The following is a 72,089-nucleotide window of genomic DNA, read 5'->3' as shown; positions in this document are numbered from 1 at the left end:
TTTTACTGGGCTTCTGCAATCATTTCCTCTTTAAAGTATATATAGTAATGACGTTTCTGGCCTGACTTCATCCCCACCTTGATGTGGGGATCTGGCTGGGTGGCAGGGTTGAGGGGTAGGACTTGGCCTTGAAGTGGAAGAAAGGGACACTGTCTTGTCTTTGGACCAGATGTTGGCCTCCAGCAATATGCCAAAACCAGAGTCAAGGTTCCCAGGCTCCTTACCACCCTCTGGTCAGACTGTGGGGAAGAAAGGCAGGAACTGAAGGCTGCTGATGGCATGTGCAACCTCTTCAGTCTCCTGCTTCTCCCAAACACACACCCATTATTCAGTGTTCTGGCTCAAAAAGCCCAGGAGAGCCGGCTTCAGGTGGTTCTGCAGTGAGCGTCTGACGCAGGTTGGTCAGGGTGGAGGGGACACCTGAGATTGGCTGCAAACCTAAATGCTGTGGTCTGGCTGCTGCTGGACACCCCTGGTTAGCAGGCCGTCCTGTGTCAGGGATCTTGGAGTCTGTACCCAGGCCTCTGCCGGGGCCTGCCGGGCCATTGCCACAACAACTCCCCACTACGGCTGTTAGGAAACCCCAAGCCTGCTTCTTCACAGACCAGAAGGAAGGCAGCTTCAGAGCTGGGCCCTGTTTCATTCCAAACTTTGTCCCTGTCTCTGTCAGCTCAGGCTGCCCTAAAAAGTCCGGGTGGTTTAAATAGAAATTTCTTTCCCCACAGTTCTGGAGGCTGGGAAGACCATAGTGCTGGCCAGTTCAGTTCCCTGTGAGGGCCATCTTCCTGACTTGTAAAAGGCCTCGCTGTATCCTCATGAGGTCTTTCCCCAGGGAGTGTGCTTGGGAAGACACAGAAATTCAGCATGTGCATTTTGGGGGGGACACAACGTTCAGACTGTAACAGCCCTAGTCCTTTCAGGCTGGGGAGTGCGATGTGGCTGGGGAGACTCGTCTTCTACGTTTTCTACCATCCCAACTTTACAGTTACTTGGACTTCATTGAGAACATTCTAGCAAATGTTAAAAATGCCAGCTTTAAAAATAAAACTTGATTGTAGTCATTGATCCATTTTTAAATACATAGCAAAGCCCTTAAGTTGAATCTGGGTGAAAGAGAAAGTGTTGTCACGTAGGTCAGACGCACATCCTCCCTATGGAAGGGAACTCTCACAGAATAGGAAAGGAAAGAGGGAAGCAGCCCACCTGCTCAGATGAATTGAACGCAGCTGATTTTCACCTCAAACTCCTTCCTTCTTAGAGTCCTGGAGGTGGGGAGCAGCTTAATCAGCCATGGGGTGGGGGGGGGCGGTGGAGAAGCAACTGGGCAGAGGGCAGGAAACTCCAGATTAATGGCAAACTTTTAGCCAAAGAGATTTGATATTCTGAGCCTGGGGGCCCCAGCGGTGAAGTTCATCGCCCCCATGAGGCTGCACCTTTCTGGGCTCTGCCTTCTGGCCTCCCCTGCCTCTGTGGCTGCTCTCTCAGAGCAGGAGGGAAGGAGAGCCAGGAGCTCGCTGGGACTGGGAAGGGAGCCCCCACCTCCAGGAGGTGTGATGTCCAACGGAGCTGTCACACTGAGCCCAGGGAACATGACTGATCTCTGCTGTCAGCCGGGCTTGCCTGGGGGAGATGCCCCTCCTGCCGCCGTGATGGATGTGGTCATTCTGGAAGGATTTCTTGAACATCTGTTACATGGGGGCACTGGGCTGGCATTAGCTGAATGCACAGAGCCTGTCATTAAGGGCTCGCAGTCTAGAGAGGGCAGTGTGTCCAGAAGCAATTTAACCCAGTGCAGAGAGAAATGCAGCAGGAGCAAAGGAGAACAAGAAGCAAGCAGCCTAGGAAGACTTTCAGGAGGAGGCAACACCTGCTGGTTGTCTTCACGGAGGGCAAGGCTTTGCAGAAAGAGTGAAGGGAGAGGGTCAAATAACATCACAGTGTATAACTGTGGTGCATCTCTTAAATGCAACAAAATGATTTGCTGAGAGCGACTGAGCTCTGAGGAATAAGAACTAGAGCTAGTTTTCTGTACTGTGTGTGTGTGTGTCCATAACCACAGAGTATGAAATGTTCCCCCAGTGCCCTCCTAATGGAAGGCTGTCCAGGAGCAATTATCCAAGCTGACCGAGTGCCCGCCGTCATCCTGCTGCTCTCCTTGCCAGCTCCTCTTCCTCCTGGGGACTGGATTCACCCCCAGTCTCTGTGCTCCCACTCACCTTGCCGGCCTGGGCGTCCCAGTGAGACGGGATCTGCCTGGAATTCCTCCTGGCCCTGGCGTCCCAGACAGACCAGCAGCCGCCATGTACCCTGTGTAACGGCGCCCCCTGCAGGCACCTGGGCAACCCTGCTGTTCCTAACACTCCGCATGTTCCCGAGGACCAGCGGCTCTGTTCATGGCTCTACAGACTCCCAGCTCCAAGGAAGCCTAGAGTGTGGTTTCTCCAAGTAATGGAGGAGCTACCGCAGGGTCTGAGCAGGCGGCCCTGGGCGCCCCAGCCCCCTCCAGCCACAACTGCTCTGTCTTTTCTGTGGTACACGACTCCATGGACGATGTCATCAGAAGGTCACAGTTCTGCTGTGGATCTAGAAGGATTTTACCAACCTCCCCTGATGCTAGGCAGAGGAATAAGCACTTCTGAGCTGAGGGCTGCCTGGAAGATTCATTCTCATCTCTACCTCGTCCTGCTGGCCCTTTCCTGTTCACCTCCCTGCCCGCACTGCCCTCACACCTGCCAATTCTTTATTATCTGCTAATATCTTATTTTATGAATATCACATAGCCTCGCAGCCTCACGACAATGGCTAGGGTAGAAAACTGCCTGTTCGCCATTTCCCCATTTCCTTGGTACGATTTCATACCTATGTCTGTGTGGTTTATATCAGTGGGTCTCTCGAGTGAGCCTCAGAATCATCTGGAAGGCGTGTTAAAAAACACAGATTGCTGGGCACCGCCCCTGGAGTTCCTCACTAGGTCTGAGGTGGGGGCTCAAGAATTTTCATTTCTATCATGTTTCCAGCTGTTTCTGCTGCTTCTGGTCCAGGGAACCACACATGCAGAACCACTAGTTTACAGGGATACAATCTAAAACTAGCACAAATCATTCTTGAGGTCCTGAAACACAGATGAACTTAAGAACACAAGGGAAAAGTGACACTGAGTGGTGGATGGTAACTTCGCTCAGCTGGAGGACGGCTTCAAGGAGTGAGGGCTGAGCAAGAAGAGGGATCAGGAGAGGTAGGGACTGCAGGGGGGGGGAGGTGAAGTTAAAGACCGCATGTGACGTCACGTTGTAGGAACTCAAACTGTGCTAGGTTTGAGTTGTCATAAGCATGACAACTTCATGATAATAGCTTGTTATAAAGCTATTGAGCATGGAAGGTGGTTTTAAAATATGATCACATATGTTCACTCATTCGCTTATCCCATAAAATATTTGTGTCTAACAGGGTCGCCTGGGTGGCTCTGTCGGTTGAGTGTCTGACTCTTGATTTCAGCTCAGGTCCTGATCTCAGGGGGATCGAGCCCACATCGGGCTCCACACTCAGGGTGGGGTCTGCTTGTCCCTCTCCCTCTGCTTCTCCCCTTGCTCGCACTTGCTCTCACTGTCTCCCTCTCTTTCAAGTGAATAAATAAAATCTTTAAAAATAAATTTGTGTCTACTATTTCCGGAGCACCTGATGGGAGCACTCACTGTGGATACAAAGACTTACCCTCCCTGCCTTTGAGTTGTGCTTAGTAGTAGGCGAGCAAAATGAATGCATTCGGTAGGGTGATGCTTGCGGTGTATGTGGTATTATTTTTGGCAGGGGTGGTGTCTATCTGTCTGCCAGGCCCTACCTATGTTCCAGCCATAGGCATAAGCACTTTCCAAACCTGGTCTTATTTCCTCCCCAGCAGCACTAGGAGACAGGCATGATGATGCCGATTTCAGAGACGGCGAGCCCAACTTGTCCACCATCCTCAGCTTACAGCTAAGTGGCAAAGCAAAATTCACACCCGAGTCTGTCCGACAAGGTTGGCGAAGGCCTTCCAACAAAAAAAGCAGCATTTCAAGTTTGAGACACGAGTCCACAGGATGAAAACTGCTCGTTTTAGCGAGCAGAAAGGTTAAGGAATGCAAAGGCTGCTTGGCTTTCCAGAGCCGGCCAGGAGTCCGCTTTGGAGTGTGACGAGGGCGGTCCGGGGAAGGGGTGAGGAGCGCGAAGTTGGCCAGAGGCCAGCCGGGCGCACATGAAGAACAACGGGATCATCCTTCAACACACATGCTGTCGTCTTGGAAAGGCTGGGTTCAGAGTCAGAAGAGAGTCGATGAGGCACCAGCCAAAGAAAATCATGATTTGAAAAGACTCCAGAGGGAGAAGCTCTTGCTAAAAGTTGGACTCCACAGATGGATTGGCTGAAGCCCTTTTTTGTATTTGCAAATGGAAATTCTGTTACTATGGCCACCTAGGAAGTCGCTCCAACCTTGTGACATCAGACGACTATTTATTATGCTCACAGAGTCTGTGGGTCAGGAATCTGGACAAGGCCTGGCAGAGACAGCTTGGCTTTGCTTCCTGATGGCCTCAGCTGGATCACTCCAAGGCTCAGGGCCTAACATCACTTGAAGGTTCTTTCAGATGCATGTTGGGTGGTAGATGCTGGCATGGGGGCCTCGGTCCCTCTCCATTCGGGTGTATCCATGGGGTCCCTCTGCCCTAGCTGCAGCTTCCTCACAGCTAGGGGCTGGGTTCCGAGGGTGAACATTCTGAGAGAGAGCACGAGTAGAAACCACAATGCTTTGTTTGATTTGACCTTGGAAGTCCTTCGGCATCTCACCTGTCTGTTAGGCACAAAGGCCAGCCTGGATTCCAAGCTTACTTGGTACATAAACATGGTAAGATTCTCGAAAATATGTGGGCCTGGAAATATTGCTTTGGTGACAACCGGAAAGTGCAATCTGAACAAAAGTGAACAAAAGAAATAGACTCCACACCAAAATCAATCTATAAACATACTTTAGACTTCCCTCTGATCCAGCCGAGCTGTGCAGTCATGACTTGGAATCCTATAGACAATGTACACACACACACACACACACACACATATTCTGACTCCTGCTTCCTTATCTCCTTTAGACTGCGTACAAATCAAGATTGTAGATTATCTTCAAAAATTAGAAATTCTGGGGACACCTGGGTGGCTCATTTGATTAAGTGTCTGCCTTTGGCTTGGGTCATGATCCCAGGGTCTTGGGATCAAGCCCCGCATCAGGCTCCCTGCTCGGCTGGGAGCTTGCTTCTCCCATCCCCTCTGTCTGCCACTCTCCCTCCTTGTGCTCTCTCTCTCTGTGTCAAATAAATAAATAATATTAATTTTTTTTTAAATTAGAAATTCTAGCAATATGAGCTGAAATTCTTTCATGCCAACATTTGCCAGAGCTGAGTCCGCTGCTTTCTCTGAACCAAGTATGTACTCTCCACCTGTCCTGTTCACTCAAGACCCTATCACTTGGGTGTTTTCCATGAATTTCAGCCTACTTTGTAAGGTGCCTGGCCCCCACGATATTGAGTTTCTGATCCCTGGCATAGAGGATTTTGCTGTCCCTTGTCTGACCAGCTAATGGTAAGTAGCAGAAGAGATCAGATCTCCACTGAGCTATGAATATAGAAATATTAATTGAAATCATTCCATTCAGTACACACTTGAATTGGTTACTATGTCTACTTATGTTTGTCCTAAGTTTGCCTAAGAGATTATAATAAAAATATTATTTCCTCTTAGCTCTAATGGTATTTTATTTGAACAAAGATTGAAGGAGGTTTGGGGTTTGGGGTAAATGACTAGTATCAGGACCTCTGTGTTGCCAGAGGTGAAGGAAACTCATTAGATGAGCCTAGAATAAGACTTCACTCACCTGGGATCAAGGCTGAGGGGTTCTGTGAGCCCCCGAAATTTTAACTCATAACTTGTGTTATGCACAAGAGAATGAACATATATTTATATGGATTTCTCCTAAAGTCCTTGACCCCAAAAGGTTAAGAATTTCTGTAATGTCTTCCAAAACTTCCAGAGACAGAAAATCAGGGTGGTGACAATGAGACTTCAAGGGCATTTGTTGCAGGGGAAAGCTGAGAAGGATGCCCAGGAAGAGAGCAGAGGCCAGACTTGGCAAGGGGCAGGCACAGTGCCAATGTGGGCCCAGAAGCTAGAGAAAACCTCTGTGAAACTGCTCTTGTCAAGGTCATCAATAATTTCCGTGTTGCTGAATCCAATGGTCAGTTCTTGGTCCCACCTTACTTGATCTACAAGCCACTTACCCCAACTGAACCTTCCTCCTCCTTGAAACACTTCCTTTATTTGGCCCCCAGAACTCCAAGTTTCCCTCGATTTTCCCCTAGCTACTCCCTGTTAATCCCCTTTGCTGGGTCCTCATCTTGGCCCTGACTTCTAAACTTTGGAAGTTCCTAGGACTCCTCTATAGACATTGACTTCCTTGGTTATATTGTCTAGTCTCACGGATTTAAACAACATCTATATCCTGAAGGTCTCCAAATTTATCTCTCTTTATATCTGACTTTCCCCTTTTTTTCAGAACTCCATACTTAGATGTTTAACTGCCTACTCTATGTTTCCACTTGGATGATTTAAAAGGAGTCTGAGACTCTCCAAGACTGAGCTCTTCTTTCTTTTCCCTGACCTTCCCTCTCCCCCAGTCAATTCCTCTCTCAGGCTTCCCCGTCTCAGTGAAAGGGACCTCTAGGGAGATCTGGAGGAGAGCCCTCTCTTGCCTCACCTCACCTCTCATGCTACCCTGAATTTTTCTTACTTAGGACTTTGATTGTTGGACAGCAAACAATCAAATCAGGAATCCTAAACAAGATCACCAGGCCAGTCCAGCCAGCACCTCCCATGGGGATTTGAGGTAGACAGAAAACCCCCAGAGCTCCCTGCTGTTCCACAAAATGGACCCCAATTGACACGTGACCAAAGACCAGCCCATCTTACTGGAAATCTCAATCACGGCAGCCTCCTAGAGGAGGCTTTGAGGAACAGAAACACAGAGGATGTGAACCTTTAGGTTGCACTTTTTTTTTTTTTTTTTTTTTTTTTAAGGAAAAGCTCGTTGGGGGAAAGCATGCATGAAGTGGAGGTTGTGAAGGTAGAATATGAATAAATCAAAAGAGCAACACAACTTGAAGCAAATTCAGGCTGAAGGGGAGACAGAAGGCAAGTCCCCTGAGGGATGGAGTCAGCTTTCTAATGGGCACGGGCCCCTCATGCAATTATTCCGTGAATAAGCGGCCACCAAAGAAAAAGGCCTAGTCGTGCTTCTCCATGAGTCCCAGCAAAACACTGAGCTGAGCCTTGTTTATAAAATGCCTCAAAGGACCAGATGACAGGCTAGAAGATATAATTGTTTCTGATTTCTCTGTAGTTCTGCCATGTATATTTATAATACAATTCGAGAGGCAGCTGGTTCCTAAAAGATGACTGACATGATGCCCGATGTCCTTCCTGTTCCGAAGAGTTGTTTCCACACAGCCCCAACCCTAGTGGCTCTAGATCTCAGCATTTAGGAACCAGGTGAACGTTCTATCTTTATGAATGTCCTCTCTCATGCCTGGCTGGAAGCAAGTTCTCCCTTGTCTCTGCTCTTTTCACACTTTATCCAGCCCTCAACTACAATTCTCATGATTGGGACACCTGGGTGGCTCAGTTGGTTAGGCATCTGACTCTTGATCTTAGCTCAGGTCTCCATGTTAGGTCATGAGTTCAGATCCGAAGTGGGCTCCACACTGGGTATGGAGCCTGCTTTAAAAGAAAAGAAAAGAAAATTCTTATGATCTTCTACCCTTCATGATAGTTATTTCTTGTGCCCATACATGAGCTCATCTTAGAGTTTGGCCTTGTGGAGGCTCTTAGAGTTTGGTCTTGTCTTGTGGGGGGGGTGTGAGAGCTAAGGCTCATTCGTCTTTGATTCTTTGGCATTCTCCGTAGTGCCTGTCCCCACAGATGCTGAATGAAGGTTGAGCAAATGAAAGAATAAAAAGAAACAGTTGAGCTGGAGAATGTCTCTCGAAGTGCTCATGGTAAAAATAGCTACCATTTTGGGTGTTTGCGATGTGGTAGGCTTTAAGCTCACAACTTTGTGTCTAATTCTAGCGCCAGACAGAATAGATGCCAGCCACGGGGAAGGGTATGACGTGTTCCTTGAAGCCTCCTGCCAGTCTGTTTGAAATGTCTATGAGATGTCTTTGAATAGGATCAATTGAAAGGCAAAATTTCAAAGACAGATGTGGTGACGGGAGACACGGCATCTTAATATTAGTATGTTAATTTTGACTGAGAACTTACTAATTTTTTAAATTCCTTTTCAAAAAAAGATTTTATTTATTTATTTGACAGAGACAGAGCGAGAGAGGGAACACAAGCAGGGAGAGTGGGAGAGGGAGAAGCAGCAAGCTGAATGCGGGGCTCGATCCCAGGACTCTGGGATCATGACCTGAGCTGAAGGCAAAAGCTTAACAACTGAGCCACTCAGGTGCCCGCGAACTTACTAATTTTTAATTAATTATTTAATTGTTGTCTTAGTTCATTTGGGCTGCCAGAACAAAGTGTTATAGCCCAGGTTGCTTATAAACACCGGAAGTTTATTTCTCAACACTCCTAGAGGCTAAATGTCCAAGACCAGGATGTCAGCATGGCCAGGTGAGCGCCCTCTGTGGGGCTGCAGACTTGTCCTTCTAGAACAAGGCAGAGGGAGTGAGGGAGCCCTCTGGGGTCTCTTGTATAAGGTGTCTAATTCTCTTCCAGAGGCCTCTTCCTTCATGAACTAATCGCCTGCCAGAGGCCCCCTTTTGTTAATCCTATCACCTCAAGGAGCAGATTTCAACTCAGGAGTTCTGAAGGGAACACATTCAGACCACAGCGATCGCTAATGAATATTGCCTAAGAACTTAGTATTGCCAAAGCTCTGTTCTTGGTGCTTTGCAGGGACCATTTCTACAACAATCCTGTGAGCTAGGTCTCACAGTCATCCTTTTATAAATGAAGAAACTATATAAAGTGGTCTCTTTCCCTGTTCCCACAGCTAGTAGGCAGTGGATTCGGGCTCTAGCCCTAGCACCCGAGCTCCTAACCAGTCTCCTGCTGCTGTCATTTCCCAGATGCTTGCATTCATGCTGAGGCCACGTCCTTCCTGGGCTCTTCCCAGCCCACAACGAGGCATGGCCAGTGTAGACCAGCCTGGCCGGCCAGGTCTGTCCAGGGCAGGCTCCTCTTGGGGGGTGGATACTTGCCCTGGGCCTCCCTGTGGGACTGATTGAGACTCCTTAGAGGTCACTGTGGTCAGAGGCTCCTCTCACCCGAGCTCCCTCCTTCCCTCTCTCCTCTCACGGGGATCAGACATGCCCACTCCCAGCTTCTCCCTTGACCCTTGATCCTTCACAGGTGCTCCTCCAATCCGTCTCTGGCATGTCTGATACTGTCCTGGTGTTACCTTCTCAGAGGACCCAAACTGACTCACTGAGAGACAGAAAAGAAATGTGGAAAAAAAAAAATGACCCTTAGTCGGCCTTAGCTGCTATTAACAAAACACAGTAGACTGGCTTCCATGACAGACATTTGCTTCCTTTTTTTTTTTTTAAAGATTTATTTATTTATTTGACAGAGAGAAATCACAAGTAGATGGAGAGGCAGGCAGAGAGAGAGAGAGAGAGAGAGAGGGAAGCAGGCTCCCTGCCAAGCAGAGAGCCCGATGCGGGACTCGATCCCAGGACCCTGAGATCATGACCTGAGCCGAAGGCAGCGGCTTAACCCACTGAGCCACCCAGGCGCCCCCAGACATTTGCTTCTTTAGAGACATATCAACATCCAGCCACACCACACCACCCTCCTCCTGTTTTGACTATAATCTACTTAAGAAGATGAAACATATAGACAAGAAATTGTTAAGAAACCATTCAAGGTGGGCACCTGCGTGTCTCCGTTGGTTAAGCGTCTGCCTTCAGCTCAGGTCATGATCTTAGGATCCTGGCATTGAGCCCCATGGCAGGGTCCCTGCTCAGTGGGGAGACTTATTCTCTCTCTACCCCTCACCCCTACTCATGATCTCTTTCTCTCTTTCATGCTCTCTCTCTCTCTCTCTCTCAAATAAATAAAAATAAAAAAATAATTGAAGGCATCCTATGATTTCTGAAATGTTTTGAATTTATAATTCCCTCTTTTTTTCTAGAAGGGTTCTAGAGTGCTTACAAAAATACATAGGAGCCAAAAGCTAAGAGGAAAGGGTAAAGGGGATTCAGGCAAAGAGTAAAGAGGTCTGGAGCATGTCTAGGGAGAGAAATGTGGAGACTGAAAGGCACGTGCACAGATCTGCCTCAGAACTCTCCAGAGACCCGCACAGAGGAGCTTTGGGTCTTCGTAGGACTCACCAAGACTGAGGTAAAACCAACCTACTTCCTCCATAAAACGCCCTGCTTCTGTCATTGCCAAGCCTTGGTGCCATGGGGAATGTTCCCGGGTTTCCGGGTCAGGGAGGGTCATTGTGATGACACTCAGAGGGAGGTCCCAAACAACACCACTAAGAGCTACTAGCGGATGTTGCCCAGGGCTGCGTGTCCTGGTGGCTCTGCCTGGGGAAAGGCCCATTCAGAGCAGCTGTTCCCGGAGAGCATGTTCTGGGATTCAACCTCATTGGTCCCAGAACGCAGCCCTAGCACGATCTGCCTGATCCAGTGATGAAACTCAGAGCAGGCCAAAGAAGGAAGGAATGAGCTGTTCTTTCTTTGTCCATCCATACTCACGATCTCTCATAAATCAGGCTCTTACCAAATGACTAGAATCAAGAGTGGGTGTTGGTAACCTTTGGGAGGACTCAGAGACCACTTTCAACTTCTTTCCAAATAAAAAGGCCAAGACAAGTGCCCTACGTGGCTCGGGGGGAGATGATCTCCAAAGAAGCAGGGAATTTATGGTTATAGGGAATGTGAAGAAAAGAAAATGGGAAGACAGAAAACCTGAACCACCCAGGTCACCCACAGGCACCACCTCCGACCACCTTGGTCTCAGACTTACATCACTGCTCTGGGGATGGCTTGGCGGGGGTGTGCAGGCTGGGTGCCCCGGACATGGAGGGTCCAGTGCGCTTTCCACTGCGTCCATCTGAACAATCAGCTCAGACACTGACCGCTTGCGGTTACGCTGTGGACTCTCCTCTCAAGCACAGCTCAAGTCACTAAAAATTTGGCTTGACTTGAAAAGAGCAAATTGCTTTTACTGGAGAACACAGGTAAGGAAGGGAAGCAATGACACCCCCGGGGTAATCGAGTTATTTCTGTATCTCCTGAAGCCTAAAGACTCTGCATCAGATCCATTCTATCGCCTCGGAGGCTCCCTTTCCTCTGAACTGAGAGAATTCAAATGGAAGGTATTTGTCATGGGCCCTGTCTCCACATGGACTGTTACTGCCATTAATCTTTTTTCATGTCCTAGGAATGGAAAACTGACAGCTCCTTTTTTTTCTAGAAAGACCCAAAGTAGAAGAAAGGGAGTTTAAATGATGCTCTGGCTTTGCAGGACACAGGCTTTTCTCTCTTTTTCAGAGCCAGAAGCCTCAGGAGAGGAAATGTGCTTTGTATAAATGGCAGGCACTGGGGGCAGAGTGGGCCAGCCCCCCAACCCCCAATGTCCTTCCTGAGTTCCCACGTGGGCAGACCAGGGGCAGCAGGCTAGGCGGACTCCTGCCCAACTCAGAGAGTGTGTTTGGCACCAAGTTCTTCACAGGGAAGATATCATGGCACTAAATGTTGATATGGCCACCAACGCTTGTCAAGTACTTTGCCTTTTATTGGATTTGCACACCATCCTGAAAACGAGTCATCGTCCACCCCATGTCACAACTAAGGAGACGGAGCCTGGTCCCCGTGACCTCTTATCTTGCTGAAGGTTGCCATGTTAGTGTGTGTCTGGCCCAGATCTTGAATCCAAATATACAAAATCATGTTCCTCAGTACTGGAGAGGTTTGGGGGCTAGAGCGAACAAGAGCTCTTGCCCCGTGAGCCCGGGGAAAACTCGGGTTTTGCTTGCTCGTTTTCTTCTGTTTTCGTTAGTCTATTGTTGTCAGGGAGGGGATAACACGTAGTAACCTGGTCTATTTGAGCAATTAATAAATCAAATACTAAGCACCCATTACTTTTTCTGTGGGAGGAAGTGAGAAGGAAAAACATGAAGCCCCTTCTCCTGTGGGAGGGTTATTCCCGTGAGCTCTCTCGCACACCTACGAAGGACAGGTGGTGAGAAGATGGAGAGGAAGTGGTGATCGCACCCACGGGGATCCGGGAAGGCTCCTGACGGATGGGAGCTAGACCCAGAGGGATGGGCATCACTCGGAAGGGCGGTGTGGGAGGGCAGATGGCCCTCGAGGAGAAGGGACCTCCCTGGAGTGAGGGAGAAGAAGGGGCATTTGAGAAATTACAGGCAGACCAAGTGTAGAGGCAGAGGCTGGTGGTGTTTATTATGATCTTGAACAACTATGTTTGCACCATTACTTACGGGAGGGAAGATCGTGATGGAGGTTTGGAAGTGCCCCAAGAGACAGCCACTGGCCTCCTTTGGTGACTGTTTCTAATAAAGAGGAGTTCTCAGAATCAGAGGCTTCAGGGATGGAAGCCAGGAGAGGGATTCTTTCCCACTTGCTAGCCTGTGGCCCTCGAGGTCCCCTCCTGGAACACCATCTGCAACCAGTCAGGATGTGCCTCCCCTCCCTGCTCCAAAGCCCTGGACGGCTCTGCCAGCAGAAAACACTTCCTCCCATCCAGCTGGAATCTGTCTAGGTCCAGACTCACTGAAGCTCCTTCCCCATCCACATAGGTGAGCCTTCCACACAGATGAATACTGACTTCCCACCCTTCCTAACCAAACACTGTATCTTGTCTTATCTGGGCTACATGCGGGATGCTTTCAACAGTTCCCATTAATCATTCTGGGGTTTCCTTGTTCTGCTCTGAACATGTGCATTTATTTGTCCTCAAGGGCAGCTTTGCTTTCTGAATCCTTCCAGCTCCCTTTTCCCGCCCCCGACCATGTGCCAGCATGTCCTCTAGGCACTAGGAACACAGCAGCAAAGAAAACAGCTTGTCTATATGAGAAGTGGGAGAAGGTAGCTGTGGGGGCAGGGGAGAATTGAGGTTTATTATTTACTATATACCAGGCATAATGCAAAAAGCTTTACACATGTTATGTCTATTTCTTATAAACTGGGATCATTATCCCCATTGTGCTGATCAGCAAACTGAGGCTCAGGGAGATGAAAGGAGTCAAATAAAGGCAAGTAAGTCATGGGGCTGCGATTTACAACCATCTCTGTGTGACCCCAGATAGACAGACCAGCACTGCGCCTTGCACATCCTTGAACTCTATGTTCAAAGATTGTATTTCTTTATTTAAGACAGAGTGAGAGCAAGAGAGATCATAGAGGGAGAGGCAGAAGCAGACTCCCACTGATCAGAGAGCCCAGCCTGGGGCTCAATCCCAGGATCCTGAGATCATGACCTGAGCTAAAGGCAGACACTTAACTGACTGAGCCACCCAGGAGCCCCTGAACGTATTTAGAACAGTGTATTGCATACAGTAGGTGCTCAGTGTTAAGCACATGTTTAGACCCACCCTCTGAAAACACTGACTCACTCTTATAAGCAAAGCACATTCTATCTGTATTTCCTCCAATTTCTTTTTTGGCTTCAAAACCACAAACTTTTCCACATAAGCGATCTTTCATTTTTCCTGGGATGCTGCCGGGTCGTGGTGCTCAGGCTTCTGACAGCCTATTAAATAATTATGTTCTGTCTTCACATGTTTTATGAGCTTTTTCCAATGACCCAACTCAGGAGATAACAGGAGGATGGATGTCTCTGTGTTGGCCCAGGGCTGATGGATGGTCTGCCTTGGGCAATTTTCAAGTGGAAGGGAAACAAACTCAAGAGAAAAATTTTTTTCCCTCTGACTTGGATGCCCTCTGCTAAATCAGCTTCAGCCTGGCCTCTGCCTCAGCCTGGCCAGGGTCCTAAGGTGTCCAAGTCTCTGGACCAGACCCTCTGGCTCGTGTCAGGAAAACGATGCTGAGCCCAGGCTGCCCCCTGCTTGGCACCCGCCCTGTCTCATTTCCCACTTAAGTCTCGGTCAGTAAAAAAGTGGTAACGCGTATCAAGTCTGAGTTTCACTTTCCTCTGGAGACTCTCTTGCTTGGCTTCTGTTTCTAGAGAACATTCTCTGCCTCTGCATGCAAAAGCATGATCGCTTTTGGCAACGCTATGAACCTTCCTTTTGTGCTGAGTTGAGACTGCTCTTCCTCTACAGAAGAGAGAAGAAAGGAGTGGAGGGAGGACAAAGGAAGGAGAGGGAGCTAAGGTTTGCTGGACACCAAGGCTTTCCATAGGCATGTGGTTTAAGCAGCATGGAGATCGCTGGTTCTGGGGTGCCCACCCATGAAAAAACAGCAGTTGCCTCCAAGTCGTGGTGTGAGCAAAAGGCAGAGATGGAAGGGGAGGGGCTCCGTTCTGGAGAGGTTTGCTGAACCTAAGGGGTTGGTGGGCCATGGGCGAAGATGCTCAGGAGATGGGGAAACAGAGCCAGGGGCTGGGGCAGGAGTCATGAGTCCGAGATAGGGTTATAGAGGTCAGCAACATGAAGCAACTGTGGCTTTCAGAAAGCACCTACCCCTAGAGAAACCAGCTCCTTCCCATCTCTATCCAGCCTCCACACGGCCTGCTGTCCACAAATTGTAGAATTTTCAAAACCCAAGGGACTGTGCCTTGGTTATTCTGTGTGGGTCTCCCTCAGTGTGTAGAAGGTAGAGGAGGCAGGAAAGGCTTAAGTAGAAGAGACACGGAAGGTAGGATGAGAGGTCGACACCCTGGAAGACCCTCACAAGAAGTGTCCACATAGAACATTCTGGAAGAGTGAGGTAGCAAGGGAACGGTAAGGCAGCTGCCGTTGGGGTCTGAGGCCCGGCCCTCCCCTGTGGCCCTGCCCAGCCCAGACTCAGAACCACTGTGGGGCAGCTTCCCAAGCCTGCTCAGCACTGCTCAATCCTCTGAATTGATTATAGCATCGCTCACAGCGGAGAGGAAACAGAAAATAAACAGAAGAGGGAAATAAAATGAACAGCCAGTCAAAAGGAGATTGTTGGTATAAATTATTGTAAGCGTTCACCAGAAGGCCCCGGACTGTAGTGGTTGCCAGTTTCCAGGGAGTAGATTCTCCCGCCATGGACTATTTGAAGCTACTTGTGATTTATAAGAAGCTTATAAATTTCTTGAATATTGAACTTGCTCTTGCAAGAGGTGAGTATTAAATACAAGATCGTTCTAGAACACTACTGAGTTTCGCACAGTGCCAGGAAGAAGAAGGAATTAGAATTATGCAGTTGACTTGGGAATATGTCTATAAAATTTTGTTGAATAAGAATAATTAAGGCAGGGAACTATGTCATATGATCCCATATTTGTAAAACAAGCAAGTGTGTGTGGACATCAGCAAGCAATTGTGTGATCATATGAGTGAGGGAAAAACCACGGATGATACACGGTGACATGGGCTATCTCCTGGGTGCTAACGTGGAAGGAACAGGAAAAGAGAGAAAAGGGAAAGCAAGGAAAAAAAGTAGGAAAATACTGGGTCTTTTTCATCTTAGTTTTTAAAAAGCACACATAATATATGAAATACAATTAAATTCATTTTACATGAAAGTACATATATGTATCAAAAACTAAGAAAAAAATAGGCAAAGGAAGGCAAAAGCAACATAAATGTGGCCAGTGGTGAACAGTACATATTAACTGACATATGCTGAAACTTTTATATGATAATTATTAAAAAGGAAGAATAAATAATACATTAATAAAATAGTACATTACATTAAATTTTTTTTCTCATGAGGCAAAAATGTATATTCTGTTTGGGAAATAAAGGGAAAGTAAGGAGAGAAGTATGGAGGGAACAAACCTGTCATCTGATGGATGTTGACCTTGGGTTCACAATGGACCACCAGGCAGGACAAGGATACACACACAGATGATTGCCGTCCTAGAGAAACAGTAAGACAAACACTGACTTCCTCTGCCCCGCCATGGTGCCCAAAGTGTTAACCCTGGGACAGAGAGTCCTACCACCCAGGCTAGCCAACTTACCAGGAAATAACTTTTACAATACATTTAAACATTATGTAACACATTTATAACATTATTTAAATATACATTCGTGGATATGAAAAGTCAATCCACATAGTCACAGAACCACTAAATTCCAGAGCTGAACTTCTTGGAACTTCAATCTCTTCATTGCAGTCTGAATGGGAGAAGGCAGCAGCAATAATTTCCCCGACAGGAGAACATTCTCCCAAGTTCTGAAGCAGAGAACTCCCAGCACCTGTGGGCTTCTCTGCAGATCTAGAATTCTCCACCAGATGTAGTTAGTCTAGCTCTGGCCAACCTTCGAGGGGGGTTATTTGGCCCATAAATCAGCTTGAAGAATGCCTGGGTGTGGGTTAAAAATTTCTCCAGGGCCTATACGGTTTCCTAACACGAGAAGTCATCTCATCCTTACTGTTCTGAAATCGCACAACCAATACCAGAGCGGCCTGAACTGCAGGAAGGAAGGGCAGAGAGCTGAGTCTGGCTTCAGCCCACCAAGGGTGGCCTCATCCTCTGCCCTGGGATCTTGGAAAGCCCCTGCTCACTGTCCTTTCTTAGGGAGCAGTTAGTGCGGCCGTGGCATGTGCTGCCCCCAGGATCACGGAGGAGCAGGTGCGGGGGACACCTGCGGGCGGGTGGGGATGTGGAACAGGTTGGGGAAGGAAGCTGGTGTGGACCTGCCTGCGCGGAGACGTGCATGTCAGGGTGCGGACACGCAGGTGTGCGTGTGAGAGACAGCTAGTGTGCGTGTGTGCATGACTGGACAACATTCTCTTAAACCACTTTGTCCATTAACACCTGCCCCAATATCTAGACAGAAACATACAGAATTCAGTTTGCAGAGAAAGGGCTGGGTAAGGGACCGCGCTGGGAACTGGAAACGTGTACCACGCAGTTCCTCCTAGAGGGAAAACACGGCCCATTGCAGGGATGAGACAAAGGCACAAACCAACTCTTATAAAAGACAGAACACGCCTGTCGACATATGTGTCCTGTCTGAGCCAGGGATATCTCACCTCTGAGCCTAAAGAAAGCTAAGAGGAAAAACAAAATGGTGATGACCCCGTTTCATTCCAACACCCAGTGACTGATGCAAGAGTTGCCTCCGTTTAAAAAATAATGACCAAGCACATTTCTCTCCTCTCCCTAAGAGAGATTCAAAGGGTATTGCATATATAAACCCAGGACGGAAATAAAATTGCATCCACTAAGTTTCTTCTGTGAGAATAGGGGCTGAAAATAGAAATTAAATTGAGCTATGGTAAGACAAAAATAGATAATTTATATATATCTGAGTCTGTAGCCTGGGAATTATACCTTCTATATATGACAGGAGTTAAGTTTAAATAAATAGTCTATTCACCTATCTAGTTAGCTGGCTAGTGTGTGTGTGTGTGTGTGTGTGCGTATGTATATATACATATACACACATATATGTGTATCATATCTATGTGTGTAATATATACATAATTATGATATTAACATAATGAAGAATATTCATTCTTATTTGAATACTGAATATATATAATATATTATATGATATATAGACAATATATATTTATATTATGAATATATTTACATAAATATATTTATAATATAATTAATATGAATATTAATATTCATTCAATATTATATTAATGTTGAAGAAAAAGATATTGTGGGTCTAAAACAGAGACAGGATAATGTAGTGTGGTTCTCAAACCAGGACAAAGATTGGTATCAGTTAGAGAGCTTGAGAAAAGATGGATGTCCTAAAGATTCTGATTTAATTGGCTGGGGTATGACCTGGGCATCAAAGTTTTGTTTTTTTTTTTAATTAAAAATTTTCTTTATTTAATTTCTTTTCAGTGTAACAGAATTCATTGTTTATGCACCACACCCAGTGCTCCATTCAATTTGTGCCCTCCATAATACCCACCACCTGGCTCCCCCAACTTCCCACTCCCTGCCCCTTCAAAACCCTCAGATTGTTTTTCAGAGTCCATAGTCTCTCATGGTTCATCTCCCCTTCCAATTTCCCTCAACTCCCTTCTCCTCTCCATCTCCCTATGTCCTCCATGTTATTTGTTATGCTCCACAAATAAGTGAAACCATATGATAATTGACTCTCTCTGCTTGCCTTACTTCACTCAGCATAATCTCTTCCAGTCCCGTCCATGTTGATACAAAAGTTGGGTATTCATCCTTTCTGATGGAGGCATAATACTCCATAGTGTATATGGACCACATCTTCCTTATACATTTGTCCGTTGAAGGGCATCTTGGGGTGCAGTATTTTGGGTTTTCCATATAAAGTATCATGTCATCTGCGAAGAGAGAGTTTGACTTCTTCATTGCCAATTTGGATACATTTTATTTCTCTTTGTTGTCTGATTGCTGTTGCTAAGACTTCTAATATTTTGTTGAACAAGAGTGGTGACAGTGGGCATCCTTGTCATGTTCCTGATCTCAAAGGGAAGGCTGTGAGCTTTCTCCCATTGAGGATGATATTTGCTGTGGGTTTTTCATAGATAGATTTTATGAAGTTCAGGAATGTTCCCTCTATCCCTATACTTTGAAGCATTTTAATCAGGAATGGATGCTGGATTTTGCAATTCAGTAATATGGCAGGATACAAAGTTAATGTACAGAAATCAGTTGCTTTCTTATACACTAACAATGAAAACACAGAAAGGGAAATTAGAGAATCGTTTCCATTTACTATAGCACCAAGAACCATAAGATACCTGGGAATAAACCTAACCAAAGAGGTAAAGGATCTGTACTCAATGAACTACAGAACACTCATGAAAGAAATTGAAGAAGACACAAAAAGATGGAAGACCATTCCATGCTCTTGGATCAGAAGAATAAACATTGTTAAGATGTCTATACTGCCTACGGGACGCCTGGGTGGCTCAGTTGGTTAAGCAGCTGCCTTCGGCTTAGGTCATGATCCCAGCATCCTGGGATCGAGTCCCACATCGGGCTCCTTGCTCCGCAGGGAGCCTGCTTCTCCCTCTGCCTCTGCCTGCCATTCTGTCTGCCTGTGCTTGCTCTCTCACCCTCTCTCTCTGATAAATAAGTAAAATCTTAAAAAAAAAAAAAAAAGAATTTAAGATGTCTATACTGTCTAGAGCAATCTATACTTTTAATGCCATTCCGATCAAAATTCCACCAGTATTTTTCAAAGAGCTGGAGTAAATTGTCCTAAAATTTGTATGGAATCAGAAGAGACCCTGAATTGCTAAGGAAATGTTGAAAAAGAAAAACAAAACTGGGGCATCACAATACCTGATTTGAAGCTTCACTACAAAGCTGTGATCACCAAGACAGCATAGTACTGGCACCCAAACAGACACATAGACCAGCGGAACAGAGTAGAGAGCCCAGATATGGACCCTCAACTCTATGGTCAAATAATCTTCATCAAAGCAGGAAAAAATATACAGTGGAAAAAAGACGGTCTCTTCAATAAATGGTGCTGGGAAAATTGGACAGCTATATGTAGAAGAATGAAACTGGACCATTCTCTTACACTGTACACAAAGATAAACTCAAAATGGATAAAAGACCTCAACGTGAGACAGGAATCCATCAGAATCCTAGAGGAGAACAGAGGCAGTAAGCTCTTTGATATTAGCCACAGCAATTTCTTTCAAGATATGTCTCCAAAGGCGAAGGAAACAAAAGTGAAAATGAACTTTTGGGACTTCATCAAGATCAAAAGCTTCTGCACAAAAAAAAAAAGAAAAAAAAAAAAAAAGCTTCTGCACAGCAAAGGAAACAGTCAACAAAACAAACAGGCAAACAGGCAACCCACAGAATGGGAGAAGATATTTGCAAATGACTGTGCAGACAAAAGGCTGATATCCAGGATCTATAAAGAACTTCTCAACTCAAGACACACAAAACAGATAATCATGTCAAAAAATGGGCAGAAGACATGAACAGACACTTCTCCAATGAAGACATACAAATGGCTATCAGACACATGAAAAAAATGATCATCATCACTAGCCATCAGGGAGATTCAAATTAAAACCACATTGAGATAACACCTTACACCAGTTGAAAGACCAAAATTAGCAAGACAGAGAGGATGTGGGGAAAGGGGAGCCCTCTTACACTGTTGGTAGGAATGCAAGTTGGTGCAGCCACTTTGTAGAACAGTGTGGAGATTCCTTAAATTAAAAATAGAGCTTCCCTATGACCCTGCAATTGCACTAATGGGTATTTACTCCAAAGATACAGATGAAGTGAAAAGAAGGGCTACCTGTACCCCAATGTTTATAGCAGCAATGATCACGGTCGCCAAACTGTGGCATCAAGGTTTTTAAAAGGTGCCAGTTCTAATGGGAAGCCAAGGTTGAAAATCATGAGAACAGAAGAGAGGTTATGAGAATAAAAAAGAGGTTTTGAAAAGTTTAAATATGGTTTTCAAAATTAAACAAACAAACAAAAAATAAGCAGAATAATTGAAATGAAAAGGAGTAAAAAAAGAAAACAAACAAACAAACAAAAAAATGCCCTAGAAAAGTAGGACAGGGGGCTCCTGGGTGGCTCAGTCAGTTAAGCTTCTGCCTTCGGCTCAGGTCACGATCCCAGGGTCTTGGGATTGAGTCTTGCATCGGACTCCCTGATCAGCAGAAGCCTGCTTCTTCCTCTCCCTCTGCTGCTCCCCCTGCTTGTGTTCCCTCTCTCGCTGTGTCTGTCAAATAAATAAATAAAATCTTTAAAATTAAAAAAAAAGAAAATAGAAAAAAAAGAGACCAAAACATGAATAAAAAAAATATATATAAAAGATGGAAGTGTAATCTACCAGCCAGCTGGAGTTCCAAACAGAGAGAACAGAGGAAATGGAGAAATTTTTATCAGAACTGAAGGTCGTGATTCACCAAACACTCACTGAGAATCAAATAAAATAAAATAGTAGTGGACTCATAGCTGAGTCTACTCAGTCATATCATTAGGGAATTTTAAAACAGCCACAGTGAGTGAGAGAAAAGATCCCAAAAGACCTTAGACATTAGTAACAAAATACTAGGACATATATATAAAGGAACATAAAGGATATTGACATCAGAGCTTTCTGAATTCAGAAGAAAATAAACCAAAGATTTTAGATTCTAAGAGAAATTTATTTTAAGCACCCATACTCACAGAGCACTTGGGTGGCTCTGTCAGTTAAGCATCTGCCTTCGGCTCAGGTCATGATCCCAGGGTCCTGGGATAGAGCCCGGCTTTAGGCTCCCTGCTTCTCGCGGAGCCTGCTTCTCTCTCCCTTTGCCTTCTGCTCCCCCTGCGTGTGCTCTCTTCCTCATTCTTTGTCAAATAAATAAATAAAATCTTTTAAAAAATAAATTCATACTCAGGGAAGCCATCAATGGTGTTGGGGGGTTGGCGGAAGGGGCAGGGTGTGAGGAGTGGGTGGGTGGGGGTGGGATGGGTTTGGGTCGGTGGTTGAGGTGGGGAGGGTTGGGTCAGTGGGTGCGGGTTGGGTGGGATGGGCCAGTGGGTGGGGTGGGTAAACTAAGTCTAGATGTAGACATGCAAGGACTCACCTGCGTTACCTCTCCTTCATCTTTCCCTAGGAAGTTACTGCAGGGTGTATTCTGTGAGAAGAAAGGAACAAATCAAGGAGAAAGACATGGGACACTGAAAATGGGACATTCTAAGAGGGAGCGCATTAACGGCCGTCGTATAATTAGACTCATGCGGGGACCACGCCACCTGGAAGTGTACAGAAAAGAGAGAACTTGACTGCTAATCTGATATAATGAAATCATTTTTTTTTCTAAATAAAGATACTTGAAGATACTAACGGAGAAGAGAAAGGTAATCAGAAGCTCCGAGAAAATAAGCTGTCTAAGCAAGGGAATTTTATCATAATACTGGCATTTTAAATTCTTTGACCTCTGAGATCCAATTAGCCTGGGGCCTTTAGGACCATTTCTCTGGCTCTTCCTCAGAAGGGAGGCTGCTTGAAAATGTGGTTAAATGAGAGTCCCCCCTGAGAGGGAACCTGGCAGATGCCTCTCTCGGGGGTGTGAACGCCATGGATTTCTCGCTCTTCCCCTTCCCCCTCCTAAGATTGCTGACATCTAGGCCAGGCGAGAGCAGGACATTTTCCAACAGGAAGACAAAAAACACCTAAAATCTTCAGTATAAAAAGATTCCAATTGCTCGGATGTAGCGGGGGCCTCTATGGGAGTGTTGAGTTAGAGACAAGCCTGAGAGCCACATCCCCACAATACCACAGGCACAACTGCACCCAGTGTTTGTTGAAGGAGGATCCCAAGGCTGGTGCAGGGTCTTCCGTTCTGCAGCCCTCAGACCCCAAGAAGAGGGGTTGGCTTCCCATGCGGGCCGAGGAGGGCTGGCTGTGCTCCTCTCCCTTTCTGTGGCTCCAGGCTCTCCTCAGAGTGGCTCAGTGGAGGTAGGCCTCCGGAGCAGGTGTCTCAAGGGCAAGCCCCACCCTGCTTCCTGGGGCTGGTGTCTTGGGGCAGGACACAGACCCAGCAGGGAAGCCAGGAGCACGAAGGAATGACCACTTAGGACTTTGGTGCAGAAATCAAGGCTTGCAGAGGAAGTGGGGCAGATGAAATTGACAGAAGCAGATTTGGAGCTGGGCAAAAAAGATGCCTTTTTAAGTAGATAAACTTCAATTTCGCTTGAGTTTCTGGTAACTAGGTTTCTAATCCTAGCCACCAAGTGAAAGCAATCTTCATATCTATTGCCCAGCCCAAGCTCTGAGGGGTTAGGAAATCTCGATTCAAAATGAGACCATTATGATAGAACGAAACAACAGAATGTCTTACCCGACCCCTGCTATATGCTGGTATAAAGAACACATAAGACATCTCTACTATGTGCCTGCCAGATACATACACCTTACAGTATTACTCAGTTCCTACTAAACTCCATTATGATTATCTTATTCCTGTGGTTTGGTAGGTGAGCAAAGTCAGGGCAAAGTAACATGAAGAGGCAGTGACGCCTAGCAATTCAGAGGATGGGCTTTAGAATAGACAGTCGTGGGTTTGAAGCTGGACCCTACCCCCTTAAAGGTTTCTGACTTTGCTTTTAAGCTTCTTATGAACTTCAGTTTCTTTGTCTATAAATCAGGGAAAATAATGTCCACCTTTTACAGTGAGTGGTGAAATAATGGTTTACCTGTGTCAGGTAAGCAGTAAGCCTTTCAGATGCTGAAAAAGGAAAAGCTTCCTGGTTAATTGTGGCCACCTGTTTTCCTCAAGACTTTACCCAGAATCCCAAGAACTAGTTTTGGAAGTCTGTCACATCTGGAAGCACATTTTCATGGAATTTGGTCACTGGTACATGTCCCATCATGCATTAGCCTTGATCCGGACATTTGGCCCAAGTTTCAATTACCTTAACTTGGAAGCACCTAGGACGTCCTAACTATGCAACAGTGGTGCTATTTAGAAAATTGAAAAGGAATGTAGAGACACTTTATGAACTGTAAAGTTGGAGTGTAATTAAATAATTACTAATTTAGTAGACCTCACACCCAGCATGGAGTCCAACCCGGGGCTTAAACTCACGACCTTGGGATCAAGACCCGAGCTGAGATGGAGAGTCACAGGCTTAACCGACTGAGCCACTCATGTGCCCCAAGGAGATATTTAAAAAATAACATCCTAAATATTACTAAAGGCTGGTTGAAGTATTCAAAATTTTGTGTAAATGGATCAACTGGAAAAAATACAGAGCATGAATGTGGAGTCAAGACCCAGGCCTCATGTCCAGCTTTACTCCTGACTCAGGCTCCACAGAACCTGTATCCCAGCTTCCACTGGGGAAATGTTGTAGCATATAAGCTCTTAAAGTGGGCTTGAAGAAACAACCACCGAAAAATCCATGTTCTTTTTGCTTGCAAAGTTTTATCTTTACCCTTATCAAGCTCAGTATCTATTACAAATGAGGGATCCTATGACTGAGTCTCTGTAAATGGTTCAATTTCTGGTCCTAATTTTTCTACCCAAGTGACACCCTCCAATCATGGTTCAGGCTTAGGAAAACCTCATTTCCCAGCTGCAGAGAGATGCTCCCACTTCCCACAAACATATCCTCCAAGACAACGAAAAACAAACAAACTCCTATTTCCAAAAGTTTTATTTCATGTATCATTCGATATTAAACTTTCCTAGGCTCTGCATCTCACGTTTGTCAGTTTGCAAACTCTTATTAAGAAGAAACACGGCAGTTGAGGATCCAGAATATAGGTTAAATGCCACATGCTTCCTAGCCATGCTTAAGGGGTGGTTTTGGGCCAAGAGAAAAAGAAAGGAGCACTTGCAGAAGTGAAGGATACACCACGTGTCCTCAGACACACACTCAGAGAGCAGAGAGGTTGATGACTCTCTTTCGTACAAACATGTGGGCCAAAATAGAATGCCCTTCATCCTCCATCACACTCTTAAAAAGACATGGTGAAGATACCACACATTAGCTGACCTTAAATTAATGTCAAAGAAATGAGAGGAAGTTAACACACAAAAAAATATAATTCACAAAAGAAAATATGCAACGTTTTATAAGCTGTATACATTTCAACAAAAAAGTTGGGGACACAGATTTAGTTATTTCGATTTTTGAAAATATTTATTACAAGATTCCCTTTCCCATATTAAAAGGAAAACATAGGACTGGAGATATTCCGAGGAAACTAGGTTAAACCAATTCCCAAGTCCTCATCAAATAAGGTATCAATAAAGGACAGGTTATTTTGGAACTTAAAATTAGGGAAGCCTATACACAATTTAGATGGGGAAAGAGAAAAACAAAAGAAAAAGTGAGAATGATCATTTACATTTTACAGTCTTTAATTAAGCACATAAAACTGTACTATTTAATATATTTCTCCATGAACTTTTTGTGAAATTCAGATCGCAGCGTATCATTTACAAATCTTTTGTCTTTCTTCTGATCATCTACACCTTTTGCACAGTTCTTGAAAACAACATCATCATCCCACCTAAAGGGAAGAAAAAACAGAAGGCTTACATGTCTGATTCAGGAGATAAGAACAAGTGAATTGCAAAGCCTAGTCATTACCCAGAACGATGCTCAACATGTACTTTATCTGCAGCAGCAATTAAACCCGAAAGAACAAAGTCATCCTTAATAGGTTGTAGCCGTGCTTTATTACAGCAGGAAGGGCAATTCTTATTTAGAACATAGAAACACTCTTATTACTTCTCCTGTATAAGGAACTTTGAGTCAAGAATAGGAATTCATAGGCTTAATTACATCAATATTTAACGTTTTCAGGTCTGAAACAAAGAGGCAACAGCCCAATTAGCATAGATACTTCTAGATGATAATAACTGACCACGTTACTATAGTTTAGATTGCATGGTTTTAAGGCTTTTTTTTTTTTAAAGATTTTATTTATTTATTTGACAGAGAGAAATCACAAGTAGACGGAGAGGCAGGCAGAGAGAGAGAGAGAGGGAAGCAGGCTCCCTGCTGAGCAGAGAGTCCGATGTGGGACTCGATCTCAGGACCCTGAGATCATGACCTGAGCTGAAGGCAGTGGCTTAACCCACTGAGCCATCCAGGTGCCCTGGTTTTAAGGCTTTTATACTCTCTCATCAGTTGCCATTTAGTAATCATCCACTGTAGTATTTACATTCTATGGCAACAAAGGAGAAGAAAGTACTGGGGTATAATCATTACGGTTCATAGTCTGGCCCAGATCTCCGTTTCAGTCTAGAGGAAAGACTGCACTGGGTGACCCCTCACAGGAGTGACAGAGTATAAGGAAGCATAGCTTTCTTCTTTTTAAAGATAATTTATTTATTTGACACAGAGAGAGAGAGAGAGAGAGAAAGATCACAAGTAGGCAGAGAGGCAGGCAGAGAGAGAGGGAGAAGCAGGATCCCCGCTGAGCAGAGAGCCTGATTCGGGGCTTGATCGCAGGACCCTGAGATCATGACCTGAGCCGAGGGCAGAGACTTAACCCACTGAGCCACCCAGGCACGCCCACAGCTTTCTTCTTTATGATGAAGCTGGCTGTGTATTTTTACTACATTAGTCACGAGTATACTATATGTGGAGTCCTCTGTGTCTGTCTAGTGCGTCTCTGAATGTGAAGGGTGATCTTGGGGACTCGTCAAACGTACATCTAAATGTAAGCTTCGGAGAGCCAAAGGTTCAATGCACTGCTCTACCCCTAGTGCTTAAGAACAGTACCTGGTACACAGCTGTTATAATTATCTACCGAAAATAAGTACATTTTCCTTCATTCTCCTTCTTCATTATTCCTGTTATCTGATGGAGAAGAGTATCAGCGAAAAGGGGACTTTCAGAGGCCTTACATACTATAGTTTAGTATGAAACGCACAGTCTGCAATATATATCCAACTCGTTAGTGTAAAGTACCTTCTTTTAACTTTGAAGTTGGCCTGAGGCTGGGATGGGCCAGTGAGATTAAGGAGAGGGTTTCCACTCAAAATGTTTTCCATACGTATTCTTTCTTCTTCAGCTTTCTGTTCTTGTTCCTGTCAATGACAGAGGAGGACTCATTTACTTACATTAATTCTGGGGTCAATCTTTGTACATAACCCTTGTGGTTTTTTTTTTGTTTGTTTGTTTGTTTTTTTAAGATTTTATTTATTTATTTGAGAGAGAGACAGTGAGAGAGAGCATGAGTGAGGAGAAGGTCAGAGGGAGAAGCAGACTCCCCGTGGAGCTGGGAGCCTGATGCGGGACTCGATCCCGTGTCCCCATAACCCTTGTTTTAAAAGACTGAGGATTTTATGGGACGTCTGGGTGGCTCAGTTGGTTAAGCAGCTGCCTTCAGCTCAGGTCATGATCCCAACGTCCTGGGATCAAGTCCCACATCAGGCTCCTTGCTCCGCAGGGAGCGTGCTTCTCCCTCTGACTCTGCCTTCCACTCTGTCTGCCTGTGCTTGCTCTCTAACAAATAAATAAATAAAATCTTTAAAAAAAAAAAAAAAAGACTGAGGATTTTATGAGGGAGAGAGAATGAGCATCAAGGTAGGCGTTTGTTTGTTTTAAGATATAAGATATACCAAAGAAGTCTCACCTATCAAAATAATTTGTTCTTATTACAAATACTTCATGCTTGTCATCATACATTCATTAGTCTAACTTAGAAATTCTATGAATGCATATTTAAATCTATTTTCTTTCTTAAAGTACATGTAAAATTAATTGCCCATTTTAAGAGTACATCAATAAATATATTCTACTAATGAGACTATATTAAACACCAAAGAAACATTTAGCAAAGCTATTACTTGATTTTTAAAGATGACCTATATAGAACTATGATTAGAAGTAATTTTATCTTGAATTATTAACAATGTAAATTTGAAGCTCCAGGACTAGTGACAATTTATTATTGGCCAAGAAGTAGCTCCTAAGATAAACATAATGTAACATACATTCCATTAACATGCATTTCTACTAACTGACCCTAGACCTATCCATTTTGTTATGATTTGTTGTTACTAACTTTCCATTTTTATGTCATTCATCCTTCATCAGTTACAAGCTTGTCTTTCTTCACTTTTAATTTAGCTTTAAACTCAAATCACCCTCAGCTTCATTCTTAGAAATAAAAAAATGTCTGGAATTCTTAGCCATCAACTGCTAGATCTACCTGTTAATGCTATCTTAAAACAAAAATAAATTCCATTTTATTGTAGTTGAGGAAGGACAAAAATTGACGACTTAATGGATCAAGACAAAAGAGACTTTCAATTTAAAATAACCTAACAGTGGCACCTCAGTGGCTCAGTCAGTTAAGCAGCCAACTCCTGACTTTGGCTCAGGTCATGATCTCAGAGTTGTGAGATCAAGCCCCACATCAGGCTCCACCCTCAGCATGGCGTTTGCTTTGGATTCTCTCCCTCTCCCCCTGACTCTCTCCCTCACCCTGCTCATACTCTCTCTCTGAAATAAATAAATCTTAAAATAAATAAATAAAATGAACCTAAGAAAGTTTTAGACCACTTGGAAAAATAACCCAATTTTCCATATAATTAATGATATTTTAATATCCAAATGTGAATAACAGATTTCATTTATTTTTCTTATTTTTTTCTGAACCCCAGGTAACTCTTCTTCTTCTTCTTTTTTTAAAGATTTAATTATTTATTTATTTGAGTGACAGAGATTACCAGTAGGCAGACAGAGAAAGAGGAGGAAGCAGGCTCCCTGCTGGGCAGACAGCCCGACGCAGGGCTTGATCCCAGGACCCTGGGATCATGACTGAGCCGAAGACAGAGGCTTTAACCCACTGAGCCACCCAGGCGCCCCAACAGATTTCATTTTTAAGAGACCAAATAATTGGGATGGGAGAAGATGCAATACTCAGGGAAATTCCTTTGACGTCACCGTTCAGATCTTAAGCAAACAAAATCAGGAATATCCACTATAGATTAAGAATAGATAGCTTTCTAAAAACTATGTATTTTTAACAATTTATATTGATGTTGAAAGTGAAAAGACATTTCTCTGAGATGCTAGAAAAATAAAAGCTCAAATATACAATGTATCCAACTTATAATAATAACATGTGATGTAATAAAGTTCTGGCCATTTTATATTTGCAATATATTTCCTTTAGAATGCTGGCTGCCTACCACACACAGCCCTGGAAAAAAAGGTGCTAACTCTTTCCATATTCAAGTACCAGGCACATTATGGTTCACAAATATAGGCTAATAATCAGCCTGCAGATCAAATCCAAACCACCCCATTTCTGTTAATTATGTTTTACTGGAACAGACAGTCATACTCCTTCATTTCTATATTGTCTACAGCTATTTCCATGCAACAGCGAGCAGAGCTGACGAGCTGCATGAGAGACAGCACGCTTTGCAAGCCTGACATATCCTGAAATATTTGCCATCTGGGCCTTTACAGAAAGCTTCGTAGCCCCTGACATAGGCTGACTGGTTCGAAAATATTTTGTGACACCTCGAGACTTAGCTACCAGAAAAGCAGACGGACAATAGGAATAAAAGCAAAACTGTCTTTCAATCCCTGGAAACACCAACGTGTTTTTGTACAAAGAGAGTAGAGGAATCTTACAAAATTCCAAGACCTTCTGTCTGAAATGCTTATTCTTCCTAAGGGTCAACCAAATGCACTTGAACTGCCTGTCTCTTTATGTATCCAGAACCGTTAGGCAAGCCAAAAGAATCAGGAATAGAACAACTGCCCTCTAGTGGTATACAAGTGATATTAGAAAAGTCTTAGAATTCTTTGATTTTTAAAAATTAGATGAAGACAATTAGAAGGTATTATGGAAATTATGCTATCCTATGCCAAACTTTGATGGGAATTATATTTAAAATATCCTTCTTCCAATTTGAATTCCGGCAATCTTCAACTTCCTGAGACTCCTCACATGAACCCGTGTCAGTGGGCTCCCCCTCTTTAAACAGAACAATTCTTGGTTCAAATGAAAACTTAAAAACAGAAGCTCATTAAAAAAAAAAGATGAGCTGTTCTGTTTGAAAGTGGACAGACATCTCCATCTGAATGTTTCATAATGTGTCAAATTCAACATGTTCCAAACAGAGCTCATCATCCCTTCTCTCTCCATCTAAACATAGGCATCCTTCTGCCATCCCCCCCATTAGTGAATGTCAGCTGGAAACTAGGGGTCATCTTTGCTGTCACATCTAATCAGTCACTTTATCTGGTCAATTTTACCTCTCGGACAGCTCTATCAGCCACTATTTACTTCTCTCAATTCCAATTCCTTTTATGCAAAATTACCTTAATTGCATGTGAGGATTGTTGGAACATCTTTCTCAATCAGTTCTCCCAATCCAACCTCCATACTTCTGCCAGAGTAATCTTTCTAAAATGCATATCCAAGTAGATGACTATTAAATTTATTACTCCTATGTTTCTGTATTACTGAAACATTTCCTAATAAAAACAAAGTAATAAAATGCATATCCAGTCTTACCATACTCCTGCTGAAACCAACTAGCTCTTCTTGGCCTTCAAGAGAGAGTCCTAACTTCTTTAGCATGGGCTTATGAACCTCTATTGTTCTGACCTGCTCTTGCTCACCTGTTTCATCTCTTTTTGTTATGACTACGACAAATTCATCTAAAGTTTAAAGGTATGTACTATGGATCCTATGTAATTCTTTTTGAGATAGACATTCTTTTCTTTCATTGTATAAACAGAGATTAATTAGGTAAACTGCCCTAAGTTATAGAAAATCTATTGACAGACGGAACAAAAAAATGCCTGGAAAGAAGGCTGGAAGCAGAAGACAAAGACATAAGATGGCCTCATTATATCCATGGGTTCTTTGCAGACCATGATTATATCGAATCCATCTTTAATTCTTCTGACACTTAATGGACAACGATTAAACGTCTGTTGAACAAATGAACAAGTGAATGAAAAACAAACTGATGAACAGTATGAAGCATGCCTGAACTATTTGGAAATAATTTCTAACAGAGCCAGGAAAACTAGGATGTTGCAAAAAAAAATAAGACTTCTAGATCTATAGGTGCTCTAGTATCTAGACATGGCAAGGGCAATTTCTAATGTAAGATGTTATTACTTAAATTAAAAAATATTCGTAGTTTAGAATGAAAGAGAAAGTGCAAATAATGTAATATTCTGATTTTTACCTTCCTGGCCTGCTCTTCAGCTCTTTCTTTTTTAATTTTTTCTAGTTCTGCAAGAAGAGCTGCAGTATCATCATCATCACTCTCCTCCTCAAAATCTTCATCTTCGTCTTCCTCCTAAAAAAGTAATGATGACAGCCCATGAGAAAATACATATTATTCCTTATTTTTCCCATAAAAATTACACTCATCACATCTTTGGGGAAAGATTAATCTTCCTATATGGAAATATAAATGCACCTAAATATGATTAAAGTCAACCATCAACCAAAACATAAAATGAAACCATACAAACAAGCTTACAGAATTCTTACTAAAATGTCCCTGAGATGCTAGAGATTGTAACAGCAAAAGTGTAACAAAGTATTCTTCAAATTTACATGGTCAAAGGGGATTTACATATGAAAATATTTCTAAAATCAGACATGGAACACTTTACATTGATACATATAGTACAGACATAGATGGTGTATCATCCTGAGAGTCAAGCAATTTTACTAGCTCAAAAAAAAAAAACTTTTAAGCAAGGAAGTAAGGATAATCAAAAGTACAAAAAGTGGTGCTACCTTCTCAGAATAATTTCAAACAATTATTAAATCCCATTTAAAACTGGGTTTCCTTTAATTACTGCGTTAATTATTTAATTCAATCTGTCAACTCTGGAATTAATTGCTGATACATGTACTTAGATGCATCCAATAAAAGGCCAGTCATGTTTTCCCACTCTATGTACAAAACTGCAAACTATAGAATTTAATGGTAATTGAAGCACTAATTCTAAAAGAACTTCCACTTAGATCACTTCCCTTCCTAAGCAGAGGGAGCCAGTAAGTTGCACTGAGTTGCACACCTAGAGGGGGGACCTTTGGTATCTAATGTGGAAAGGTCTCTGAGTTCGACTCTTGGGGGTGCTATTACTAATAAGAGACCCTAGAATAAAGAATGCCATCTGGAGGTAGAGAACATGGTCAACTTCCAGGGTTTAGTATGGGGAATTATTTTGGGGAGAAGCTTTTCCTTTAATAGATCACTTTTTAATGTGGTTGTCCAGAGATCAAACTTTCTCTTAAAGTTTAATTACTGTTATGATGAATAATACTTTTTCTTTAAAAATCAACCATAAAGCTTAGTATTAAAGTCAGGACTACATTTGAATAACAGTAAGTAAAAATAAATACATGCCACTTCTTAAAGTCAAATAATAAAACAAGCATTTCAGAAAACATAATAAATGAATTACTATGTGGAGATCAACAGAGGAAGTAAAACATACATCCGTTAGAGGATCATCTGCATCAAGGTTGGCAGCAGGAATCTGGTCTAATCGAGGTTTCTTTGATACTGAAGAGGAGGTTGTATGTTCTGGGGGAAAACAAGTATCACTTAGCTTACTAAAATAAATATTGTGTTTTTTGTAACATTTTAGGGACCTGTGGGAACAAATAGCTTAGATTATAACCAAGACAACACAGAAAGGAACCACAGTGCCTGACATGTGCCCTTGGTCAACATTTGTTGAATGAATTAATGAAAGTATTGATTTTAATGTGGGAACCATTGCCTCTCTGAGGAAATATAGGAGAAGAGTTTACATATCCTGAAAATATAAAAAAGATACTATAACTTATGCCTCTAGATGTGTTCCAAAAGCCAGTGACAAATATAGGAGACCCTCTGAGACAGAAAACACAGGGTCTCAACAAGTCCGGTTGCTGTAAACAGTCAAAACCTTTAGAGGTACTTGGGTGGCTCAGTCAGTTAAGCGTCTGCTATTGATTCTGGGTTAGGTCATGATCTCAGGGTCCTGGGATCAAGACCCACAGAGCAGCATCAGGCCTCCGGCTGGGTGTGGGTCTGCTTGAGATTCTCCCTCTGCTCTCTGTCCCTCCCCCTGCTCACATGTGCATACGCGCTCATGCTCTCAAATAAATAAATCAATCTTAAAAACAAAACAAAACAAAACAAAAAATTTTATGTAAACTGAAACAACAGCTGCCAGCTATCCCCAAATCATCCTGTTCTTTCTACTATAGCAGCACACAGAGATGGAACTGGAATCAACCTTGTTATCACTTCTAATCTAATCAATTAACAAAGTGTTAACAATATCTTAAAGCAAATAATACTTAAAATTTACACCAACATTTTATTTTTTTTATTTTTTAAAGATTTTATTTATTTGACGGAGATCACAAGTAGGCAGAGCCCAATGTGGGACTCAAACCCATGACCCTGAGATCGTGACCTGAGCCTAAGGCAGAGGCTTAATCCACTGAGCCACCCAGGCACCCCTACACCAACATTTTAAAGCAAGCAAACAAAAATTGTAATCAGTTCCGATTAGTAAATAAAAGAAAAACTGTTTTCAACATAATTTCCTGAGACAAATGTGTGGGGGCAGTGCTGGTACCTCGTGTTGGACGATCTCTATTTTTTTCTCTTGCAGCAGCTCGCTCTCTCTCTTCCAGCTCTCTCCTGAAGTCACGGTTGCGAACCTCTTCAGGGGCATCCTGAGTAGTTTGTCTAAAGTAGAAACAAATAAGCAAAAATGTTACTAAGAAAACACATGGCTGTAGCAATGGAAGACAATTCACAAAAAGTGACTCTGTTCTTTAGTCCCTCAAGTTTCAAGGTACTAAACAAGCCCATTCCCCTAACAGGAAGGTTATAACAGGCATCCTTGTAATGTTTCCAATATTTGAGATAACCCAAACTAGGTCACATTATTTTCCCATAAGGCTGCAGATTAATTCAAAATGTCTTTATTTTTTATTAGTGTATCAGCTCAGGGCTCATTACTGTGACAGTTTTAATCTCATATTGACTAGTGTTGATAGTGCACTGGCCCTCTGAGGTCATTGTTATTGTGCCATATACATATGGAAATTTCCAGTTAACAGGACTGTCTGCATAAGTAATATACAATAATTTTTATAAAGAGCATAATTTTAATGTCAAACACTCTACTGCATTCTACTCCTAAGAAAATAGATAATTTAGGTGAAACACCCCAAACACGCTACAATGCCATGAGCATGTCATTTAATAGATTTAGTCTTGTCTTCTGAACAAGAGAATAAAAAGTCTTCATTACCTATATTTTATCTTTGTATGAGAAGGTAGGTCTCTACTCGAATATTGCTTTGAGAGTTGGCTCAAATCACCTTCTCCTTTTCCTCTCCCACCTCTCGCAGGTTCAAACGTTGGCCTAGCTGCTGTTGTCATCTTTTATGCTTTAAAGGAAAACTGTATCAAGTTATTTCCAAAATGAAAAACCCTCATTTCATAAAGTACTAATAAATATTCATCCTTGTGAAATAATTCCCAAAACTCATTCCCCCCAAATTACTTAAATAATCTCAAACGAAAGTACTGAAGAAAACAAATAACGACGCTCAAGGTACAGAAAGAACACAGCTTTGTAGGCAGCTCTTATCTAATGCAAAACCTTCTCTCATGAAGATCTGAGTTTGTGTTCTGTTCTTCTGTCTCTGTGGCCCTGGGCAAGTGATCGAGATTAAGTTTCTCTGGAAGGGGCAATGTCCCTCACAGGATTATTATGAGAATGGAAATGCCAAAGCCATGTTAAAATTTGGTACTGCCACGATTGGGTTTTTGAAAAATTCTCAACCCTACTCCTCCAGACGTCTCAAGGTTTGCATTTTATCTAAACCTCATACAAGAGAAAACAGGCTAGTAACTACAAAAACAAAAGTTGTTTTAAAGTCACTGACAAATACTGAGTGTCCTGGAGAAAACTGTGCTAAACTTTAATGACACTTACATGTGCAAAAATTCCCCCCAAACCCTTCGTTCGTCCAATTTTCTTCTATAGCAACCACTATACTATAAATCGGATCTTTTGTAGGTTATAATGCTCAAGACAGGAAACTCACCCCCCAAAGGATTCTGATAAGCAAAACTCAGGGACCTATTCCTTACGTTATTTTGGATCTGGGGCTGCCAGGCCCAGTGCCTAGCAGATGTGGCGACTTAAGTCCCGTTAAGCGCCCAAACGGTGAGCGTGCAGGGACGTTGGGGAACCCCTACACTTCTCTGGATTTTTTAAAAAGGGAAAAAAGGGGGTCTCTATGCAGAGGGAGAAACTGCGTTTCCTGCCGCTGGGGGCGCCGCCGCCCTCCCACACACTCCCGGGTTTTTATCACTCCCGCCTCCCGGGGGCTCGCCTTCGGGCTGTTACCAGAAATTCGCTGACTCTTCACCCAAAGGCCCGACTCGTAAGGGGCTCGGGGGATGGAGGCGTGTGGACGCTGTTTAGCGCCGTCCGCAAAGCTGCCCTCGCGCTCCGCGCTCCGCGGCCGGCCGGAGACTCGCTGGGCTCTACCACCGCCCGCTGCTCCGGGGCTTCCACCGCCCGCGCCCGGTTCTCTGTTGCCGACTCCGACCCCAACCTCCCGTCCCCGCCCCACTCGGACGAGAGAATCAATCTGCCACCCTCCTGCCGCTCACGTCGGCCGAGGTCTAAGGCGACAGCCTCCGGAAATCAGACAGACACCATTACGACTCATACCTCCCAGAAGCCTCTGCGTCCAGGGCCAGGGCCCAAGACCCGGAAGCAAATCCCAAGCTCTTTCGCCGCACTTCAGAGGCAGAGACGGAGACCAATGGGCAGCAGGCAAAGTGGAAGTCGGCGTGACGACAACAAGGGGCGGGGCCGAAACGGCCCAGGGGGCGGGCATTTGAAATCAGTGCTTTAGAGTAGACCCTAAACATCATTTTATACCTTCAGGAACCAATTACTTAATGTGTCTTCCGTTTTTCCCTTCCCCGACCCCCTCCCAGACTCCTTCATTCCGGTGCTGCGTGGACGGAAAGCCCCGGGTAGCCCACACCGGGTTCCCGGCTAGCGAGCGAGAGCGTAGAGAAGGATTACACCAAACTGTGTAAATCCTACGGCTCCTGCTTCCTCTCTCCTGACCTAGACCTAACAAGCCTAGAGAGCTGGGCTACGGAAAAACTAGTGTTTTCATTTAATTGGATATGAAGAAAGAACTAATATGTACGGGGGCAACCACGATCTTTACAAAGGTACCATTCCTGCAAAAATATTAGTCCTCAAAGCAAAGGTTGTATTCGTATTGTTTGTTAAATTTTCTATTTTTTAAAAAGCCTAAGTTCTAGTGGGAGGGGAGATATCACTATTTAGAGATTCATTTATTAACCCGATGATGAGCGTTTAGAACGCTGGGCCCAACTGCCAGAAGCACGAGCTGCAGTTATGACAAGATGGCTACTCAAGCGTTAGGTGAACTTTTAATAAGACAACGAACAGCGGGGAAAGAAATCACCGGTCATCCTTCCTCGCTTTCCCAAAAAGCACTGGGAGCACGGCTCTTGTTTGTTTAGTCCATCTCCTTATCTCATGGTTTTTGACCACAGTAGATGCTCAATAAATATTTATTAAACAAATGAAAATTCAGCTCTTCCAACTTGGTTTCAAATGTAAAGAGCTCATAAAATTGAATTAAAAGCTTTATTTCCAGAACGCTTTGAAACTTATAATTTTTTTATTTTTTAAAAGAAAAGTAGAGCCCTTTCCCTTATAAAGTTTAAGAGGAAGATCTTAATTTTGTTAAGGAAGGTATTTCTCCCCTAGTTTTATGCATCTCAGTAAAGGACCTGACCATGTACGAATTAGTAAACCAAAACCCCAAGGCTCCTAATTAAATTGCTTTTTCTTTACTCTTCACATCTAGTTTATTTGCAAGACTTGCCAATTTTACTCTCATTACCCTAAATTTCATTCCACTGCCACCACCCTAGGTCAGGCCACCAAGAGTTTTCACCTGGATTGCAATTGCTCCCTAACGGATCTTCCTGCTCCCACTTTGGCCCACATACAGTTAATTTTGCATGTAACAATGAGGGGGATCTTTGAAAATTATGAATTAGGGAGTGTTACTCTCCTGAATAACAGCCTACTGCACTTAGAATAAAAGTCAAATTCCTTAATGTGTCTTGAGACCCTATGGGGTCTGGTTCCTGCCTATCTCCCTGACTTCATTTTTATTCAGACACTCTCTTTCGTACTAAACTCTAGCTACAGCCAACAGGGTGTTTCTGTTTCACAAACAAGGATAAGATTTCTTTGCACCAGGTTTTCTCTGTTGCCTGTGCCTCAAGATAACTGGTAACCTTCAAGCCTCAGCTCAAATGTCACCTCATCAGTGAGGCTTTCCCTGACCTCTTCACCCCCCCCCCCCGCCCTGACCCCTGACATGCAAATAACCATCATGTGGCCCTGGGTTTTGTTTTGTTGTGTTTTGTTTTTTTGTAGTACTGAACTCTACCAAAATATATTCTGTTTATTGTTTCTCGCCTTGTTTCTTCTCCGAGAGGCAGAACAACAGTCATTTAAGAGAAAGGGATCTATAGCCTGACTTGGTACTGAATTCCAGGTGTGCCTTTTCCTGACTGTTTAACCTTGCCAGAAAGGGAAAATTATTTTCCCTTTTTGTGCCCTCAAGTGTCCATTGCATAAAATTGGGATAATTCTAGTCTTTACCTCTTATTGTTATGATAAAGCTTAAGTGAATGAATACTTGTAAAGTGCTCAAAACAGTCTCAGCAAAGAGTAGTTGCAAAATTAATGTTAGCTATTACTATTATTAATATTATCTTATTATTATTGTCTATCTTCCTATTCTATTAGAACATAAGTTCCAGGAAAGCAGGAACCTTGTCTCTCTTGTTCACTGGTGTATCCTCTGCATATAGAACAGTGCCTGGCACATAATAGGTGCTGAGTAAGTATTTGTTGAATGAATGAGTGAATGAATGATTGATGCACTCTGAGGAGGAGGAATGAAGTAACAAGGGCAAGCGGGCACACAGTTACAGAAGATACCCCTGGTTTTGATGTTCCAACTCCCCTTATTAGCCCCGAATCAGTCATACTGATTTATTTCTCTCTTAGCTCATCACCTAATCTTTGGATCACCATGATTAAATAATCACCCGACATACAACATGATCAGCCCACAAAATGAAAAGCTTTGACTTAAAACAAAACAGTCTGAATGTATTAATTAGAAAATAAACTTAAAAAGCTTTTCCTTAAGTGATTTTAAAGTACTAATAAATGAAACTAAAAGCCTTTGACTTAAATGGTTTGAAAATATTAGCAAAAGAAACTAAAAGTTTACCAAAAACTTAAAATTCACCTTATTAGCTATCCTTCCTAGCAAAAATCGTATATAGCCTCCCAAGAATTCTCCTTTGAAACCCATTACCACAGAAATCCAGTTGTGCCCTAAATTCTGCCTGCCAAACCACTGCTCTGCAATGATAGAATTTCCCACATTCCCTTCTTTTTTCAAATCTACGCCCCTCTTCCACCCTCTTTCCCCTTCTCATCTTCTTCCTGAGGTGTAGATGATCTGACTTCTCTGGGAAAATAGAAGTTCTTAAATAAGGATTTCTCATGTGCTCTTCAGCAGATCTAGCAAGCTGCCTATGACTGTGCCCATACCCTTAGCTTTCTGTGGGTTAGTAGAGAGAGATGGGGTGACCTAAGCCCTCTCCCTTATGGTCTGGGTCCCAATCCCTCCAACCTTCTTATTAACTGGCATCCTGCTATATTTTCTCTCTCCTGTAATCTATGAATCCATCCCTTCTAGAATGTCTTACCAGGTTTTGGATATGATGTAATATAGCTTAACCTTAAAAACTCCTTCATTTTAATGACAAAGGTAGGATTTTAATTCAGTGTGAAAGGGATGTTTTATATAATAACTATGTTTGCAAAACTGACTATCCTTGTAGCACGATGTAATGTAGGAGTTCCAGCTTCAAAGCTTCCACAGAGGGGTGCCTGGGTGGCTCAGTGGGGTAAAAGCCTTGGCTCAGGTCATGATCCTGGGGTGCTGGGTTCGAGCCCCATGTTGGGCTCTCTGCTCAGCAGGGAGCCTGCTTCCTCCTCTCTTTGCCTGCCTCTCTGCCTACTTGTGATCTCTCTCTGTCAAATAAATAAATAAAATCTTAAAAAATAATTTAAAAAAAGCTTTTACAGACACTATGTCCTGCTGAATTAAATATCCAAAAGGAAAAAAAACCTTAAAAATCTAAGAAACTTAAGAACTAGTTGTATAGCCTAGAGTTTGTAAAGATTGTTTGAGCAAAGCAAAACACCTAAGAGCTATAAAAGAAGTAATTGTAAAAATTTATCTATACAAAATTTTAATATTTTTGCAGATGTTCAAAACAAAGTCAAAAGATGAACAGGTAAATTTTGTCATGCCTATAATGTATAAAAGGTTACTACTACTGCTACTACTAATACACTAATATAACAAACTAATATACTAATAGAACAAAATACAAATAACCCAATTAAAAAAATGGGCACGGAATATAAACTGGCCATTCAAAGAAATCAATTCCAAAGAAACAATAAGTATAAAATACATGCAACCTCCCTGTGAGGAAAATGAAAGTAAACCAATAATGAATTATCACATTATAGTATCAGATTGGCAATAATTTTTAAAAATTAACAATACAGTTGTACGGGATCGGGAGAAAAGGGGATCTAGTTAGACAACAGGCATTGGCTCCCTATTTCTCTCATAGTAAAAATAAAAGGTGCTCACAGTGACCTGCAAGACTCTCCCCTACCTAACTGATGTCCTCTCTTGCTCATGCCTCTCTAGGCTACATGCCTTCCTGGTGCTATTTGCTCAGAGCTCCTGCCTTAGGGCCCTTGCATTAGCTATTTCTTGGCCAAGAGCCCTCTTACTTGTCTTATTCAGGTCTCTGTTTAAATGAGGTCACCCAACCGTGACCATCCTATTTAAAGTTGCGACCATCTTCCCCCTTGGTCCCCCAACATCCTGTACTCCTTTTCTTGCTTATTCTGCTATGCTTTTCTTTTTTACATATAGCATGTATCATCTTCATGATCCTGTGTAATTTATGTGTATTATTTCCTTCTCTACCTATTCCATGTAAAATACAAATTCTACCAGAGCAGAATCTTTGTTTATCCCAGTGATGTAGGCCAAGCATCTAAAATAGTGCCTGACACCAAGAGGTGCCCACAAATTTTTTCCAAATAAGTAAATGAATGAATGGATGGATGAATAAATGAGTGAGATGGTGAGTGAATGAGTTTTAAGAAAAAAAAAAATCACATTTTGATGTAAAAAGTTGTTGCCTTAATCTCTTTTATATTTTAAAGGAGAAAAAAGTAATTTACATTCGGCTAGTCTGAAATCCAGGTTTGACATGAAGATACGCCAAGAAAGATGGTTTCTTTTCAGGAAAGAATCACTAAATGAGAAGTCATATGGCAATCAGGCTATATATGTATTATCAAAATTCTAATTCGGTCAGCCCTACCCTCAGTCCAATCACAACTGTAATTTAACCCAACCTCCCTCTTCTTTCAATTGAATCATTGTCCCTAATTCCAGTAAACCCTCTCCTTTACAAAGTTACCAACCCACAAGCTGAAAACTTTACTTGAAAATGTTTCCTTGAGGCTTTTAATAAGAAAATGAAGGGGAAAAACCCAGTGATCACAACTCAGAAATCACATTTAAAAGTGAACATAAATATATAAGCATAATGGCATTTGTTTAAATTTTTTAGGTAGAAAATGACTAATTTTCTAAGACGAAAGCTAAAACTTTGTTTTGACAAGAATAGGGAAAAAAAAGTAGCTTGCTTTACACCAACAAATTCCTGATTTTAAATGAAGGTGCTCTGGGGCCCAGACAGATGACCCAGCTTCAAAATGAAATTTGCTGCTGGTCCAGGCTAGCTTACTATATAATAGTACACTTTAACCACCTTTTACATAATCTGAGCACATGGCTACCTCATTAGTTGGCCAGCCCATAATTATCTAGATAGTTAAAAATGAACATACTAAAAAACAGTTAAAACTAAGCAACTAAAATGGGGAAAAATAGACAGGCATACCAGGCAAATTCTAAGCAATTCCAACCAAAAACTATGTATTTGAATTATCAAAAGGATTTTTTAAACAGAATGAATTATCAAAAGGATTTTTTAAACAGAATAGCATTAACAAGGACATGAATAGGGCCATCTTTATTGAATCATAAAGAAAAATCCACTAGGAAAATATTACAGTCATGAAAAAGTATGCAACTAACTACATAGTCTGGAAAAATAAAGCAAAAATAAAGAATTAAAAGGAAAAACACAATTACAATGGGAATTTTTTTAAAGGACATTTTTCTCAGATTGATAGGTCAAGCAGACAGATTAACAACATTGATGCATTGTGCGTGTAGATAAATATCCTTATTGCATTTATATATGCATATATATTTGTATATTGCATTTATAGATTTATAGAAAATCCTTTAAAACAAGAAAACACACATCATATTTAATAAACATTAAAGATTTACAAATTTTAATCAAATAGCACCCAAATAAGTTTCAATGAATGCTTATATATATTTCTTAATGATATTTAGTTTTGACAATTTTTGAACTTTATGTAAGTATCCAAAATGTTTATATGAATGAATTGTGTTTATTGTGTAGCTGTAGTAGTCTACATAGAATTTCATTGTGTAAAAATACACAGTATATGTTATTTATTCTAACAGTTATGTCTTCCAGCATGGGTGTTAGAAATAATGCTACTATGAACCTTCTTATGAATGTGCAGAGATGCATGTGTGTACATTTCGTTTGTATATATCCCATTCTTGTTCTTGTTCCATAGTTGCACCACACTTGATACTATCCAGCTTTCCACTCACCTGGTGGGTGATAGTAATCTCTTATTGAGGTCTGAATTTGCATTTTCTTGATTACCAATCACTTTACATATGTTTAATGTCCATTTGGATTTCTTTTGTGATGTATCTCTTTAAATCTTTTTTCTGTTGGTTCCTCTGAGCTCTTAATACCTTAGGCGTCAGTTCTGTCACTTATTTGTGCTACATGTGTATTTTCCATTTCTTGGCTCCTCATTTTGGCATATTTTGACATATAAAAAGTCTTTAATATTTGGGTATTTTGACTGATTGGTCTTTTCCTTTCTATTTAGTGCATGGTATTGAGAAATCTTCCCTACTTTACAGTTATATAGATATTCTTGGATATTATTTTCTGAAAGTCTTATAGTTATAGCCTACACAGTCCCACTAGGAATTCATTTTTGTGCATAGTGTGACAGAGGGGGCTTGAAATCTGGTAAAGCAAGTCTTCTAGTCTTGTCTCTCTTTTATGATTCCTGGCCCTTTGTGCCTCAATATAAAGTGTGTATGTTCTACAAAAATACTTTTGGGATTTTGATTAGAATAACATTGAATCTATTGATCAATATAAGAAGAATTGACAATTCAACAATATTGAATCTTTAAATCTTTTAATAGGTTATGTCTTTTGATTCACTGAAGTCTACTTTAATTGCCTCTAAGTAATTTGTGTTACTATCTTTACAGAAGACTTGCAAAATTTTGTTAGCTTTAGCCTCAGCCGCTAAATTTTTAATACTATTGTAAATGGCCTTGTTCTTAAAATTTTTTTTTAAAGATTTTATTTATTTATTTGTCAGAGAGAGAGAGGGAGAGAGAGCGAGTACAGGCGGACAGAATGGTAGGCAGAGGGAGAAGCGGGCTCCTTGCTCAGCAGGATGCGGGACTCATGCAGGACACTGGGATCATGACCTGAGCCGAAGGCAGCTGCTTAACCAACTGAGCCACCCAGGCGTCCCCTTGTTCTTAAATTTTGCTGTCTAATTGGTGCTGGTTTATATAAATTGTTTTTTATGTATTGCTATTTTAAATTCAGAGAACTTTCCAAACCCTCTTATTAATTAAAATAGCTTATTTATAGGTCTTTTGGATTTTTCACATATGCAGTGATATCTAGGAATAATGACAACTTTGTTTCTTCCTTTCCAATCTTTCCCCTCCCCCTCTTTTTTTTCTTTGATGTCTTTTGTTGGATAGGACATCCAGGGCAAGGTTGAATAAAGAAATCACAGGCATCCTTGTCTTTTTCCTGATCAGAAAGGAAAAACTTTTAACTTTTCCTTCTTAAGTATGATGTTTCATGAAGGCTTAGGGTAGATGCATTTTATTCAATAAAATTTCCCTAAAATTTTTAGTTTGCTAAATAGATGGTGAGTTTTATCACTTTTCTACATCTAGTGAGGTTCTCTTTTAGCCTGTTAGTGTGTTACATGTTAATTTGTTTTTTGTTTAACCGTCAACTTTTCATTCTTGAAATAAACCCATCTTGATCATGATGAATTTATTGCAGGAATCAATTTACTCAAATTCTCTTTATGACTTTTGTATCTATGTTCATAAGTGAGATTAGCCCATTATGTTCCCTTCTCATAGTGTCCTCGTTGGAGACTTATATCATAAAATTTGTAACATAGGGGCGCCTGGGTGGCTCAGTGGGTTAAGCCACTGCCTTCAGCTCAGGTCATGATCTCAGGGTCCTGGGATTGAGTCCTGCATCGGGCTCTCTGCTCAGCGGGGAGCCTGCTTCCCTCTCTCTCTCTCTGCCTGCCTCTCTGTCTACTTGTGATCTCTCTCTGTCAAATAAATAAATAAATAAAATATTTAAAAAATTGTAACATAAAATGTGTTGGAAATTTGTCTCTTTGGGGAAATTTGTTTAAGGTTGGTGTTATTTCTTCTTTGAATGTTTGGTAGAATTTGCTGATTAGGTCATCTGGGCTTCGAATTTTCTTTGTGAAGAGAGTTATAGATGTACTTAGTGTTCTAGTTCTTCTTGTGTCCATTTTGTTATTATGTTTTTCTAAGAATTTGTTTCATCTGAATTTTAAAATATATTGATTGGGTTAAAGTTGTTTGTACTACCTTTTTTTCTTTTCTTTTCTTTTTAAATGTCTGCCATTGTTATAGTGATAATATTTTTATCTTTAGTGATATTGGTTATTTGTGCCTTCTATTTTTGGTCTTTGCTGTTTTAACCAGAGGTGAGGTGCCTGGGTGGCTCAGATGGTTAAGCATCTGACTTCAGCTCAGGTCATGATCCCAGAGACTTGGGATCGAGTCCCGCATCGGGCTCCTGGCTCAGTGGGGAGTCTGCTTCTCCTTCTCTCTCTCCCCCTTTTTATGCTCTCTTTCACTCTCTGTCTCAAATAAATGAATAAAATATTAAAAAAAAAAAACTCTTTTCACCAGAGGTTTGTTGATTCTATTCAGCTTTTCAAAAAAACCAACTTTTGGTTTTGTTCATTCTATTTTATATTGGTTTTATATTTCATCAATTTCTGGTTGTATTTTTATTATTTTCTTCTTATACCTTTTTTTTTTTTTTTTGCTTTTTTCCTAACTTCCTGAGATGGAATTTTTCAGACTTCTTTTGTTTCCTTTCTTAGATATTTATTTAAGTCAATAAATCTTACTTTTAATACCTTTTACCAATATCCCACAAGAAATGCAGAATACCCATAAAGTAGTTCCTAATTTCATCTTTATTTCTTTCTGATTAAAGGTTTGTATAGAAATTTATTTTTAATTTGATAAAATTGACTGTTTTCTACATGTCTTTTTAGTATTAATTTTTAACTTTATTGTTTCTAATTATGTCCTGCCTGCTTTTAGCCCTTTGACATTTGTTAAAACTTGTTTTATTGCCACAGTTTTATGGTCAATTTTGTAAAGTTTCCATAGTGCTTGAAAAAAAATTACATTTTGTGGTTTGGGAGTATAAAGTTTGAAAAATGCCAATTAGGTCAATTTTTAGATTGCATTGTTCAAATATTCTATATTGTTCTATATTCTATACAATGTTACATTGTTCAAATATTCAAATATTTGGTCAGTTAGTAGAGTCCTGGTTTATGTGTATCTTTCTTGGGTCCCTGTCACTCTCAAAAGTGTGTCAGATTAGGTGATAAATGATATGATGTAATTTAAAGTTAAGAACCACTCTTAATAAAATCTGAAATAAATGTAGAATTTCTACTAAATCAGTAAACATTCACTATTTTACTAGAGATAATATCTAATTATGTAAGACTTCCATTCCTGTCCAGCTTAAAAAAAAAAAAAAAGGAAAGAAAGAAGAAAAAAGAAAAAAACTATGACTACTGGAAAAGAAGAGAAATAATTTTTGTGGGGTATTTTTTTTTCCATAAAATATCACCATCTGTGTGGAAATACAGAACACTCTAGAGTCAGTGGTCAGTCTAGTATAACTAATAGGAAAAAGAGGTAAAAGTGAAACAATATATAGTTAAAAAATAATGAAAATTAACAGAAAAAAGTGTCATCACAATACACTCAAACAGATACATTATCTTTATGGATAAAATTCTGAAACTCTTTTGAAATATGTACAAGATCTGAGTAAATTGAGAAATATCAATTAATGAATGGGAATTCTCAGTATGGGAGTTATGTGTACCTCAGATTTTTCTCTAACTCATAAAATTTCAATTCAAATCAATAGGATTTTTGGAGAAGCTGAAAAATGTGTCCTAAAATTAATGCTGAAATTTAACTCTACTAATCTACCCAAATTAATTCTGGAAAATTACATAGGGACTTGCCTTACCAATTATCAGTAGTAATTGTAAAGCTATTATAATTGAAATGGTGTAGGCTCAGCACAGAAATGGGCCACTCGGTGGACTTGAATGGAAAGTTTAGAAAGAGATCCATGCTTATATTGGAACTTGGAATATGAGAGTGGAGGATTCCAACTCAGTGGGGGAAAATGGTGGTAGACAATTAGATTTCTTTAAAAAACAAAAGCAAAAATAACAATATATATCCCTACCTCCCAGCTGCAGTGACACAACATTCTAAATGAATGAAACAGATAAAGATGAAATACAAAGAAAACAAAAGAAAATTTTATCTTTGTGACTCCAAGAAACAGTGGGTTACTTAAACAGGGCATAAGTAAACAAATCATAGTGGAAAAGATTAACAAGTGTTATTAAGTTTGATTTTTCAAAATAACTTAAAAACTGCCATAAGCAAATTTAAATAGAGATGGTAGGATGAGGTAGGATACTTACACCAATACAGTAGACATAGCATTGATATCACTTTTAAAAACATTTAAAGAATTCTTACAGGAATTCTTACAAAATCAGTAGAAAAACAAAACTAACTGAAAAAATGAGCAAAGGATGTAACTGGTACTTCATAAAACTGAAACCCACAGAAGGTCAATAATCAATGAAAAAGCATGTCACCTCATCAGGAAACAAGCCCACACAATAAAATAAAAGGGGACATGTTATTTTGCCAATCAGATAGTTAACCAAAGCTTTGACATTATCAAGTGCATCTGGGGGTATGGAGAAATTCTCTTAGTCTGCTAGTGCATGTGTTAATTATGAAAATCACTAGGTAAAGCAATTTGATCATGCCTAATAAAATACAAAATATACTTTCTGTATCGCCTAAAAGTATGTGCCCTAGATAAATTTTCACATACAATTTTTAAGAACACATGTAAAAGGTTTTTAATGCAGCATTGTTTATAATAAAAAAAAAGTGGAAGTAATCCAAATACCCACTAATAGAGAAATGCGTTAAATATTTTCTTATGACAGACTATATACACACATATATATATTTGTATATATGAATTGAAATAATGTGGAATTTTAAAATTGAAAAAATAGCATATTTGTAATGAAATCATTTATATAATATAACAGATACACAAAACAATACTTCATATTCTTAGTTGATACACAACACATATACACATACAAGTGAAAAGACATCTACCAATCAGAAATGCACCAAATTCATAATTGTTGTTGTTTATGGGGCTGGAGAGGAAAAGCAGATTAGGATTTGGGGTTTACATCATCTGAAACATTTATTTCTTCTATTTAAAAATACTTGAAGCAGGAATAGGATTTTTCAGGATGTCTGTTCTCACTACTTCTATTCGACATGCACTGAAGATTCTAATCTAGGGCATTTAGGCAAGAAAAAAAGGCATCAAAGTTGGAAAGGAAGAAATAAAATTATCTTTATTGACAGATGGCATGATTTTGTATAGAGAAAATCTTAAGGAACCACTAAAGGACTACTAGAATGAGTAAGTTCAGCAAGATTTCAGGATGCAAGACCATTATATAGAAATCAGTTGATTTCTGTACACTAGCAATGAGCAATCTGAATTGAAAATGAAATTAAGAAAACAATTCTGTTTGCATCAAAAGAATAAAATGCTTAGGAGTAAATTTAACAAAAGTGCAAGATTTCTACGTTGGAAACTACCAAACATTAAATTAAAGAAGTGCTAAATAAATGGAAAGATACTCCATATTGATGGATCAGAAGACTTAATTTTGTTAAGATGGCAGTACATTCCAGATTGATCTATGAGTTCTGTACAATCCTATTATAATTCCTTCTGTGCCACCCCCCCAACCGTGGAAACTAAAAGTTGATACATAAACACAATGACTTGAAGTCGCCAAAACAATCTTGAAAAGGAACAAAAAATTTGGAGGACTCACACTTCCTGATTTTAAAACTTACTATAAAGCTGCTATAATTAAGACATTGGTATGTGTGTGTGTGCACATGCACGTGTGTATACACATGTGCATGCGCACACACACACACACTCACACACACAATTAAATGGAATGAAATTGAGACCCCCAAATAAACCTTCATGTATATGGCCAGTTGATTTCAACAAAGGTTTCAAGACAATTCAACAGTGAAAGAGTAGTTTTTTCAACAAATGTTGCTGGAACAATGGATATCCACATACAGAAGAATGAGTTTGGATCCCGACCTCATGCCATATACAAAAATTAAGTCAAAATTTATCAGAGACCTAAATGTAAGCAAAAACTATAAAAGTCTTAGAAGAAAACAGGACTATATCTGTATGACCTTGGGCTAGGCAAAAGCACAAGCAATAAGTTGTACTTCATCAAAATTCAAAACTTGTCCACTTCAAAAGACATAGGAAAGAGAAATGATAACCCACAGACTGGAAGAAAATATTTGCAAATGATATATTCAACAGGGACTTAGAACCAAGACATAAAAAGACCTCTTACAACTCCATAATAAGACAACTCAAAAAATGTGCAAAGAATTTGAATAGAAATTTCTTCAGTAAAGATACATGAATGGCAATGAACATAGGAAAAAATGCTCAGCATCAAATTAGTCAATAAGGAAAGACAAATCAAAACTACAAGATACTTCATACGAACTAGAAGTACTATTTTTAAAAAGACAATAACAAGTATTGGTGAGAATGTTAAGACAAGGATGCTCATATATTGCTGGTGGAAATTTAAAATGTTGCAGGCCCTTCAGAAAAACAGTGTAGCGGTTTCTCAAAACATTAAACCATAGGTGTTACAATGTGATCCAGCAATTCCACTCCCAGGTATCTACACAAGAAAAATAAAAACGTGTCCGCACAGAGTCTTGTACATGAATGTTCCTAACATCCTTATTCATAATAGCCAAAAGATGAAAACAAATGTTATCAACAGATGAGTGGATAACTAAAATATGGTATATTCATAACAATGGAATATTATTCAACCATAAAAAGAAACAAAATACTGATACATGTTGCAACAGGGATGAACCTCAAAAACCTGCTAAGTGGAACAAGGCAGACACAAAAAACTTCATATGATATATGAAGTTTTATATATATTATATATATATATATATATATATATATAGTCCAAAATAGGCAAATCTATAGATAGATTAGTGGTTGCCTGGAGCTGAGGGTGGAAATGGGTTGTGACTGAAAATGGGCATTAGGTTTCTTTCTGGAGTGTTGCAAATGTTCTAAAACTAGATTATGGTAATAGTTGTACAGCTTTGTAAATATACCAAAAATTAATGAATTGTACACTAATCATGGATGAAATATTTGTTCTGTAAATTATATCTCAATAAAGCTGTTTTTAAAAAAATGCACTTGAAGCAAATATGACAAAATACTAAATGTCAATTCTGTTTGGAATGCAAATTTTGTTTATGCAATTTTCTCTGTTATTTAATGTTTCTCAAAAACAGAAAATTAAATTCCTGAGCCCCAATTTCAAATGAAATTGATACATCAATTTAAAGTTTTTCATTATACAGGTATTGACAGTTGCCCCATCCCCAAAGGAAATGCTGTCAGAGCATTCTCAGTGAAGCTTACCAGTCATACATAGCAAATGCAACTCTTCAGTGCCTGACTCTTAAACATAAGGCAAGAATAACGATGAGGAAAGCACTTAACGTGAAAGACAGAAGCCAAAACATCGTAGAAGGGTGAATTCAGGGGAAAGAGATACAATGTAGAGAGCAATAGAAACTTTTAAAGATCCCTAAAATTAATACTTCTGGAGAGAGAAGAGAAAACCTACAGGCATGGAAAATATCAGAAACCCATAGTAAAATGAATATTCAGAGAGCAAAAAATAATTTCGGGACATTAAAAATAATTGCTAAAAGATTTGGAAAATAAAATATAACAAAAAACCAAAGAGATGGAAAATAGGAGAAAAAAATAAGAAAATGAGAGGATCAGTCCAAGAGGTTTAATAACCAACTAGTTGTATTTCCAGAGAGAGAGAGAGAGACAGAGAGAGAGAACTGAATATGTAGTGGGAAGAAATATATTAAAGAAATGGCTATCAGAAAGTTTCACAGCAATGAAGAACATGAGTTTCTATATCAGAATGTCTAGCTCAATAGTTGACAGAAAAAAAAAAAAGACTTACAAATCTTATCTTAATGAAACCTCTGAAAATAAGGAGCAAAGAAATATCCTAAAAGTGTCAAGAGATTAAAAACAGGTTGCCCAAGAAGGATCAGAAAACATATTGGTTTTGGATTTCTAGAAGCTAGAATTCAATGGAGCAGTTTCATCTTCAGAATCCCAAAAGAGAAAAGTAAAGGTGGGGGGGGAGACCTTTTCAGGCATGCAAAATTTAGTAGACAGTTGTTATATTTGTGACCAACTTTGAATTTCCTTCTTAGATTTTGGGAAATTCACATATTAGGACCACTGCCTTGCCAAGTTTGAAGCCAGAACTCAATTATCCAAGATCTGTTTCAGCAAAGACATAGACATATGACCTAGGCTCTTCCCACCAGACACTTCCATGAAGACCTCAATTTGAAGAAATGTGAGAAAATTGACTTTGTGCAGGATCTGTTCCTGGAGGAGGTGGTGAGAGACAGGTTTCAAAGGCAGCTGTGCCACAGACTGTAGTTGGTAAAGTCCATTTCTCATGGTCTTTAGTACCTTGGACCAAAGAAAGTATAGCAATACCTTAATATAGATTGTTGGATAACTTGGGTATTGTTCCTAGGAGCACAGTCTCCAAAACCTATTCTCTGGTCCTTTTGGAGATTTTGTGAGCTACTTAATAAATTCCAATGTAACCTCAAAGGATGATCCTGGTGGGTATGCTCCACCAACCCAAGGGAGTAAAACAGGAAAAAATACTGGGACAAGAGGAAACCGGGGTCTAACATAACAGGGAAGGAGAATCCCCAGGACTATGATAAATAGAAACCCCAGACTGCAGAATGTGCAGTGGTCTAAAGACTAAGCAGTCCAGATTCAAGGAAGCATATGGAGGGCTCTAGGAAGACGATTTCTAAAGAGAGAAATCTGACTTAGTACCTGATGTGTTTTGTGTATTTGGAAGATATTTATACTGCGGGAAATGAATTTGGGAATGAATAAATACATATAAAACCAAGCAAATGAAACAATGAGACAGTTATTAACTCCCCAATAAATAAAATTATGTGTAAATGCACTCATAGTGTATGACATGACTCCACTGTAACTAGTTTTGCACGGTAAAAATACAGACTTGATTTAACTAAAAAAACTGATAGAACTATACGAGAGGATGGAGTAGGGAAGGCCTGTGTTGGGATGGAGCGTAAGAGAGTTAAATCTACATCTTTTATAGTATGACTGTCTATAATATCCAAAACTAAAAGTCTAGAAATATTGGAAAAAGAAAATGTAAGAAACAGCTGAAATATTTAAAGAGTGATTGGGCGAGTGGGAATGAGGGAGAGGAAGTGTACTGGTCAGGGTTCTTTAGGTGCATTATACAGAATTCACTGTTTTAGGGCAAACATTATTTTTTTCCCCAAGCATTAAGTAGTTTAGAATCTTTGGGAAAGTCCAAGAACCAGACTTACATACTACTCAAGAAATGTATCTAGGGGTGCCTGGGTGGCTTGGTTGGTTAAGCCCCTGACTCTTGGTTTCAGCTCAGGTCATGATCTCACAGTCATGAAACTGAGCCCCATGTTGGGCTCCATGCTCAGCACAGAGTCTGCTTGAGATTCTCCCTCCAGATCCCTCTCCCGCTTGTTCTCTCCCCCTCTCTCTCTTTCAAAAAAAAAAAAAAAGTATTTAAAATTTATTGCAGTTCAAAGAAGCATGTTTGCCTCAAAACTCCATAGAGTGGCTATGTCCTGGAGATAAGGGATTCAAAAAAGACTTCTGGCTCCTGCCTCTCTCTGTTGTTAGATACCACTGTATCCATGTAACAGAGGAAAGTAAACAGAAAATACTCTAATGAGGTTAATATTCCAATGTTCAATGTATGTCACAATGAAATCATAATGTGACTTTTTTTCATAATGTGACATTTAAATTGATTTAAAGGGCAAGTCCTTCCCCCAAAATAAAATAGAGTCCAAGTCCCAATCTGTCACAATTTAATCTATGCTATTCATGCCTGACATTTCCTACCATGAGTCTTCTCTATGTCCAAACTCCTGAATGTTCCTGAATAGGAACTAGACACCAAATATTAGCATTGGAGGCACAAAGTGTACAGGAAAAGTCCTCTTTTATCTTCTCTTTTCCATGCACTTTACCAAGAGGAGAATGTTGAAATTTGTGGGGCAGAAACATACAAATATCTTGGAAAGAGAAGCAAGCACATCCCATGGAAGGAATTTATGACTTTAGACAAGTACCCATTAGAGGTGAAAGCTAACTGTCAAGTAGAACATTCTGGAGAACTCCCACTTCAACAGTTTGTATTAAGCACCAAATACATTGCCCAGACATAGAGTTGGTGGAGAGGCCTTGGGTTGGTGGGGAAGGATCTCTCAAGGAAGGTGTTTGTCTGGAAGGCAGGGGTTATAACTTAGAGAAGTTAGGGAGGAGGAGCATCAAGGGTCAGTGATAAAGAATGTGACTGAGCCCAGGGTTTGGGTTAGGTATATTGAGAGATATATTGGGGAAAACAAAAAGATATAAAAGTAGTGGTTTAAGTACGCTCACTTATTTGCTCCCTCCAAAACTCCAATGAAGTAACAATAACAAGATTTTTGGTTCACAAAATAGTTTACAAAGAGAGAAAAATGGTAAAGGAGATAAGATAGTAGTAGAATTTAAAAACAGACAAGTAGAAACTTGTATCAAACCCTGTGAAGTTGAATCCTAAATTGGCAGTGAGGAAAGCCAAGAGGCAAAGCAATTATCTCTACAAAACCCAAAAGGCTTAGGATTTCTTGAAAGTCTGTCTAAGAAGCAGCTAGAACCTCAGATCCCTCCCTCCCTTTAGGAACAGTTTACTGTTCCACTCTTACCTAGGCTTCATTTTCTAGACTAGGTGAAAAAGATGGTCTCTGGACTGGCAATTTCCAGCATTTGTTGAGTGTGGTTGTTACAAGGAAAACAGGCTGACCTAGTGAACTTTATAAGTTGGTATTAGAAATGTCAGGACACTTTTTCCATGTGGTTGGAAAGCCAGGCCTGTCCCCTCCAAGAGGAAGATTGGAAGATCCATCACACTTGAATATGACGGCCCCCCAGATACCAGCACCAGAGGCTCACCCAAGAAACAACCCAGACAGATCATCATGTAGGAAAACATAATCGCCACGCACTCTGAGATTCTAAACGGGTTTTTGTGTTACACTCTTCTATGAACCACTTACTAAGGATCACCAGACATTTGAGGAAAGCCTTAAACCTGAAAGATAGAAACTGAAACAAAAAAATTAATAAAAGGAAATTTAAAAGAAACACAGACCATGGGGGGGGCCCTTCAAAAGCCATTGACATTTTAATATTTTCAAAGAGATTAAAAAAAAATGCCGCCATGAAATAAGAACAGACAATAAGACACAAAGAGGGGAGTAAAAGAAGCTACATACACACACAAAAAAAGAGATAAAAAAATTACCTGTTGGAAATTAAAATTTTGAGAGAGATAGAAGAGACAACAGAAAGAGTTTGGGAAGGTAAAGATAAGGATGTTTTTAAGAAGACAAAACAGTAATAAAAGGACAGAAAACTGACAGAACAGTTATAAAAATTAAAGGTCCAATCCATGAGGTCTGACCAAATAACAAGAGTTCATGTACAGAGGAAAAAAGTAGAGGAAATAAGAAATAACTTAAAAATTTTCCTTAAACCAAAGGACCTGAATTTTGAGATTGGGAAAAAATTAAGATAAAGAAAATCTCCTGTAAATTTGAGAAAAAGAGAGAAAACACAATAAACAGGATATATTTAAAGGACCAAATATCAGGTTTGCATCTGCCTTATTCCTCACACCATCCCTACAAAACAATAAAACAAGTTAATATAATATTAAAAAATACAGAATTAAATGTATAATTCAAATCAGAGTTAGAGGTACAATTAACATATATAAATGATAAAAAGATAATATTTATCTGTGCCCAGATGACTAAGTAATTTTCTAAAATATGTAAAAGACAATACAAAACAAAAGATAGACTCAACAACATAAAACACTGAAATATATGTCAAAAGCACTTTAGATTAAATAAAATTAAAGAAGTATAAAGAAATGGCAAACTGAGAAAAACCTATGAATGTACCTAACAGGGTTTAATATGTAAATTTTTCATATGAGTAGTAGGGAAAATGTTCATATAGGCAGATGAGAAAAAACACTCGGGCCCTATTAGAGAAAAATGGGCAAAGGATATGAACCAATTCATATGATGAAATGCAAATGGCTCCTAGTCACAAAAGAAAAAAAAAATCAACCTTCATGGTACTCCAAGAAATGTAAATTAAAACTTGAGCTACACTTTTTTACTTACCAAAATGTAGTTTCTTTTTCCTTTTATCCACCCCCCCCCAAAAAAAAGTTGCTCAGTGGTGAGGATATGAAATGATGCATTCTTTGCGAAGAGTTTTGGAAATATGTGTTAAAAACCTTAAGATATTGCCTGAAAACTAAGTATTTGTACAGCAAAAACTAGGCACAGGTCTCACATTAAAGAAATTGCAACTCTTCACTTGTAGCGTAAAAATAGTTTTTATACATACACAAGCTTGTAAAAGGAGTTCAAGCAAATAAAGCCTTTATATGGTAATTGTGTAATTACTACGCCTAACAATTCACTTCTGTGATGCCACTCCATAAGGAATGTTTTTTCAAAGTCATATGAATTTGTATCTTAGACTCATTTGTTTTCATATTGTTTTGGATTATGGCTGAGTTAAAATTTGCTACTGAACACTGTCAATAACATTAATGAAAATCAACTTCGATTTTCCTTCAGTAATTTAACAAAAACTAAAATTCACCTTATGAATTTTAAAAATTTATACAAATGAACAAAATTAAAGAAAAGTTCATTCTTAAAAAAAGCCTTAAGATATTTAAATATGACAATGTCACATACTTAAGGAATTTGATTAATTTAACCAATATTTTACTGGATATACTGTTTAAGGTACTGAAATATGGGATACATATTTATAAGTAATGATTGTTAGGAAAGTGAAAACAAAGTAACTCCAGTAATAGGGAGAAAACAGTTGAGTCACTTACAGAACAGAATTTATTTAGCCATCAAATCCCATGATTATAAATTATTTTCATTGAATGGTAAGTAGATTTTCTGACTCAAGAAGGAATTTTTTATTAAACACAGACTTAGATATTATTAGCAGATACAGTGGCTAAAGTCTGAGTCAGACAGTGACTAGGATAACAGTATTAACTGCAGAAATAAAGATATCCAGGCTGGGATACCAGGGTGGCTCAGCCAGTTAAGTGCTGAGATCTCAGGGTCCTGAGTTCAAACCAAGCATGGAGCCTACTTTAAAGATAAATAAATGAAATACAGAGATCTAAAGGAGGAAATTAGTTTTAGGAGAAAGCTGATCAATTTGTACTAAAGCGGTTGATTTCCAAGGGCTCTGTGGCTGTCCCAAGACCAAGAAGACAAACAAGGTTAGGAGTTAGATCAGTATTATAGAAGCTTATGGCAAGAAATCTCTTTGAAGAGAGTGCAGTACTTAAAAAAGCCATGAACATAAACGGGAAATTCAAAGAGAGAAAAATACAGAGTTAAGAGAGTTGAGCTTTGAGGTAAGTTTGCATTCATGTGGCAGGAAGAGGAAGGAGAAGCCGGGAGAAAGAGAAGAACCAGGATGAAGAGTAACAGCAGTGCCTGAGAGGTCAGAGTTGTAGGAGGAAGATGGAGGTGCTCCAACAATCCATGATGTGGTGAGATTCAGTATGATCCCTGGTGGAGCCCTGCGGAGGAGACACTCTGATGATTTAGAGATCAATTTCAGTGGAGGAGTGGGGGTAAAACCAGAGGAGGAGAGAGAAAGATAAGAAAATGCGTTTGTGAACAAAGATTATTTTCATTCAACCGTTTGACAGATTAGACACTGAAAGGAAATCGAGAGAAAGAACAGTAGCTTAAATTAGAAAAGAGAGGGATGACTGATGATTAAAGAAAAGCAAAGATGATAGTGATAAATTGACTTTCCTGGAACAAGGGAGACGTGTTGATTTAAGGAGTTTAAATGAGATTAGCTGTGGAGAGAAGTATATCTTCTTACAAAAGGAGCACAAGAAGGAAGATGGCATGTGACCAGGAGGAGAGCGACTCCAAGTATTTACCAAATGGCCTCACTCGATTATTTATTTAATTAATTCTTGGAGTGCAAAAAAATTTTTTTTGGAGCGCACGCTATTATAGAGTACCAAGATCTCTTGGAAAATACGGTAATGGACAGGACATAGACCAGGCTTTCAAAATACTTTTATATGGAAGGTTAGACAGGTACAGAAAGAACTCTAGAGATTGAGACCACAAGCTATTGAGTTAAGTATTAATTTTTCTAGACTTTGCTGTCTCCTCCATAAAATGGGGGTAATAATGGTACCAACTTCATCGAGTAATGGTGAAGTTTGAATGAGATACTAGGAAGTGCTTAGTAAAAGGCCTGGAAAAGTGAGATGCTAAATAAAGGTAACTCTTGCTGTTCACATTATATAAAGTATGAAGGATAAGTGCTAAGAGAGAACTATGGGAGCTGAGAGAACGGGACAGTAAAGGAAGAAAAGGGGTCAGGTTCATGCACTTAAGAAGGGGTGGAACTTAAGGATTGAGAAAGAAGGAAGGGAAATTTGGGTGAGATAATGTGGGTAGAGGCAGACAGTTTGAAGTTTCACAACATAAAGTAAAAAAGAGAGATTTTAATACATCCAAAATGGACACTCAGTTAACCGCCCAACTTAAAAAAATCCCTTACAAGATCCTAATCTCTTTCTAGCTTACATTTCCTAGTGCTCTATCAAGATTGAGAAATTCAGCCCACAAATAGAATCCTGTTTCATTCTCCATCACCACCCACATGCTCTCCTTTCTTGTTTAAACTCAGGATAGATTTAAGGGCCCATGATTACAACCACTCTCTTATACCCCCACCTAACCCATCAGTATCCCTCTTTGCTTGAGATATAGTTGCCTGGAAAAACACTAACCCTGATGGAACCTTACTATTTGCTTTCTCCCTATCTTTTGAATGTTCCTTCTTCATGGGGAAAATTTTTTTCATGCTAGATAGATCCGTGTGGGGCGACCACCCATTATACAATGTTTGGAGACAAATACTTCGAAGTTACACAGTATGAGTTAAGGAAACACATCAAGACTAAGGCACACACAGTCCTCCTGTTTCTTCAGTATCTCCACAGAGAGGCATCTCATATTTCAGGAGGCATGCTGGATACAACTTTGGTTTTGTTCTTGTGGATGGGTTCCTTCCCCCATTGCTCTTCCTTCATATAGAGCTTCAGTGACAGTGACTTTATCAGGAGAGGTACATAGAGCCTTCCTCGTGAATCAAGCTGTCTAGATGTCATACCAGTCATTTACAATATTTTCTGGGCCCTGGACTAAAGGAGGCAGCTGGAGACCTTGTGTCCCTTTGGATGGTTAGTCCTCCAGCCACGGGCAGCAAGCCATTATTCCCATAGGAACCTGAACACCAACACTTCCCATCCAGCTAGGGGCAGGGGTCTGGGCTAGCAAATTGTTCAGGCATTCTAGGGTGAACATGTGGGGTCGTTTTTGGACATTGCTTCTCCTTCATAACCATTGATCCCCAAGACTATTGAGTGCTCATCAGTTAAATCTGGAATAGGAAGATAGATGTTATCTGACTTCCACCGAATTTTTAGAGTCTAAATAATTGCATTTGTCCTGCTCCCTCAAGGATGAGCCAGATTGTCATCTACTCCCCTTGCCTGCATTTATTAACAAGTTCTATAGAGACCTAGAGATTGTCTCAGCAGCTGCAAGCCCTCCTTTTGGCCTTTGACACTAAAGTTGGAAAAGGAGAGGAATGTATTTATTCTCCTTATCCCACCTCTACAGATTGTTTAGTGGCTTAGAGTCCATCGAAAGCCAAGGTGTCCAGAGCTACCGCCACTGACTCAAAGTGCCCCTGCCATTGGCATTTGAGTCTGGCAGCAAACATTTGTTTGGTACACTTCTACAAAAGCCTCAGACCCCAGACCCAAAGGAAAAAGCATTTGTGGTTTCCTTTTGTCTGAATGGACCTCGAATAAGGTGGAGAGACCTCTGGTGCCAAGACTCTTGGGAACCATGGAAGATATGGGTGGTTTCCATTATTTCGAGCAGTGGCAGTTAAGGTGATCACTCGTAGTTTTATTGGGGAAAATCTAAGGTAAGAGTAAACGCCTTGGTGTCTAACCATAATGTGGCTGGCTCCTTCCCAGGAGCTCCTCCTCACCCCATTTCTTTGGCAAGGTTTTCTTTTCTTCCCCATGGTTCATGGGCAGACCCAAATGCTAATGGTGTTTTGAGCTCTAACAGCCGTGTCAGCTTTCCTATACTACTGTTCCTTCCACGCTGGCAGTGTTCCCAGAGAAATCTTTCTGTTCCTAGGAGGGCCCTAAAATTTGTAGAACCCTCAGACCTCACAGAATATGAATGTGCTTTTGGTGTCTGGCAAACTTCCAGGGAATCTGTCCAGAAACAGTCACTCACGAATTTCCAGTGATTTTGTAAGGTGACTCCAAGTGGGCTCAGGATCTCTAGGAAGCCTGCTCTGATTTCACACACCAAGTTAAGGTAGAAGCAGGCTTATTTGTCTCCCTCATAGGTAAACCTAGGTTTATCTTGTAGTAGAGAGCCCAGCGTGAACCTCTCCATTTCATCTTCCAGCCATTCCTCCTGACTCACTTCCATCCTGTCTTCTAGCAGTTTCTTCAGCCACAGTAGCTCTGGGTGCAGGAAAAGCTGTTGGAGCTTACAAATTGTTTTTATTTTTAAAATAAGATTTCAGGGGGCGCCCTGGTGGCTGAGTCAGTTAAGCGTCTGGTTTCATCTCAGGTCATGATCTCAGGGTCTTGGGATCGAGCCCCGCATCCAGCTTCCCTGCTCAGTAGGGAGTCTGCTTCTCCCTTTCTTTCTACCCCTCTCGCCTGCTTGTGCACTCACTCTCGCTCTCAAATAAATATGTAAAATGTTTTTTAAAAATATGGTTTCAGATTTGTTGAAGGATGGTAGTTATTCTTTATTTTCTTATAAGAAATCTCCGAGAAAAAAAAAAAAGTCAGGCAAAACACCCAATGCTTTGTGGGCTGGTAACATTGAAAATGAGGCCTATTTACTAGAACAAGGAGCGGTGGTTCCCTCAGAAGACATGGTTGGCTAGTTGATTGGATTCAATTGTGATTGGACTAGAGATGATGGAGTTTGGGTGGAGCCAATTTTAGAATTTTGAAGAGATATATAAGTCCTGATCATCAGTTCAGGTTTCATTTGGAGTTGTTTTCTTGACAGAAAACCATCTCACCCAAAACAAGACTATCGGGAAGGTGATATTTTTGCTGAGACTTGAGGGAGGTAAGAGTTTTCTGTGTACGAAGACCAGCAAGCAGGAGTACTCCAGATTTTTTTTTTCCTAAGACTTTATTTATTTATTTAAGAGAGTGGAATGAGCAGTGGGGAGGGGCAGAAGGAAAGAGAGAAGCCGATTCTCTGCTAAGTGAAGCCCAATGTGGGGCTCGATCCCAGGACCCAGAGATCATGACCTGAGCCAAAAGACTGATGCCTAAGCAGCTGAGCCACCCAGGCGCCCCCACTCTAGGCTTTTTTGAGACACAGGAATGTGGTTGGAACCGAAAGAGCAAGGGGTAAGTAGAAAGCGGTGTTGTTGAGCATTAAGAGGTAATGTGGGGGGCTCCTGGGTGGTTCAGTTGGTTAAGCAGTTGCCTTCAGCTCAAGTCATGATCCCAGAGTCCTGGGATTGAGTTCTGGGCCAGGCTCCCAGCGCACTGGGGAATCTGCTTCTCCCTCTGCCCCCAACCTGCCCCCACCCAAACTCGTGCTCACTCTCTCTCTCTTTTTCTCTCTCAAATAAATAAATAAAATCTTTTTTTTTTTTTAATAAATCTTTAAAAAGAAAAAAAAAATTAAGAGGTAATTTGGGGCCAGATCAGGTAGGGAGGGAATTTTAGGACATATGAAGGATTCTAAGTGGGATGGAGTAGGCATGCTCAAACTTGAAGATGGGGAAGATAAAACAATGTTTGGAGTGCAGAAAAACTAAGAAATTAGGAATTTAAAAGAATTAGCAAACAGTGTTAAGGGACCTCTTGAGATTGTGTTAATGAAGTATTTAGCTGTTGCATCTTTTTTTTTTTTTTAATTCTGAGTGAGGGCATATTCATGCTGCCTTTTTTTTTTTTTTTTGGTTAAGAATGTTTCTTTTGTTTCACTGTTAAGAATGATGCTTGCTATATATTTTTTACATTGAAATCCTTTGTCTTACTATAGAACTATTTCTTAGTGTTTTACAAGTAAAGAATTTTAAAATCATGAATGAGTGTCATATTTCATCAAACGGTTTTTTGGTACCTACAAGATGATGATATTTCTCATTTTCTTTGTTAATATTCTGAATTATATCATTAGATTTTCAGATGTTGAATCATTCTTTCATTCCTGGGATATATTCTATTTGGTCATGAGGTATTATTCTTTTAATATGTTGCTTTATTTGGTTGGAAAATATCCTGTGTAGCTTTCATCTATGTTTATATCTAAAGATGGCCTATAGCTTAAATTTTTTTTGTACTTTTCTGATTTTGTTGCCAGAGATAATGGCCTCATTTGAGTAGCTTTCTAACTTTTCTATACTCTGAAAGAATTTGCATTAGTAAGAGTTAACTGTTTGTTAAGTTTGCTAGAATCACCTACAATATGATCTATCTTTTGGGCTTTTAGGGGTCATACTTTGAATTGGATTCTTACATTTTTGTGTTTATGCTTTCTAGTTTTTCTTGGATCTATTTTGGGTATGTTTCCTCTGTAGAAAATAATTCTTTTTTGAAAATTTTGATGTCAGGATGCCAAGAAGATTCTCTTTGGAGATTAATATTTTTTCTACTGTATTACTAGATTTGTGCACTACTTAATTTCTAGTCTTGCTTATTATCATCTCTCTTATGATAAGTTATATTCATGGTGTGTTTTAATTAGTCTCTTCAAAGAACAGTTTTGGTCTTCATCCTTGTTTTGTATATATTATCTTTCATTAATTTCATCTTTATTCCTTGTCATTTGTTTCCTCTCCTCCTATCTAATTTCAAGCTCCTTCAATTCAGTGTTTATTATTTATTTTTATTCACTATTCCTTTTAGTACAATGAAATATGTATCTTCATCTTCTTTGTGCTAGCTTAATACCTAGACTCTATCTTTATTTTATTTTTATTATTTTTCTTTTTTATTGTAATATAATTAACAGGCAATGTTATATTAGATTCAGGTATACAATGTAATGATTCAACAATTCTATATATTGCCCAATGCTCAACATGGTAATGTGTAGAATTGTTGAATCACTATATTGTACACCTGAAACTAATAGAACACTGTATGTTAAGTATATTGGGATTAAAAATCTTCTTTATTGGGCACCTGGATGACTCAGTGGCTTAAGGCCCCTGCCTTTGGCTCAGGTCATGATCCCAGGGTCCTGGGATCGAGTCCCATGTCCAGCTCTCTGCTCAGCAGGGAGCCTGCTTCCCTTCCTCACTCTCTGCCTGTCTCTCTGCCTACTTGTGATCTCTATCTGTCAAATAAATAAATAAAATCTTTAAAAAAATAAAAAAACTTTATTTCTGGGGTGTCAGTTATTTCTCCTCCTTTGTTTCTGATTTTATTTATTGGGAGTCCTCTCTCTTTTTTATTGATAAGTCTGGCTAAAGGTTTATCAAATTTATCTTATCCTGGTTTCATTGAGCTGCTTTATTAGATTTTTAAAGTCTCTATTTCATTTATTCTGCTCCAATCCTTTTTATTTCCTTCTTTCTATTAGCTTTGAGCTTTGTTCTTCTTTTTCTAGCTCTTTTAGGTATGAGTTTGGGTTGTTTATTTGAGACTCTTCTTGTTTCTTGAGGTAGACCTCTACTGCTTTAAACTTCCCTTTTAGGACAATTTTTTTTTTCATCCCAAGATTTTGGACTGTTGTTTTTTCTTTTTCTTTTTCTTTTTTTTTTTTTTTTTGTTTCCCATGTATTTTTTAATTTCCTCTTTGATTTCTTGGTTGACCCATTTATTGTTTAATAGTATTTAGCATCCACGTATTTTAGTTCTTTCCAGATTTTTTCTTGATTTCTGGTTTCATAGTGTTCTAGTCAGAAAGGACACATGATATGATTTCAGTATTTTTGAATTTACTGAGACTTATTTTGTGGTCTAATGTGATCTCTTCTGGAGAATATTCCATGTACACTTGAAAAGAATGTACATTCCACTGTTCCGGGTTTGGAATATTCTTGAGTTTATATGTTAGGTCTATCTGGTCCATTGGGTCATTTCAAAGCCACTGTTTCCTTGTGATTTTCTGTCTGCATAATTGATATAGTGGGGGTTAAAGCCCCCTACTATTATTGAATTACTGTCAATTTCTTCCTTTATGTCAATCAATAGTCTCTTTATGTATCTAGCTGCTCCCATATTGGGTGCATATTTACACTTGTTCTATCCTCTTGTTGGATTGTTCCGTTTATTATTATGTGGTATACTCCTTTGTCACTCTATGTTTTTTTATTAGAGCATTTAGCCCATTTACATTTAATTACTGAAATTGTCTTGGAAAACTCTTTGTCTTTCCTTTTATTCCAAATGATAATGGTGCTAGGTAAGAGTATTCTTGGTTGCAAGTCTCTTTCTTTCAGTACTTTGAATATATCATGCCATTTTCTCCTGGCCTACAAAGTTTCTACTAAAAAGTTAGCTGGTAGCCTTATGGTTTTTTTCCCCATATGTAACTGTTTTCTTTTCTCTTCCTGCTTTTAAAATTCTCTACTAGCTTTGCCATTTTTATTATTACATGTCTTGGTGTGGACCTCTTTGGGTTAATTTTGTTGGGGTCTCTCTGTGCTTCTTGGAGCTAAATGTCTTGTTTCCTTCCCCATATTAGGAATGTTTTTAGTTATTTCTTCAAATAAATTTTCTGCCCCGTTCTCTCTCACATTCCAAGGCCCCTATAATTCAAATGTTATTCCCTGGATGATGTCATGGAGTTCCCTTAACCTATTCTCATTTTTTATTACTCTTTTTTTCTTTCTGCTTTTCAGCTTTGTTGCTTTCCATTGCCCTGTATTCCAAGTTGCTGATCTGCTCTTCTGCCTCCTCTCATCTGCTATTGATTCCCTTCAGTGTATTTTTTTTTTCAATTACAGTTACTGAGTTCTTTATCTCTGATTGGTTCTTTTTATATTTTCTCTTTGTTAAAGGTTCCACTGAGATCCTCCCCTCTCTCCTCAAGTCCCTGAGTATCTTTATGATCACTACATTTAATTCTTTATCAGGCATATTGCTTGTCTACATTTCATTTAGCTCTTTTTCTGTGGTTTTGTCCTCTTTCATTTGGGACATATTCCTCTGTCTCCTCATTTTGTTAAACTCTCTGTGTCTGTTTCCCAATAGGAAAGTCAGCTATGTACCGATCTTGGAAAGTGGTGGCCCTATAAAAAAGAGGTCCTGTGGTGCCCTACAGCACAATGCCCCCTATTCACTAGAACCAGGCACTTCAGAGGTGTTCACTATGTGGGGTCTATGTACCCTACTATTGTGGTTGAGCTCCATCTAAGCTCTATTTTTAGATAAACATATGGAAGTTTGTGACAATCATCATAGCTTAATGAATTATCACAACTAACTCTTCTGATGGCTGTGTAACCAGCACCCAGGTTCAAAACAAGAATATTAACATGCTCCAGAGGCACCCTTATGTCACCATGCACAATCTCTCTCTTTCCCAAAGGTAATCACTACTCTGACTTCTAATATAGATTACTTTGCCTAATTTTTATCTTTATAAAAATGGAATCATGGAGTAGTTATTCTTTTGAGACTGGATGATTTTGCTTAGTATAATGATTATAAAATTATTCTTATATTTCTTTGTAATTTTTTGTCCTCATTGCTGTATTGTATTCCATTATATGGATCTACTATCACGTATTTATCCATTCTACTGCTGATGGGCATTTAGGTTGTTTCCAGTATTTGCCCAATAGAAATAATGTTATAGACATTCTTGGAGATGACTGTCAGTGCAGAGCCATGCACATTGTGGGAAGAGTTCAACCATAGCACAGGCATGTGTTCAATTTTACACAAGCAGATGCTCAATTTTAGTATATACTGCCCAAATAGTTTTCCAAGGTGAATGTAATGATTTCCATTCTCTCTCTCTTTTTTTTTTTAAAGATTTATTTATTTATTGGGGGGGGGGGAGAGCGAGCACAGGCAGACAGAATGGCAGGCAGAGGCAGAGGGAGAAGCAGACTCCCTGCTGAGCAAGGAACCCGATGTGGGACTCGATCCCAGGATGCTGGGATCATGACCTGAGCCGAAGGCAGCTGCTTAACCAACTGAGCCACCCAGGTGTCCCTGCATTCTCTTTATTAGAATATAACCCCTCCACATTGTTCCACATCCACACCACCTCTTGTTTTGTTAATTTTATAAATTTCTAGCCATTCTTTGAGTGTGCAATAATATTCCATATGGCATTTTATTTGTAACTCTCTAATAACTTTTGCAGCATTAATTTTCAACCCTTTTGTATTCCTCCTTTTAGGCTTTGTTTAAACACTGCCCTGAAGAAATAACCTGTATACGCACCCAAGACTGAGTGATTCAATAGACCTCCAGGGAACTGGGTACTGACTGAAGAGCAGCACAGGCTTAAACCGTGCTAGTTCTAGGCAACTCTTCCTCCCAGAGCATCATTTGCTGGTGAATCAGCAAGCCTAAGAAACATCATTTCATTTTCATAAAGGCCCACTGGTGGTTCCTAGTGACTCAGACTCTCAAACCCATTTTTTAAAATATAGAATTTTCCAGTATCCTCAACTATCTAGAACATACTGAAAAACTTTGTGAAGCTTGGAGCTTATTAATGGAAGCTATGAAGTCTAAGGCCAGCTGTGCTCAGAACCCAAGCTGTACCATAATGATATTTCATCCAACCAAAGAAGAGTTTAATGATTTTGATAAGTACATTGCTTACATGGAATCCCAGGGTGCACACCGAGCAGGCCTCGCCAAGGTGATTCCACCCAAGGAATGGAGGGCCAGGCCGACCTATGACGACATCAGTGACATCCTAATTGCAACTCCCCTCCAGCAGGTGGTCTCTGGGCAGGCAGGTGTGTTTACTCAATACCATAAAAAGAAGAAAGCCATGACAGTGGGCGAGTACCGCCGTCTGGCAAACAGCGGGAAGTATCAGACTCCACCACACTCGGGGTTTGAGGATTTGGAGCGAAAATACTGGAAGACGCGTCTCTATGATTCTCCCATCTATGGCGCTGACATCAGCGGCTCCTTGTTCGACGAAAACACCAAAGAGTGGAACCTGGGACACCTGGGAACCATCCAGGACCTGCTGGAGCAGGAGTGTGGTGTGGTGATCGAGGGCGTGAACACCCCCTACCTGTACTTCGGCATGTGGAAGACCACGTTCGCCTGGCACACGGAGGACATGGACCTGTACAGCATCAACTACCTGCACTTCGGGGAGCCCAAGACTTGGTACGCGGTGCCCCCGGAGCATGGCCAGCGCCTGGAACGCCTGGCCAAGGAGCTCTTCCCGGGCAGCGCCCGCGCCTGCGAGGCCTTCCTGCGGCACAAGGTGGCTCTCATCTCGCCCACGGTGCTCAAGGACAACGGGATTCCGTTCAGTCGGATCACGCAGGAGGCGGGCGAGTTCATGGTGACCTTTCCCTATGGCTACCACTCTGGCTTCAACCACGGCTTCAACTGCGCGGAAGCCATCAACTTCGCCACCCCGCGCTGGATCGATTACGGCAAGGTGGCCTCCCAGTGCAGCTGCGGGGAGGCCAGGGTCACCTTTTCCATGGACGCCTTCGTGCGCATCCTGCAGCCCGAGCGCTATGAGCTGTGGAAGCGCGGGCAGGACCGGGCTGCCGTGGACCACACGGAGCCCGTGGCGCCTGGCGGTCCGGAGCTGAGCGCCTGGCGGGAGGTGCGCGGCCCCGGGAGAGGCACGTGGAGCCTGCGGCACCTGCCACCGCGCCGGGCCCCACGGGCCCCGCGACCCGGGGCGGCTGGCTGGAGCCCCCGCCGCCGGCGCCGCCGCCTGGCTCCGTGCCAGGCCTCCCCGCACCCCTTACCCGCCCATAGTTCTTCCTCTGCTGCCCAGTGCGGGGCTGTCCCCGCCCGCCCCTCCGGGGAGCCTGGCCCCACTGGGCCACAGCCCCCCACTCCCTGTGCCCCAGGTCCCCGGCCCTCCCCTGGCAGGTGTGGTCCTGGTCGTCGTCCTCGGGAACAGGGGGCTCAGGGGGCTCAGGGGCCTAGCCTCCAAGCCCGGGCCAAGAGGCGCATCTTGGGGGGAGCGGGGTACCCAGCTCCATACTCGGAGGCTCAGCCCTTTCCTGTGGATGGAGGCTGGGTGAACAAGCCCGCACCACTGAGCCCTGGGCTCAGGCAAGCTGCTGAGGCTTCCGTGTCTGGCTGTGCCCCAGTCCCCTAAGCCCAGGAGACACTTTTGTAACCCACTGCTCTTGAGTGTGGCCACAGTATTCTTGAGACTGGCCATATTTATGTCAGAGCTTTGGGCGAGCTTGCAGGACACTGGTCTTGCTTGAGAGTCCTGTGATGTTGCCACTGATGCGTTGAGTCCATGTTCTTTACCAAGTTCGCCATAATTTGTTCTTTCTGCCAGACCCTGGAATGTCTTTGGACACTGCTGATGCCGGTTTTGCCAGCTGAGCTTTCATCCACTAGGCATTCTTGTGTGTCTGTGAGCTGGGTCCTGTGGAGGTGGCCAGAGCCTCATCTCCCCCAGACTCCTATCCTCTGGGCCAACTATGAATGCTGCTGGGTTTTGGTTCTCCTCAATCTCCCTCTTTTCCTCTTCACCCCCCTTCCCCCTTTCCTTGAAAAACTAGGCCCTTTTGGTCAGGAGAAGCTCAGAAAATAATTTTTCATCTTTCTGAGGATTCGATGTATTCAAAATGTGTTATCGCCAGTATTTGTTCACAAACATATTACAGATAACCAAACTGTTCAGATCTGACTTTATTTCTAATAAATATTGTCCATTCAACTGATTGAGGGGTGGAAGTTTTTCTTTCCTGTACTTCTCTTGATAATTATATCAAAACATTTCAAGCAAGACTGATTTTTACGGGCTGGCTGCCTTGTGTGGTGTTGAGGAAGGAATTTGAAGGGTGGTTCTTGGGTACTACTAACTGGGTAGGTGAGGGGATTAGGTTTGCAGCCCTACCTTAAGGACGAAGGATAGGAATCACCTGCTGCTTTGCCGGGCAGGAGTTGCTGGGAGGTGAGCAGAGGACCAACGTGCCGACATCGAGTATCTTCCCCCTGCGCGGCCTTTTCCGTGTTGTATGCATATTTCGCATAGTGCAATCACTGATTCCTGCCAGTAAACATGTGCACAAATGAATCAGATAAATTTCATCCGGTCCTCTGTGCTGGGAAGAACCTGAAGGGGAGGGGATATAGAGCAGAATGGGCAGGGCCTGCCTGGGTTCCAGTAGTCTGGGGAAGTTGGATTAAGCAGTAGACTTTTTCCAAGACCCAACTAAGATAGGTTCCACAGCTGACTTCCACTTAGAGGAAACTATCAGTATAATTGACCTAACATGGAACGTATGTTTTCTCAGAGGAGAAAGAAAGCTCTTTGCGTCTGGGCATAGAGAGGAAGAAGGAGAGAGCCAGGGCACCGTATGCCGGCCCTTGTGGCTCATGTCAAGTATTTGAGTTTTTTCCCAACTTGAAATGGGAAGGCAAGTGGAAGTTTGAAACAGCCCTTGACATGCTGTGACTTTTATACTTAACAGTCAGCTTAGTTGTTCTGTGACAATTCCGGGGGCAGGAGACATAGGTAAGAAGGTCTCAGTACTACCAGTTAGATGTGGTCATTTCGATGTCCATATTGAAAACGTGCAGAAGCAGAAAACTCTGAATAAATCTTGGAAATTGAAAATGATGGCTTGGCTACAGAAGGAAACATGTCAGAGAAGCAAACCACCACTCCCCTCCCTCCAGCTTAGGCTTTGCCTACTTTTGGGAGGTTGACTTTTTTTTAATTGGTCTGTAGAAGTTTTGTGATATTCAGAATATTAATTCACTATATTTTTTGAATGATGAAAAACAAAACTAGTTTCTTTTTATATATCTATAGATCTATTAATATATACATATGTGTATATGCATATATTATATATAATGCATGCAAATAAGAGGAGTTTTTAGTATTGTAGGCATTAATTCATGTTGTTACAGAGACCAAGAAATCCCGTGATCTGCTAGACTGATGTTCTACCCGTTGAAGACCCAGAAATATGGTGGTGCGATTCAGCAGGAGTGCAAAGGCCCGAAAATCTGGAAGCTAATGATTTAAACCTGAATCTGGGTCCTGTCAACCTTAAAAATAAAAACCAGTTATTTTACCAGCAAAAGATGGGTTTATTTGGAAATAAAAGAGCATCGCAGTCTGGGACAAACAAACTGGGGCAAAACCATAGGCAAGTCCAGAGAAAAAGGAGAGACATACTTTTTTAAGGAGAAAGGGTAAGTTGGGAAAGCTGTTATAAAACAAAAGTTCACTGGAATAAACTGGAAGTTTCAAGTGTGGTGGCTTTTCATTGACTGAGCTTTTGCCGGAGATGAGGTAGTGTCTCTTCCTCTAGCTAGAAGACAGTGGTACCCACTTGCAAGATGGACTATAAGGTCAAGTCTGTCTCTTTCTGTTGGGTCTGTAACTGACTATGAGGGGTAGGACATGAGCTCTCCCCCTGCCAAACACCCTGACCCCGTTTTAGTGAGGTGCACTCCGTTGCTAGCTTTCACAGTCCAAACACCTGGGAACCAGAAGGACCCATGCCTGATGTCCCAGGGAAGGTAAAGATGATATATCATCTCTAGCAGAGAGATTGAATTTATGTTTCCTCTGCTCTTTTGTTCTAGTTTTTGATGGCTTGGATCAGCGCCCCTGTAGTGGTGAAGGTGATCTTTTACTCAGTTTTCTGATGCAAACACTAATCTCTTCCTGAGATACACATACAGACCCTCCCAGAAATAATTTCTTTACCAGCTACTTGGGAATCTCTTAGCCCAATCAAGTCAACACATAAAATTAACCATCAGAGTCACGACACTGAAGTCAGTTAAATGTCCTTTGGTTCTTGAAGACATTTTTTTTCCACCCTGAGTTCAAGAAGACATTCTTCGGTATTTTCTCTGCTAGCGCCCTGTTTTGAAACTTCAGTCTGCGGTCCACCTCAAGTTTATGTAAGTGATATGAAGTAGAGTTCTACTTTTTTTCTTTCTCAAAAATAGTACATTGCCTCCCCGCACCAGCTTTGTGCACCACCTCCATTATATTCAGATTCCTACATACACAGTGTCTGGTCGGGCCTCTTTTTCTCGTACATAGATGGATTTTGTTCATTGCCATTCAGTTATCACCGCCTGATAATGGAGGAGTCGCTCTTCTTTGTCTTCCTTTTAAGGAGTAATCTTGGAGATTCTTGTTTGAATATCTGACTCCATCACTTACCAGATCTGTCACATTGAGCGAGTTGCTTAATGTCACCCTGACTCTGCTTCCTCACCTGAGAAACCTGAGGCTTAATTGGAGGACTCCCCTGATCGGGTCATTATGAAGATTCAATGAATTATTCTATGCAGACTATTTTGAAGAGCGTCTGACATTTGATAGTCACCATATGTGTGAGCTACTTTTAATAATATAGTACTATCAGAGATAAAGAGGGACTTCTATTCATCAAAAGATATGGAAAAGAGGGGCACCTGGGTGGCCTGCTTGGTTAAATGTGGGACTCTTGATTTCGACTCGGGTCATGATCTCGGGGTTGTGAGATGGGTTTCCATTCTGGGCATGAAGTCTGCTTAAGATTCTCTCTCTCCCTTGCCCTCTGTCCCTACCCCCAGCACTCTCTCTCTTTCTAAAAAAAAAAAAAAAAAGAAAAGAAAAGAAAAAAGAAGGAAAAGGAAAAAAAGGGAGTGAAAAGACAAATCAAGGAAAAGAAACATATTGCATTACTCATATCCAAGAAAGATCTAATATCCAGAATATATAAAGAATTCCTCCAAAGAAAGACAGACAACCAGCAGAAAAAATGGACAAAACACTTGATTAAGCACTTAATGAAGAAGGAAATCCTAGTGGCTAAGAAGCATATGAAAAAGTTGCTCACTCTCATTTGCAGTCAAGGAAATGCAAATCATAACAGGATACTCCTGTGCCATCACCTGATTGGCTAAAACAAAAAGGCTGACAGATCATCAAAGGTTTGCAAGAGTGAAGAACAACCAAGACCCTCATATGAAGCTAGGTCGCATGTAAATTGGTAAAAACAATTAGGAAAAATACCAATTTGGCAAGATAAAGGATGAATTCGCATTCTATGACCAAGAAATCCATTCTCTAGGTATGAATGCCTGTATGTTGGACATGTTGGAGAATTTTCAGAGTGACACTCTGTGTAATGGGACCAGAAGCGGAGGCAACTCACAGGTCCATCCACAGCATAAACATGTGTATGGTGAGTACTGGACAGCCCTGAGACAGAACAGAGTCCAAAAAAATACACAGAAGAACACAGGAAGGTACATAAGGTAGGATCCTATTGATATGTTTATGTGAAGTTTTCAAAAATGGACACAATTTCAATTTTATATTGCTTACCAAAATGAATATGCCTGTTGTTAGGGTAGGATTAGCCTAGAAGGCAGTCGGGGCTGTCGTCCCAGAGAAGAAGCACAAGGCAGCATCCTGGGTCCCTGGTGATGTTCTCTTCTTTTGACCTGGGTGGTAGTTCTATTTTTGTTTACTCTGTAATTGTTAACGGTACATACATGCTTTCCAAATTTCTGTAAGCACTCTATATTTCATAATTTTAAATGTTAAAAAAACCTGCTTTCTGCTCTGAAAAAATTAAGTCATGCAGTGGTTCATAAAATCATTAGATTTATATTGTTTTGTACACTTAAAAAGTCTATATCATATTTCCAATATTTTTCATTCTAATACCCTTTATGGATATCTTCTTTTATTATTTATTTTTTATATTTAGTAATATTTTATTTGGGGGGACAGGTTTTAAGTTAATTAATTAATTTTAAGATTTTTACTTATTTGAGACAGAGAGAGAATGAAAGATCACAAAGGGGGAGCAGATGGAGAGGGAGAGGCAGACTCCCTACTGAGCAAGGAGCCCAGCATGGGGCTCCCTCCCAGGTCCCCGAGATCATGACCTGAGCTGAAGGCAGATGCTTAACTGACTGAGCCACCCACGTGACTCTAGAACAGTTTTAGATTAATGAAAAATTGAGAAGATAGTTCGGAAAGTTCCCATATCCCCCAACCTCCTCCCACACACCTTTTCCCCTAGTATTTTTTTTTAAGTTTTTTTTTTTTTTTTTTATTCATTTGAGAGAGAGCAAACAAGAGCAGGAGGAGGGGAGAGTCAGAGAAAGAGGGGAAAGCAGACTCCCCACTGAGCAAGGAGCCCAATGGGGTGCTCCATCCGAGGACTCCAAGATCATGACCTCTTTTCCCCTAACTTCCCCCATGATGCATGTGTCACAATTAACGAATGGGTATCAAATGTTAAGATTTACTAAAGGCCGTAGCTTGTTCAGATTACCTCAGGTTTTACCCAATGTTCTTTTTCTGTTCCAAGATGCCATCCAAGCTACCACATTACATTTAGTTTTTAAATGTCTCCTTAGGGGAGCCTGGGTGGTTCAGTGGGCTAAAGCCTCGGCCTTCTGCTCTGGTCATGATCCCAGGCTCCCGGGATGGAGTCCCGCATCGGGCTCTCTGCTCAGCAGGGAGCCTGCTTCCTTTCCTCTCTCTGCCCGCCTCTCTGCCTACTTGTGATCTCTGTCTGTCAGATAAATAAATAAAATCTTTGAAAAAATAAAAAAAATGTCTCCTTAGGTTTCTCTCGGCTTTAATAGATTCTCAGACTTTCCTTGTTTCTCACAAAAATGCATATATAGAAACTTGACAATTTAGGGGGTACTGGTCAACTATATCATAGGATGTCCTCTGTCGGAATTTGTTTTTCTTATGATTCCCCTTGGTTTAGGTGTTCTTCGGAGGAAGTTTGCAGAGGTCCAGTGCCGTTTTTATCACATCTTCTCAAGGGCATATCCTACCAACATAATGGATGACTCCCGATATTGACTTGGCTGAAATAGCGTTTGTCAGGACCCTCCATTGTCAAATGTCTCCCCTCACGCCTCGCCACCCTGTACCCCTGAGGGCAGTCAGTAGTCACAGGGCACGCTCGGGGAGCACGGTTTCATGCTCTCCTTTAGGGTGGAGTACGCGTAAGTTATCTGGAATCTTCTGCAGGACAGATTTGTTTGCCTCTTCTCAGTTTGTTACTCAATCACTTATATCAATGTGAACTCATAGGTA

The 72,089-nt window shown here is 41.0% G+C and overlaps 2 protein-coding genes across 5 annotated transcripts; one reads left to right on the top strand and one right to left on the bottom strand.

The window, feature by feature from the left end:
* Positions 1-24,274: 24,274 nt before the first annotated feature.
* Positions 24,275-35,437, bottom strand: CWC15 (CWC15 spliceosome associated protein homolog). Of its 4 annotated transcripts, none has more exons than XM_004754526.3 (7): positions 35,348-35,437; positions 33,911-34,049; positions 33,227-33,339; positions 32,090-32,178; positions 30,820-30,933; positions 26,564-26,682; positions 24,275-25,154 (listed from the first exon to the last, which is right to left on the bottom strand). In XM_004754526.3, the coding sequence occupies exons 2-7, from the start codon at positions 34,039-34,041 to the stop codon at positions 25,025-25,027; spliced, it is 696 nt and encodes a 231-aa protein (XP_004754583.1). In that variant the 5' UTR covers positions 34,042-34,049; positions 35,348-35,437; the 3' UTR covers positions 24,275-25,024. The 4 variants fall into 4 exon arrangements, with proteins under 4 accessions (XP_004754583.1, XP_044943109.1, XP_012912746.1 ...); XM_045087174.1 differs by having other exon boundaries at positions 35,287-35,371; XM_013057292.2 differs by lacking the exon at positions 35,348-35,437 and adding an exon at positions 35,018-35,142 and having other exon boundaries at positions 33,911-34,062.
* On the top strand, positions 35,341-66,709 carry KDM4D (lysine demethylase 4D). Its single transcript, XM_045087172.1, has 3 exons — positions 35,341-35,865; positions 37,490-37,583; positions 64,224-66,709. The coding sequence occupies exon 3, from the start codon at positions 64,545-64,547 to the stop codon at positions 66,138-66,140; it is 1,596 nt and encodes a 531-aa protein (XP_044943107.1). The 5' UTR covers positions 35,341-35,865; positions 37,490-37,583; positions 64,224-64,544; the 3' UTR covers positions 66,141-66,709.
* Positions 66,710-72,089: the final 5,380 nt, after the last annotated feature.

This window comes from Mustela putorius, unplaced genomic scaffold (assembly GCF_011764305.1).
Source record: "Mustela putorius furo isolate JIRA1106 unplaced genomic scaffold, ASM1176430v1.1 tig00001069_pilon_pilon_pilon, whole genome shotgun sequence".
NCBI classification, from domain to species: Eukaryota; Metazoa; Chordata; class Mammalia; order Carnivora; family Mustelidae; genus Mustela; species Mustela putorius.
This window is presented reverse-complemented; position numbering and strand designations above follow the sequence as displayed.

Bases quoted from the DNA above. Each gene is read 5' to 3' on its own strand.
- KDM4D (XM_045087172.1), top strand. From the start codon at position 64,545: ATGGAAGCTATGAAGTCTAAGGCCAGCTGTGCTCAGAACCCAAGCTGT.
- CWC15 (XM_004754526.3), bottom strand. From the start codon at position 34,041: ATGACAACAGCAGCTAGGCCAACGTTTGAACCTGCGAGAGGTGGGAGA. The intron at 32,179-33,226 runs GTACCAGCACTG...GTTTTCCCCCAG, and splicing joins TAGAGATCGTCCAACACGAG to AACATACAACCTCCTCTTCA. The intron at 26,683-30,819 runs GTAAAAATCAGA...TGTCATTGACAG, and splicing joins CTGAAGAGCAGGCCAGGAAG to GAACAAGAACAGAAAGCTGA.